The sequence below is a fragment of the Camelina sativa genome, chromosome 9 (genome assembly GCF_030686135.1).
Source record: "Camelina sativa cultivar CO46 ecotype springtype chromosome 9, ASM3068613v1".
In the NCBI taxonomy this organism is placed as follows: Eukaryota; Viridiplantae; Streptophyta; class Magnoliopsida; order Brassicales; family Brassicaceae; genus Camelina; species Camelina sativa.
In genome coordinates, this window is record NC_141888.1 from 5,678,647 (window position 1) to 5,739,328 (window position 60,682).

Genomic DNA, 60,682 nt, shown 5'->3' on the forward strand with positions numbered 1-60,682 from the left:
GCTAGACTCTTCTTTTCTTTCTTTATTTTCTTTAGCTAGAACCATCTCTTATCAAATTTAAACTTCCCCATTCTTTCACTAGAGCTAAAATTCTCTTATACACATTCCCCTCCTAAAGACTCTAACATTTTCTTATTCTTTTCCTTCTTTTATTTTCTTTTTCAAACAAACCAAGTCCCAAACCCAGAAATTAAACCACCTAGTCCTATCTATCTTGAAAATTGAAAACTAGAACTACACAAGGCTTTATTCCTGTCAGCTCAAACCTAACACTTTCTACCAAGCTCAATCCCAAAAAGGCCTTACACACACAAGAATAAACATGGCCTTAAAGAAAGGTTGGTTATGGGTAGGGGAAACTGATCTTAATGATGAAATCAGCTACTTGGATCAACAAGAGTGGTAAAAAGGGGAAAGATGATCCAATATGTATATGGTATCTGATAAGCGGATTTTCACCCAGGGTATCAATTCCCTATGCAGTTGTAGTACAAAGGGTTATCAATCCAAATGGTTGTTATGATAGCAGATAAGATATGTTCAGAACAATGCAAGTCAAGCCAGGCAAGAAATGGTTTTGATCTAACAATCCTAAAAGAAATAAAAGAAAGCAAATAAACAAGAACCACACGACCTAAACACTCGATGCAAGCATTCGAGTACAGGATCGGGTAAGCAAGATGAGTATGAACAGCTCGAGGGGTTACACGAAGCTGGTGATCGAGTACCAGTTCGGGTAAGGGATCGAGTGATGAATAAAAATGTAAAAAATTAAAATATGAAAGCTCCTAAGGATGGGGGTAATCGACTCCTAAGTGTTCCTGACCAGTACATATGTCCTACATGCCTCAAGCAAATATTCCTTAGACAATGAATCTCTAAAATCTTGTTAAAACACTCTCGTGATAGAAACAATCAACCGTAATCACTTCCCTACCCAACTCTCGTTGGGGAAACATGACCAAGCAGGCAATAAAAACTGATTCATTATTGTCAATAAACTCCTTACACATCTAATTTCTTAGGCTAAGTGAGTAAAATCTCTAGCATTGATTGATTCAAGCATTTCATCTACACCTCTCCGTGGTAAAACACCCAAGATCTAATCTCACCCTCTCGGTTTGTTGATAGCATTAAGAACACCAACCTAGAAAGGAATTTATAAAACATAAACAAACAAGCTAAGACATCCTAATCGATCAAGAACACAAAATCGTCTATCCCATCCCTAGAAACTTTGTTCCACTACTCAGATTTCATTGCAGAAAACATAAAAGCATAGATAAACGAAAATTGCATTGTATTAAAATATAAAGTAGAAGAGAAGAGTACAAATTAGAAATCTAAAAGGATAGCAAAAAGAAGTAAAATAAATCCTAACAAAGATAGAAAAGTGTTTGAGTCGCTCAAGATCTCTCTCAGATGCTCTCGCTCTCTGGTTTGAGGGTTTGCGGCGTGCTAGGGCAAGAGGAAGAAGAGGGGGGTTTATATATGGAAACCCATTTAACCTAGCTTCCTAGTCCTGCCTGAGGGTCTGCTCGATGGGGTGCACGAGGATGAGCTCGTGTTACTCCTCGGGTAGGTCTTCGGGTTGTTCTTCCTTCTCTTGGATCCTCTTCGATCAGGTTGGGGTTCAAATTGTTCTTCCTGCTTAATAGCTCCTTCGGGTACATGCTCGGATTTAACCTTGTTTCTCCCCATTTTAGGCTCTAAAGTACCTGTTTTCGTCCAAAACATGCAAATGCAAGAATGCAACACCCTAAATGTGAATTCCTACAGTTAGTGATCTAAAAATGCTAAGATAAAGGTATAAACAATGCAAAATATGGACAAAAAAGGATGCTTAAAACATGTAAATTAGAGCTTGCAGAGCGTATGGCCAAACGTAAAGCTCCACCTCCTAAGCTTTTACCACCACACGAACTTCAATAGGAATCTGCCAAGGAGGCAGCTCGGCTGGAGAGTGAGGTTAAGGAAGCTGTCAAGGAGATTGGGTTTGAGATTCTCAGGAGTGGAGTGTGCTTAGATCCTGAGCTGCGAATCGAGGAAAAATTGGAAGATCCTGGCTCTTTTACTTTGCCATGCTCGATAGGACTTCAGATTTTCAAGAATTGCTTGTGCGACCTTGGAGCTTCAGTCAGCATCATGCCACTGCCAGTTGCCAACAAGTTGGGTTTTAGCAATTTTAAACCAAGTAGTCTGTATTTGGTTCTAGCTGATTGAACAATCAGACATCCGATTGGGATCTTGGAAAATTTGCCTCTCAGGATTGGAAGGGTGGAAATCCCTACTGATTTCATGATCCTTGGTATGGATAAGGAGCTAGACGATCCACTGATCCTAGGGAGACCGTTCTTGGCAATAGTAGGTGCTGTGGTTGAGGTGAAGCAAGGCAAGATTAGAATAGAGCATGGTGAGCACTTCAAGATGGAGTTTGATGTCAAGAAGGGAATTAAGAAGCCAACCATTGATGGTCAAGTTTTTTCCACTAAAACAAAGCAGAGGAAAGTCAAACATCTTTGTCTTAACCTACATGAATATATAAAAGAGGAACCATGCAAAAAAGAATGTTTAACACTTTCATACCTTTGTCTTAACAGACTTTTCCCGCAGTTGCCTATTAATGGATTTCACAATCTTTGAGACTTCTTGCTTTAGTAGCCAATTTGGACTGCATCAACAAAAGGTACATATTTAGTTAGCAGGGTTTCGGTAGTGACAGAACGTCCATAATGTTCGAGTGAAAGGATTTCAGAACATTTGCCTTGATTCATTGGTGTCAGTTTGACCTTTCGTAACATTTCCTGTCTGCCGTAACAGATCATTGAATGTGTTGAATACATCCATCTGTAACAATAGTACCTCAGGATATCAGATCAGCGACCATGTAGCAATGCAAAAGAAAGTATTATTTATTTTACATACCTTCACATTTTCCTCCCTTTCCTTAAATCTATCAATTAGTTCCAGGCAGGCCTACACAAGAAGAGACTAATTACTGAACTCCTGAACAATAAAGACTACTGTAGATTCTTGTTTCTTGTTTAATCAAAAAGTAAAAAGAAAGAAAATCTCTTCAAGAAAGTGATTCTTGTACAGTCCTATCATCAAAAGATAAAATCGTCTCAATCATTACAGAAAAAAAGATATACCTCTTGATATACTTTAGAGAGCATCTCAGAATGAGACATGATTAATCCAGCTAAGCATTTCGCCGCAGCTCTACTAACTTTCCACTCTGCCCCTGTAACAGTCCAGATGCACCCTATGACAATGCAACCAATCCATACCCAGAATCACATCATACAGCTCCACCAGACTGATAATCAAATCTGTCGGCCTTGACTCCCCTGCAATCTGAATATCCACATCTCTCACTTGACCAAAGACTCTCAGGAACTTCCATGCTACAACCCTGACAACGCCCATTCTCTCACCGGGATCCCCTCTGATGCTAGCGCTCTCGGCGCACTTCGGGGTAATGAAGCAATGGGTTGCTCCAGAGTCAAATAGAAAGTGGGACATAAACCCGCCCACCTACAAGGTCCCTACAAAAATCTCATGTGTTGAGAACCTAACATTCAATCACAAGCAAAACAAACATAAATCTGAACTATTGAATTGGCCAAGTCTGAGTCTCCGAAATTATACCTTTGATCGCTCCTGCACTGGTGCCACCGGTATCCACAGTCGAGTACACCTGCGATGTCGGCTCGATCCATCCCGCCGGATGCACACCCAGCTGCACTCCTGGCTGCCCACCAGCCTGCACCGATACTACTGCCATCTGCTGCAACTTGGGACAACGAGGCTTGATATGTCCCGTCTCCCTGCAGTGGTAACACACTCGGGTATCTGCCCGCTTCTCTGTCACTGCCCGCTGCTCACCCCTCTGCGTATAGTTGGCCAACTTGTGGTCCATGCTACCACACCCAAAGCATCTCGCACTACCAGACCCCGATCTCTACGTAGCATCATACTTCCGCTTCTGCCCATGTGCAGGCTTTCCATCCTTCCTAGGAAGAGAATGCAGCTGACACCGCTTCGACTGCACCGAAGGACTGACCACCACCACTGTAGTGACCCTCACCACTGGGTAAAATTCAAAATATAAACTCATGACCAAAGGACCTGGAAAGGTCTTGGAAAGAAGGAAAGGAAGGAAGGGAGAAAAATTGCCAAAGAGATGTCCGAGAGAATGTGGATGGTTCGAGAGATGGCCGAGAGATGGCTGATGGTACTGTACCGCATACCGTGGACAGTACCGCGTACCGCAGAGTTGAGACGTACCGCAGAACCGTTCGTGCTGTACCGCAGAACTGTTCGTGTCTTACTGCAGAGACATCTGAGACTTACCACAAGAGAAGTCCGAGACGTACCGAAGAATCAATCCGAGACGTGCCGCAGATCGCTCGAGACCGTGCCGCACCACAAACCGTCGACTGCACCGTAGTTTCACTGGCCGAGCCGACAAGAATCGGGAAATTAAGGAGCTTTTGTCTTCCTTAATTGACCAATCAGATTTCATGCAAAAAATGAGAAATATAATCATTATGTTTTCTCAAAAATTGGCCAATCAAATTGCATGCAAATAAAGGTGGGAGACAAAGGAGAAATAAGGTGTTTCTTTAGCCAAGTAATGCATGTCTCCACCAAATATTTTTGTGGCAAGAAGAGGACATTCTTTAGCCAAGTAATGCATGTCTCCACATAATATTTTTGTGGCAAGAAGAGGACATTCTTTAGCCAAGTTGATATATCCTGGTTTTTAGGTGTTTTTAGCCATGATATAAGTCTTATTTATAGAGTATTTTTGGTATTTTTTTGAGTCTTTATAGGATTTAACATGGATGAGAGCATAATGGAGCTAAATAGGAAGATTTGAAGCTTAATCAAGCATTGAGCCTGAGCTACGAAGTTGAGAGACGAATTCAGAAGTAAGCATCGATCGACACAACATCAGCATCGGTCGATGCAGAGCCAAAGAAGAAATTGGAAGTTTTCTCAACAAGTTTTACAGATTTACAAAGCTGCCCCAAAGTTTTTCATATTTGCATCATTAGTACCTGGACCTGTTTTAGGAATATAAATAGGTTTTCTAGGTCATTGTTTAGACGTAAGCTTTATTTTTCCTGCAACTTTTAGAGAGAAAACCCTGAGAGATATTGGGGCTGTTCGTTTGGTTACCGCACGTACATGCGTCTGCGGTAGACACAAGTATTGTTGTTCCTTATGTAGCCGCAAGTACCTGCGTCAAAACGCAGCGACAAACACAGCGTCTTCCGACAAAAATATTTAGACGTTGGTTTAATTTAGCGTCTGCGACTAAAACACAGCGTTATATATGGTATATGACAATTATAACCTTATTATTTTTGAGAAATCACACATATACCTAACCCTAAAGCTTCATCTTCTTCGCGACAAAGCTCTTTGTTCTTTTCAGTCTCCCTTCACGGTGAAGCTCCTTCTCTGTCTCTCTTCACGGCGAAGCTCAGCCAAGCTCCGCCTTAGCTTCTTCTTTTACGACAAAGCTCCGATCTGCTCTATCTCTCTCCAGTATCCATATCTCTCTCCCAGTCTGTGAGTTTCTTCGTCTCTCTCTAATTCCTTCTCTATATCCATGTATATTGGTTTTTTGCTTCACTACATGACTTAATTTGGGATTTGAATTGTTGGGTTAGCATGATAAGGGTTAAGATTCATTGGGTTAGCATGATTTAGTTCACTCTCACTGAAATCAATCGATACCCAGTAGGTTAAGATTCAATGGGTTAGCAATATAAGGGTTTCTTCTTTCTCTCTCTTTGACTTTACTTGGGTTTATCTTGTTTCTTACATCGATTTGTTAGAGTGAAGCTGTAATGTGTTTAATTTTTACTTATATTGGTCAATTTGCTAGAGGAGGACCACCTGCTAGCAAACGAACTGTCTAGTGTTAAATGTTGTAGCTTAACTTAAGTCCCTTGTTAATGTTATTGGCAATGGCTGATGTGTGTGTATTGGTCTGATATGAATCCATTCCTTTGCTGCTACTACTCGTTCATTGCAATGGTAACTACGGTTCGTTTTTTTGTTTGTTGCTACTACTCGTTTTTTTGTTGCTACTACTCGTTTATTGCAATGGTAACTACGGTTCGTTTTTTGTATGTTGTATGTTGTGAATTGTATGTTGTAGTTGTATGTTGTGAATTGTGAATCATAAGTAGTTGTATGTTGTTGTTTTTTTGGTTAGATTTAAAGCCCTGTGATGATACTTTTGTTAGTAAGTGGTGCCGCTTGGTTGTTTCTAGTTGAGACTCATCATCTCCATTGTTGTACTCTGCTTCTCGCATTCTCTCTCTCTCTCATTCTCTCTCTCTCTCTCTCTCTCTCTCATTCTCTCTCTCTCTCTCTCTCTCTCTCTGTCTTTTCTAAAAGACTCTTTTTTTTGCTGCTCTTTTTGTTATTCTTATGATGCAGTGTGATTGTTGAGGCTCTGAAACTAGACAGTTTGCAGAAGCTTCATGGTCGTGCTCACAAACGGTTGCAACACAACATAAGAAGCCTCGTGGTCGTGCTCACAAACGGTTGCAACACAACATAAGGTATTAGATCGATTGATCCGTCTCTGTGATTTGATAATTCTGCAAATATCTTAAAAGGACCGGTGATCATAAAAGGATCTTAGATTCAAGTTATGCTATTGTGATACAAGTCTTACGTGTTACCAAGTCTTGTTCAAGCCAAGTTTTCTTAGAAATGCTTTAATCCGGTCTTTAGATTAGATTGTTTCTGATGATGAACTCGCTTGTGATCATCTCTTGATTCTGTAGCTAATCATGTATATGTTTGCTTCTTTTAGTTGTTGGGTTAGCATGGTTTTACTCTTTCAGATTTCGTGGGATGTTTTTTTTTATTGTGTTTCTCAAGAGAGATCTGATCAAAGATGCAACTACTTATGTTTAACACTTGTTTGTTTGGCTTTTGATGATTTCTCAGGTTAAAAAAGTGTTTTGAGAAAGAAGATGTCTAAAGATGTAAGTGTTTTGGCTTTTATCTTAGTGTTTGGTTTTGATCTTAGTGGTTGTGGTTTCATATTTTCTTATGCATCGTTTTAGAGTTGGACGGATGATGAAACTCGATTATTCTTTCAACTTTATGCAGATGAGAGAAAAAAAGGAAATAGAACAAGTGTAGGAATGAATCAAACTGGGAAAGATACCATCATGAAGAAGTTTGAAGAGAAATTTAAGAGGGGATTTAACAAATGGATCCCTCATTTTAAGAATAAGTATGATTCGTGTAAGAAAAAGTATGCCACCTTTAGAACGTTAACTCATAAGAGGCCTGAGGCTCGGTATGATGATATGAGAAGGTTGGAGATGTCAGATGATTGGTGGAAGCAACAGATAGAGGTACTTGTTTATGCTATATATGCTTGTTCTTTTGATCACAGTCTCTTCGCAGTTTAGTAGTATCTAACACTCCTTTGTTTTTGCTTTATAGGAATGGCCTGCAGCAAGAAAATTTAGAAGCAAAATGATTGCTAATATGGATGTGTTTGAAGAAGAATTCCGTTTGGTAGTAGTTACTGGAGCTGAAGGATGGAGCGCTCAAACTGGAGAAGCTAGTTTAAATTCTACAGTGGATGGAGATGATGATGATGAAGTTGATTCTGTTGACAAAGATATGCCAGCACCAGTAGAGAAACACAAACCCAAGTTGGAAGTTCAAGAGCAAAAAAAAGGCGTAGGGAGAAAGATATGGCTGTTGAAGCTGTTATAAAACGGACCGAAGCTCTTGAGAAGAAGAATAAAATAGCGGAACAGATGTATTACTTTTCGTCCAATGTTTTGGGTTATTATTTTTGTTTTAATTTAGCTCATGGTTTATCACAAAAATATGTTGTTATAACTATATATCTAACTGAAAATTATTACCAGCTAAAATTAAAAATATTTTCTGGTTGTAAAAGACTTAAATTACAATTTTTTGATTTAAAATATAATGATACAAATTTACAAATATAAGATAAGAATTGAGTGTAAAATTGCCGCAGCGTCAGCAAAACGAACAAAAAACCAGCGGTTGCGGCAGCGGCAATATTAATAAAACGAACAACATACTTGCGGCTGCGGCGGCGTCAGCCGCAGAGATAGCGGCGAAGAAACGAACAACAACCTGCGGTAACGTTTGACGCTGTCGCTGCCACTGCCGCTGCCGCCTGCGATGACGAAACGAACAGGGCCTTAAAGAGTTTTTGGAGAGAAGAATCAAGACTCCTTCCATAGAAGATTCAGAACTCCTTTTCTACTTCTTTTAATCTCTTAATGAAATTTATTCAGAATATGATTTGTGTTTCATTGATTATGTCTGAGTAGATCTGCTTGTTAGGTTTAGGGTTTCTCATTAAGGATTTCATGGATTGTTAGATTGATGAATTGTTTGGATTTATTATCTTTCTTGTTCTTCACCATAGGTTGTTCTTAATGCTAGATCTTTGATTAGTCATCTGGATTTAGATCTTAGAATTATTGATTGATATGAGAATATAATTGATTTTCTTGACAAAAACCTTTGGTTAGCAAAATTACTTCTTGCAAAGAGATTTGATTTAGTAATTTTGTGAACTTATCTAAACTTTATTTTATTGCTGATTTTTAACTTGAATTTCGCAAAGAGATTTGGATTTTCGGGTTTTAAATTTTGATAATATTTGCATTGAGAACTGATTTATTTTACAATTGTGTTTAGAGTTTAAGAACGGTGCTTAATTGTTGAATCCTGCTTGTTTAATTAATTGATTTGATTTTTCATGATTTCCTGAGAATTTCCCAAGACCTAGCGTTTTTAATTCCTGAATTTACAACACCTTTTAATTATGTTTCTGCATTGTTTTTAAATTAATATTTTGATTTAGCATAATTAAAAGATTATTAAATCTATTGTGTGAATCTTGAGTTCTTGTGGATTTGATCCCTAAGTACTACAATTGATCTCTTAATTTGAGAGAGTAGCTCAGGGTTAAATTTGAGCATATCACAAGTCTTGTGTGTTTCCACCAAGAAATTTCGTGGACCAAAGGAAAAGATTTGCTCGCCATGCATTGGCCGGTAGAATCGCCCAAACTCACACTTTCCACTATAAATAGAGAGCCTTAGGAGCCATTTCGTTCATTCCACCCTTAGAGAAAATAAGCGAAAGTTAGAGAGAGTTAGAGAGTGTTAGGAAGAAGTTAGAGGGTTAGATAGAGAGTTCTTTCTTTATGAGTTTTTCTCTTCCGCGAGTAGTTAGCCGCGTCTGCTTAGGCCGTTCAGCATAGCTAACTAGGACTAGAAGTCTGTTAGAGTCGATTCTTTCAGCCAAGTCTAGGTGAGTCTCGAAGCATGTATTATGGTACATGATAGGTGGGGTTTTAGTTGATTTTTGCTTAGGATTTTTTTTGTGAAATCTAGGCATTTTGGGGTAGATTCGTTTCTTTTCTTCTAGTCCAAGTTCTAGGTAGTTAAGCCTCGTTTCTTGTTTCCTTGCATGTTAGTGTGTGGTTGTGTCTAGCTCTTAGTCTCTAGATTTCATTCTAGTTTCTTAGTTGCTTGTTTGTTGTTGCATGTTTGTTTGAGTGCATTGCAAGTTAGTATTTAGCGCTTAGTCTCTAGATTACCTCTAGTTTCTTAAGTTGCATGTTAATACTAGTGGTTCGCATGCTTAGTGCTTAGTCTCTAGATATTCCTCTAGTTTCTTAGGTTTGCATGTTTGTGTTAGGGTTGTTTGTATGCTTAGTGCTTAGTCTCTAGGTATTCCTCTAGTTTCTTAGGATTGCATGTTAGTATTGTTGTGTGCATAGCTTAGCCTCTAGACATTTTTCTAGATTCGTAGGTTTGCATGTTGCATGACTGATGTGTGCTTTGCATGTTAGAGTTGTTTGTATGCTTAGCGCTTAGTCTCTAGATATTCCTCTAGTTTCTTAGGCTTGCATGTTTGTGTTAGTTGGTTGCATGTTTAGCGCTTAGTCTCTAGATATTTCCTCTAGTTACTTAGGCTTGCATGTAGCGTTAGCGTAGTTGCATTTTACTTGATTTTCTTGCTTGAATTTCTTGTTCAGTTACACTTGCTAAGAGGTTAGTCTCGGTACTAGACCGTGCGTGAGGTGAAATGCCCGTACACAGGTTCTAGTGCCGGAGAGCTTAAAAATTGGTAACGATACTTGTAAACTTATGAGCTTAAAAACCATAAAAACTCAAGGTATCAATTGTTATAGGTCTTAATGCGTAGTCGCGAGAAATTCCGGCTAGCATAGTAAGACTTGGTATGGCTATCCTCATGATTTCCGTACAGCATACAGCCGCGTCCATGTAATCCATGGCGTAAGTTGTAGGGTCTGGGGACGAAGAGCTCAGAGGTTACTGGGCTCGCTACCCTGGCCGCAGCTGTCTACACGACGGTGTAGCTTGAGTGAAGTTCCGGTTGCGTGCCTTTGTGGCTGCAGCGCGGGTGTTCACGGAGTTGTTAAGGAGAGGAAGCATACCGGACCCATAACTAAAACTTGTTTAAAAGACTAATTTAATATAAATTTTCTTTTATTCAAGTTTATTGTAGTTGTTGTTATTGCTTGCTTGCTTGCTTGTTTAATTGCTTTATTGCTTTTATTGCTTGCTTGCTTAATTGTTTGATTGCTTGCTAGATTAGTTTGCTTAGCTCACTATCTTCCGCATTGCTATCTCTGATTAGGTGTTGCATTGTTTGCTTAGGCTTGCATGTTGATAGCTTCGTCTTGCATGTTGATAGCTTTGTATTGCATGTAGTTAGCTTAGTCTTGCATGTTGTTAGCTTAGGCTTTCATGTAATTCTTTAGCTTGCTTGTTGTGTGTTGCTTGCTGGGGTTGGGGTTGGGTTTTGGTTCTTGTTAGGTTCCCGAACTCACTGAGTGATTAGCACTCAAGACTCCATAATTTGTTTTGCAGGTAACCTTAGTGGGGAAAAGCCTTAGGGGGAGCTCAGGACGTTAGGCCAGCCGGTGTAGTGTTGTATTGCCTTTGCAAGCTGTTTTTGTAATAATTTAAGGTAATCGTATTTTGGCCTTAGGCCTGGCGCCATTTTCGTATGAATGTTTTCTGAACTCATTTATGAATTAATAAAGTATGAAAGTTATTTTCTTTAAGTTGTGTGGTTTTCAAATGGTACTAGCCTTGTCCGGGCCAACACAACGCACCAGGTCGCGAGGGTTGCAAAGCCTAAGTAGTCTCGGTCGCGGGCGGAATTGTGCTAGGGAGGCCCGGTCGGGAAGTCTGCAGCTTTCGTCCCTAGGCTGGACCACCTTGGCGCAGTTCCCATCGTAGCGTTCTGTGGCTGTCCGTTGGCCTTCGTGGCCATAGGACGGTTTGGGGGCGTTACAACGGTGGTATCAGAGCATGGTTATGATGCTCATGGAACACACATTTTCAAATGTTTTATCGATTAATTGAGTCGCAAAGGCAATTTTAGGAAACCGGTATGTCCTGTGCACTTTAGGTAGATGGGATTAGGACTTATCCTTGGATGCTGGTGCAGATGTCAGATCAGGGAAGTGAAGAGGGATGGTCGTGGGGTGATTCAAGAGCTGATGGAGAAGAGTGGCGGGATCCATTGGAGGGTGAACAATTTGAGGACGAAGGAGAAAGGCCAGAACCATTAGAAGGTGATCAATATGATGCCGAGGAGGAAAGGCAAGAACCATTGGATAATAATCCGTGTGATGATGGAGAACACTGGCAAAAATCGTTGGAAGGTGATCCACATGATGTCGAGAGAAAGAGAAAATCAAGGAAGACTGATGATCAAACGACGAGAGGTCGAGTTCCAAAAGAAGTGAGTCGCAAGAATCCTCATACCAATCAAGTCCTGGAGCAAGAGCAAGATACATGAGAGGAAGAATATTTGGTGTTTTCGATGAAGGAGATAGGTCTTATCCACTATATGATAATTCCATTCGACAGCCGTCAAGTTCCCGGCAAACACCATTGGGAGCGCAATCCGCTGACCATGAACCATTCGAGCAAAGGAGTATGTCGTCATGACGAATGAGAGTACGCGAAGAGACAAGACGTCCAGAGAGTGAAGCCAGAGAACCTGTAATGGCCGTATTCCAGGAGATACTAGCACTTATCCGGCAACAACAAATGTCATGCCCAAGTGCATCAAAGCCCCCAAGCTTCCTAGAGATCGTGGCAATCATGAAAATTTTGGGAACCAAGTCCTTTAGAGAAGGATCAAGCACGATCAAAGCAGAACAATGGCTGAAAAACCTGGAGAATAATTTCGATGCAACCCGATGCCCAGAAGACTACAAGAAAGATGCTGTTGAGCACTACTTGAAGAACAATGCAAGAGATTGGTGGAACAGCGTGAAGAGACACTATGGTCATAGGTGTCCGATATGGACAGATTTTCGAAGGGAGTTCGAAGCGAAATATTTCCCACCGGAGGCTAGAGAAAGATGGGAGACCGAGCTCATAAACTTAGAACAAGGCGGGAAGAGCGTTCGAGAATTGGAGTCAATTTTTACTTGACTCCGAAGGTATGTGTACCAAGGACGAGAAGATGAAGCAGTTACTACCCCGGTCCCCAGCTGCACAACTGCATGCACACCAACTACAGGTTGCACCGCTGGAACCTGTCCACTAACCACTGGCGGCACCACTAGAAACTTCCCACCAATCCCTGGCAGCACTGCTGGAACCTGCCCACCAACCTCTGGCGGCACTGCTGGAACCTGCCCACCAACCTTTGGCGGCACTGCTGGTGGAAGCCGTGCCAAAATCTGAGCTAGCAAACCCATCAGAACATCCTCCCTACCTGGAACACCCTCCGCTGGAACCCTAACTCCCGGGGCAACACGGTGACCGACACTGGGCCCATCCGCCCTGCGGACACCAAAACCAGCCTGGTCTCCAGACACTCTAGGATGAACCTGTGACTATGCCACCTCCAGACTCGCCATGCTCTGGGTCACACTCTCACTATCCTCGGGAACCTGTCCCCATCCACAACAACGTCCACGACCACGACTACGTCCACGCCCGCGACCAACAACATCCTCATCTCTAACCATCTGTATCACCAAGAACAGCAATCTAAGCAAAGAAACAGTTATGACAATACAAGAATAAAACTCACCGTGTAATCACAACGCAGGCTCGAAGAGGATGTTCTAGGATCTCATGCCACACACAATTGACTAACTCACATAATCAACTCTAGCATGAAATCCTAAATACCTACAGCAAAAGCAACAGTGAATCCCAAACCTAGAACTGTAAGGGCTCTGATACCAAAATGAAACAACCCTTCCCGTTTTTTTAATAATAATAATGATAATCTAGTGGTCCCATACCCACTAACAACCTAGCAACAATCAACAACAGCGGATAACCAAATAACTCCAATAAACCAATAAAGATTCCAACAATAATAATAAAATGACCAAACAAGCAAAATAAAAAATTCCAACATCCTACAATGTTCTATCAACTCAATTCTAGCAAACTAACCAGAGCTAGACCACAATCAATCAAGCCTCTAGAACATTCTTCTCCTCATCGCCTTGATTCCACAATCACACTTTGCCTTTACCTGCACATCACAAACAACAATTGAGATGCGTAAGTATTATCATAAATACTTAGTGAGACAATCCTCTCATCTACTGGGCTACACACACAAGCATTTGAGAATTCCAAGTCAAATAAACATCAAACAAATACAATCAAACCAGGAAGCAAGCAATCATCAACCAACGAAGGTTTGTGTCGACCGATACCATACGAGTGTCGATCGACACTGAAAACCTGGTGTCGACCGCCACCTCCTTGGTGTCGACCGACACCCACTCGACGTCTCCCAAAAACCCTAGTTGTGTCGACCGACACCTTCACATGGTGTCAATCGACACTCCACAGATTCCCGAGCCCTCCTCGCACTAGTGGTATCGATCGACACTAACGTCGAGCATCGTCTTCCTTGACGCTCCATTGCAGATCTCCACCTCCAAACGATTCCCAAGCGTCCCAAACTCTTCCACACGCCACATAAGGCCATGAAAACCCTAAATCGACCACAAGGAAGCAAGGAATCAATCAAACAACTCAAGAAACACAAAAAACATAGAATTCTCAAGCTTAGATAAGCCATGGTCATGCACTCACGTCTTTTACAGGAGATTCTGACTCAAAACTGATGCCCACACACTCCTAACAAGCTCCTTATGCACCCTTAGCTTCAGATCTATCAAGAACAGCTAGCAATCTTCCTAAAAAACTCAAGAAAACTTCTACAAAAGCTTTCTCTCCTTTTCTCTCTTCGCAAACGGCGACCAAAACCTCTAAACACGATTAGATCGACCTTTTTCCCTTAAATACTCGGTTTGGGAAAATCCAATTAAGTCAACCAAACCAAAATCGACAAATTAATTCAATCTGGTCGAACCAGAAAAGCTCCCCAAATCACACTATTTGGTTCGCGGATGTTACAGTCACAATCTGATCAGCTCGAAGATTTACTTAGGAAACCCTCTCATCTCTCCTGTGTATCTTCTATTTGTTTAGAGTTCTAGTGGTACTTACATTACGTAATGAGGGTTAATGACCGAAACGGTAATGGTTCGCTGTCCAAGATTCATCGGTTGGCTGTGTACTTGACGAAGAACCAGTCTCAGTACTTGACGAAGAACCAGTCTCAAGTGATATTTTCCCAACTGTAACGCCCCCACCGCCACCACTCAGTGGGCCCCAAGTCTAATTCCAAACCATGGGTCCACTTTCCGTAATGGGGCTCACGTCCTCTCACTAGGCCCGTGAGCCCACCCATATCCGACGGTCGGTTTGCTACGTCCGAGAGGCTTTAATGACTTATTACCGTCCCTACAAATCACCACATGATCTTTTCCTGTGCTTTGTCCTCACTCGCACAGTTCCGACAACCACTTCCCGGAAGGTCATCCATACTGGGATTACTCCAGCATAAGCACGCTTAACTGTGGAGTTCTTTCAGGACCTCTAAAGTTATCCAAGTGATACACCAGATTTTCAGATGGGAGACCATGAAATTGATTCTGCTTCACACGAGTCAACAGTCCCGTTTTGATCTCAAAATCTTGTATGGGTATTGGAGGATGTTGGATGCCTCCCTAGAATGTCTTTGCATTGGGAGCATCATGGTCTCTAAGAGTGCGACGAAGAGGTGCTGCTCTTTGGTTTAATGCAGCTATGCGGACAGCTTCTCGGCGCGCAGCTGCTCGAGCAACCTCTCCATCAGCAGGAGGTATAATGTTTCCAGCAGGAGGAGCATCCTCAAACTCTCCATGATGTTCATCTTGATGATGTTCGCCACCAACATTACCAGCATTTCGACAAGCTAAACCATCAGCCATTTCAGCATGTATTTTTTTCTCCTATTCTCTTTCTCAAACTTTCCCAAGTTCTCGTGATATTCTTCTAGGTGTGAAGAGCCAGCACTGCGGGTCATACACCTGAAAACACCAAAAAGAGAGAAAAAGCTTTAGTTAACAACTGTAAATAAAAATGCTATAGACTATAAACTAATCCTAAATATCTAGGTAACACAATTGGTCCCCGGCAACGCTGCCAACTTGATTGCTCGAGTAATTACCCGATACACTTAACCGCAAGGCAGTATATACGGGATCGAATCCACAAAGACCAATGGTACACTAAATATTTGCGAGAGTCATAAATAGCTAAAGCGAACGAAAGATAGTTTGTTTGGTTTTCAAGTTCTTAAATAAAAATGCAAAGAAATAAAATCGATTAGCTTATAAAATTAAAACATTGGACCATAGGGTATTTCAGAGATCAATGACTAATGAGAAAAATGAAATATGTAATTCGATAATTAAGCACCGTTCTAGAACATGAACACTATAATAGACTAACCCTCTTTCAAGGCATGAGAAACTAAATTTGACTATTAGTTTGCTAAAATTTCATTTGCAACCTCCTAGCCAAATTTGCATTACAATCGAGTTTATTCAGTTCACAATGCGTTCTAACATCAACTTTTTCAGGCTAGAAACTCACACTCATTCATGCATTCTACCGAACACTTTTGATGCATAGAAAAACCTAGAGTCTAAAACAAGGTGATCAGTCCTATTTTAGCATTAAGATCATGTGAATCAAAGAACCTAAGAATTAAGAACTCCAATAAATAATTAAAACATCAATTCATTGAATATCCTAATTGGAACCCTAAAACCCAATTGGAGATCTACTCACACATAGCAAAAGAGAAAACAAAAATCATAGATGAAAAAAACATGATTAAATTGCAGAAATAATAAGCAAGTGTTTAGAAATCTTCTCCAAATTGTCAATGCGGATGAATCTCTAGAATCCCAAAAGAGTGGCTTACAAAAAGTCTCAGGTTGAAGAAAGAAAGCGTAGAATAAAATTTGCGGTTTTTCTCACAGCAAATAAAAGGTATTTATATAGTTGTCCAAATAAGGTAAAAAAGGTAACGGCCTAGTCAAGACATTTCTCAGCCAAACAAGTTTTTCAGGTAGGCGGGTTTTGACGTGAAACTTGCCGGTTCAGACTATGTTTCTTAGCCAGACGGGTTTCTCAGATAGGCGGGGTTTAACGCAAAACTTGTCGGTTTAGACTTCACTTCTCAGCCAGGTGGGTTCCTCAGATAGGCGGATTTTAACGTGAAAGTTGTCGGGTTAGACTTCGTTGCTTAGCCAGGCGGGTTCCTCTGGTAGGCAGGTTTTCACGTGAACCAACATCCATCTCATATGCTTGATTGCATCCAGAATTGCTCAGTTTTCTTCCATTTTCCTCCAAAGTGTTCTAAAACCTATAAAGACTCGACAAAGACTAAAAGACTCCAAAAACACACTTTGACTCAATAAAAAGTATAAAATAAGAGAGAAAACAAAGACTCAAAACCGATAAAAACACCATATATCATTATGGCAGATTTGTTTACGTTATGACAGTTCATTTGTTTCGTTCCAAAAATCTGGTGTTTGATAACAAATTTAGTAGATGTAAAATGTAAATATAGTGACAACAGATTTGTTTTAAGTTATATTTTTTTAGTCATATTTTTATTAATTATATTTTTTATAAATCATATTATGAATCATATTTTTAAATTTATATATTTAAAGAATATTTTATACATTTTAATTTTCCTAAATCATATTAAAAAGTTTAGTGATATGCTCAAATTAACCCCAGAGCTACTCTCTCAAATTAAGAGATCAATGCAGTACTTAGGGGTCGAATTCCACAAGGACTCAAGACTACACAATAAATTATAGAGTTTTATAATTATGCTAAACAAATTGATTTAAATAAAAAAAAGCAATGCAAAATATTAAATAAAAACTGTTGTAAATTCAATGGATCAAAAAGCTAGGTCCAGGGAATTTCTCAGGAAATTATGAAATATTAAATAAATCAATAAATTAGGATTCAAGCAATTAAAAACAGATCTAGAACTCTAAACACTTTTGTAAATTAAATCAGTTCTCACTGCAAATAATATCTAAATTTAAAACCAGAAAATCCAAATCTCTTTGTAAAATTCTAGGTTAAAAATCAGCAATAAAATCAGGTTTAGATTGTTCACAAAATTATTAAATCAAATCTCTTTGCAAGAAATAATTTTGCTTATCAAAAGGTTTTATCAGGAAAATCAATTATATTCTCATATCAATTTATTTTCCTAAAGTATTAATTCTAGATGGCCAATCAAGGATTAATATGAAGAACAACCTAAGATGAAGATCTAGATAGATAATGAATCCTAAATAATCAGATCTAATAATTCATAAAATCCTTGTGAAAAACCCTGAACCTAACAAGCAAACTACTCAGACATGATCATTGAAGAACAAGACATGATTCTGAATAATAAGCAATTGAAATTAAAAAGAGTAAGAAGGAGTTCAAGAAATTCTTCTCTCAAAGCAGATCTCTCTCTCTCCAATAGCTCTCAAAAATCTCTCAGGGTTGCAGGAAAAATAAAACTTTGCTAGAATACAACTTCCGGGTTTTGAAAACCTAAAAATTATATATATATGTCCTAAAACACGTCAGAGACTCATGTTGCAATTTTGGAAGACTTTGGGGCAGAATTGTAAAACTTCCAATTTTGTGATTCTCTCGTCGGGTAGACAGGAGTGTCGATCGATGCTCCCTTGTGGTGTCGATCGATGCTCCTCATAGGATCAGACTCCAAATTGATTTCCTTCGGTTAAATGCTCCATAATCATCCAAATTGCTCCACTTTGCTCCTTTCATGCTAAAAACCTGTAAAGACTCAAAAACAATCTAGAAACAAATAAAAAGACACTAAAAGACTCTTTATATCATGGTTAAAAACCACAAAAACCATGATATATCATTTAGCATCATATTTTTATATATTATATTATATTTTCATAAATCTTATTTTAATATTTTTTATATACATTATTTTTTAGTTATAATTTCATACATTATATTTTTTAAACTTATTTAAACTATATATTCTTAAACTTCATATTTTTAAATCATATCTTTATACATAATATTTTCATAAATAATTTTTTGAATATTATTATAATACATTATATTTTAAATCATATTTTATTTTAATAAATTTTCTTTTCTAATAATTTTATATTTTTTTATTAATCATATTTTAAAATAAAAATATTAAATACTATAATCTTTTGGATTCGTTTTTACAAAAAAAAAAATTAAAAACTTTTTCTGTATTTTTAGTCTTTTTATGTAAAAATTGTGTCATTCTAGTTATTGGATAGGATGAAGTGTTAATCTAGCAATTAATTGTCAAATTTGTGTCAAAATGGTATATTTACACATAAAACAATCGTGAAAATTTCAGAATTATAATATTCATCAAATTTATATGTTTCTCTTCATTTAACTGTTTAATAGGCACTTTTTACGAATTACCTCTTTTTCTTCTCCTTTTTTTAGAAATAATAATTCTATATATATTGAAGTGTGAACATTATGTCCATATGCATTCATTTAGTAAAATATAAGAAGACTTAAAAGGGCAAAAAAACAAAAAACAAATGGTGAAGTGTTTAATTGTAGTTCGTTTATGGGTTTTTTTTTATGATATTGTTGTTGATTTCTAAAGGTAATATATACCATAATTTAAAATTCTGACAAAATGTTGATTGTTTGCTTTTATGTTTATTATAGATCTAACGGTTTTGTATTATTCAAACTTACAACCTTTAATTTTATAAGAAATATTTCATTTTAAAATGGTAAAATGGTTGTTACAAGCAAAATAAAAATTCTTATTTTCTGTTGGTATCTGACTATCTGGTGTACAGTTACAATATTTTCAAATCTATCTTCAGTTGTGAAATAAAATTATGAAATGAAAATAAAATCCTAAATAACTAGGTAGTAACCCATGCCGTAGTATGGGCAAAATATTTTCATATAATTGTATAATTTTAAATATATAATGTAAGTGTTTGTATACTATTGGTATGAAATCTAAATATCGGATTTCAGTTTGGTTTTAACTTGGATTATTACGCGTATGTAACATAAACGTATCTACTTTGGAATGGGTAACACGTCCCTTCTCATCCTGTTTTATCATGTCCCGCCCCATCCCTTTCGTCATATATCCATCAGAATTTTTCTATCTTATTGTAACGTTTCGAATTCACCATGCTTAGTGGGCCCATGTCCACTCCCCGCCCATAAACTCACCTTGCTTAGTGGGCCCATGTCCATGTCCATCTTTTCTATCTTTTGATGTGATATTCAAAATATTTCTTATAACTTTCTTACATGTATTAAATCCAAATCCAAATATCAAAATTTTAGTTTGTTTTTAGTTTGGATTATTACACATATACTCCCTCTATCCCACAAAAATTGATGTTTTGGGATATTACACATTTTAAGAAAACAATGATTACTGAGTTTAAATATATTTTTATCTTTAACTAAAAAGATATTATTTAGTTTTAAACCAATAACAATTCAAAATTTTAAATATTTTCAATGATTACTTCTTGAAGTTTACAAGACATCAATCTTTGTGAGACAAAAAAATATCCCAAAACATCAATCTTTATGGAACAGAGGGAGTATAACTTAGACATAACTATTTTGGAACGGAAAACATATGTCCTGTCTGTCCCCTTTCATCCCGTGTTTGTGCGTTCCCTTCTATCCCGTGTTATCTCGTCTCGTCCTGTCCTGTCTCATCCTATCTCGTTCCGTCCCGTCAAAACTTTTGTGGTATATAAATGTTTTCTTTTAAATAATTACATAGAAGACAACATAAATTGTAAGATTTATTGTTTTTTACAAACAATGGTTGAACAATATAATTTTAATCTTAATAAAAATTATTTACTATTTTTTTTTTACATTTTTTTTACATGTTTTTTACATTTTTGACATTGATATATATAAATTATTTGTTTAAATAATTTAAGTTCAATTTTAACTTATAAAAGTAAAAAATAATTAACCCGTTCTACAATTTTTATATATTAATTTTTAAAAAATAAGAATAATATAGAGATGTTTTTTTTTTGTAGAAGAAATTAGTATGAGTTTTGTACATTATAAAACTTATTGTTGTCGTATTTACAACAGCATTTTTTATTATTTAGTTTATATAATTACTCGCAATTACACATGATTTCAAATATAAGTATGTAACATCAGTAATTTGACAAATAACATTATAATCTTACCATAATTCTAAAGACTAAAAAACAGAAAATATAATTGTAAAAATGAATCACATTAATAGAATGAAAACTTGTTGCAGATTGTCAATTCCTTTTTCTTGGTTTGAAATCAAACAATTTAGTTTATCCAAATATGTGCAGGGTCGATTTGTTCAACAGAGAAAATTACAATATACCCAACAAATACAGGTCACACAAAGTGATTTGGTACACAAAATTAAAAACAAAGAATACAAAATTAAAAACAAAGAACGTAAAGGAGAAACAAAATGGATGTCATCGACCACATGACTATTCTATAAGATTCCACCTGGTTGCTAAAACTAAACAAACCTCAACTTAGCAGCCATCTTCACGTACCAACCGAATGGATTCTGGTGATACCGTACCGTGAGGAAGAATCAATGTAGTAGAAATTGGCCTTCCCAATTACCGAAAAAAAAAACATGTTTCACTAAATCTCAGCAGATTGGCTTACCTCACCCATTCCTCTAATCCCCAACCGGCATCCCAAGGCAGGGAAGAAATCTGAACCAAGGAAGGATTCTGCTGGAGCTGCAGTCTCGGAGTTTCAAACTGACCTTTAGGCACTGACGCGACTCTTCCACTTGTTGATGAGGAGAGGGGTAGAAGAAGCTGGTACGGAAAACCTTCTGTATAAAGTTCGAAATGGTGAATTGAGGTAGAGTAGACCGATTATCCTGTAGTCATTTGGCCGGCTATTGAAAGAAAAAAGCAAATTATTAAATCACATAAACTAAACTCTTTGCTTTGAAAAAAGTCAGAAGATGAGATTTTTTTACCCATAGCCCAGTTCTCAGGCTTCTGCAGGTGTTCAACCTTGAAGCAGATTGCAGCTGAAAGATTTGGAATGAGCAACCTGCAAAAGAGGGAGAGACGCCTCAATACAACTCAACAAAAGGACATCTTATTAAGAGAATAATCAAAAGCAGATATAAAGATTGATTGTAAACTGACCTTTCTCCACCAAAAACATAGACACCACAAGTTCCGGTAGGTGTTGACTCATCTTCATAATACTGGACCTGGATAGGTAATAAACTGTCTATTTTCCCGTTGTTATGGACTTAAAGCAGAACCAAACACCAATACCTAATAAACCTAAAGAAGACTCACATTGACACCAGCTACTGTATCATCCTTCATTCCCTCTCTGTATTTGTCCTCTCCAATGGATTCATGTAACTGGTTGCCCCAGAAGTTTGAAGCATCCACTGCAGTAATCAAATAAATTGTAAGGTTAAGCAAAAAGGGACTAACATTTAAAAATAAGTATGAGGATAAGGTTTAACAATCGTTTACCTGGGCCACTTTGATGGAGTAATGGGTAGCACCTGAAAAAACAAACCAAATCAAGAAGATATCACAAATTCTTCTAATAATTCACATAAACACTTTTAATTTCTCACAAAAATAGGGCTTGAGCACCATACCCAACATCTCAGTCATATTTGTTCTTTTTTTCTTTGGTGTCTCAGCCAAACACTTCATAGAGGAAGAATCACCCAGTGTCTCACATAAGGAGACCACCAAATCAGCGACCTGAAAATTTAAGAAAGCTAAAGGATCTTAAAGATCAATATAAACAATTTGATTCTGTAAAAAATCAATGATTATATTAGATCGAATGGGAAGGGTCATAGAAATTTGCAGAATTGGAGAACTAAAAAGCTGAAAAACTCACAGTTGCTAGTATCTATGTCAATCTCATCATGAGTCCTCCGTGAAAACAAAATAACAATGATTAAAATTTAGTTAAAGATTTGTCCATCAGCGACAAAGATAATGGTCATTCCTGCAACAAAGTGAAAAAAAAATCAAATGATCATCAAACAAAACAAAAATTGAACGAAGTCATAGAGAGTAAAATTCACAATTGAACATAATTACGTCCCAGATCCTTGATTCCCTCAAGTGGTAAGTTTACTATTTACCACAGGACAGGAATTGTTCTCTGATTGCCACAACAAAAATTAGTCAAATAAGATTTATCACTTATGAATCCATTAATCTTATGAATATCACATCAGGCAAGAAGAATTTAAGAAACCCATTGCATACGAAAACATTCCAACGTGTGATTAAGAAAATTGTTGGCCGTGAAAAATACAAAAAAAACTGAAACAAACATATCAAATTAAGTGAGATAGAATAAGGAGAGATTTACAGAAGCGTATTTAGGCTAAAGGCTGGACTCATGTTCGGAGTCGATCTCTTCTTCTTCCTCAAATTGATCACAAAATCATCTCAGATCTCTTTACTACTATCTCCGCCTCTCTTTCTCACAGTCACTGCCTCTTTACTGGGACATCAAAGCATATGATCTGCGATATCGATATTGAGAAAACCATATATATGATAGGAAAATAACAGATATGAAATGTTGTTTAGATTACCCGGTATGTTTTTTTATTGTACTTGGAATCATTCCTACGCCAACTGCTTCAAATCTGTTCTTTAGATTTCTTCATCAGGATAAATTAAGCCTTCCAAATCGAAATTTTGGTTTAGGCTTCTACTTGCGAAATTTCGTGCCCAGATCTCCCGAGATTCCTCAAATCAAGAAACCAGCCGCTTATTGCATCGGGAGTTTTTAAAATTTTGGTTATAAGAGATGAAAAAGTAAAAGAGGTTTGAGAGAAGAGCGTAAACACGAAGAACGATATAAGATTCAACATAGGATTTTTTTGGAGGAAATCAAAAAAAAAAAAAAACCTGAAGGGTTGAGATGTCGCTGTGGGAATTTGATGCGAGGGATCCTCTTCAAACCTTGAACTACGTTCATCTTCTTTTCCTCTCGATCTTTCGCTTTCGTCCGGAGTTAGTAGTACCCAAAGGAGAATGTTTTAGACGGCGACAGAGAGCATAGAGAGAGAAAAACTTTTTTAGGTTTTTAAATTAACGGTTATGATCAAAGTCAATCAACGGTGAAGATCAAATAATAAGATCCGAAAACAATATTACCGGGTCATTTTAGATCCACGTCTTTATCCGTTTACATGGGCTTGGAAATTTCCTTTTTACCCTTTTTAAAAATCGAAAATTTAGTCATAATTGCAATGACATTGTATTGTAAATTCTTACAAAACTAAGGTTTTTTTCAGGCAACGTTTTTCTTTTAATAGTAGAGATATTAAATCTTCTAAAAAATAAAGTTTCTTTGAAGGAAAAATTACAATATGCATATAAATCAATATGTTTTGAATACATCTTATTGATTGATCGATGCTTGATTCCATTAGGAAGTTCGGAAGAGAAACACAATGGGTGGGATTGGTGTCTTGGAAAGCCAAGCAAAGCATTGCCAGGGACTTGTACTAAGAAAAACGGTCTTCATTTGTGCAAAGTGGCTTGTGCAAAAGATAAATATATCGGGGGACGTTGTGTTGTGAAAGGAAAAAGACATATTTGCGAATGCACTCGCGTTATAGCTGAGACTTGCAAACCCGGCAGAGACTACCCACACCCATAAAAGCATTATTCATTTATTTACCTTTGTTTAAATAATACAAGTATAACAACAATATATGTTGTAAACTTTACATACTATATTTAGTCACAATCCCTATATTAGTAAGAGAGAAGTACAACTTTGATATAGTCCGAAAATGTCCCTCTCGTAATTTGAATGAGGACAATTCATTAAGGTTAAAGAAGACTTTTAAACATGATGGGTCGGGTTTTAAATTAGAAATTACCCAAAAATTATGAATCGGATATCGTAATGGAATTATAAACAGACATACTAACGCCGTCCGTCATGGAATAATGGGCTTTGGTGGGCTGCAGAAAAAGGGCTGCAAAGTAATGAAACTACATCAGATTAGCTATATTTTTTATCAAGTCAAACAATTAAAGACATTGATTACGGTATTGAATTGATTGATTGCTTAAATTACTTAATTATTTAATTTGACAGTTATCAATCTTTTAAAACTATTCCAAAATATGTACTACTCCACATTTTGAGTAATACTAGGATTTCACCCGCGGTACACTGCGGGACTAAGTTTAAATTTATTGTATTTTAAATAATAATTTTTAGTTAATTTAGTTTTCAAATTTTTAATTAATTAACTTTCTGTCTAATTAATTTAGAAATTTTTTTCTTCCCACGTTTTATAAAGTTTATAACCTAATTATATTAAATTTGTTATTAAATAGAATAGAAAATTCTAGATTTTTTTTGTTCTCTAGAATTAAACAGAGGTATATACCTATATAGCATGTTAGTGTATATTTTTATGTGTATTTTTTTTGGAATATTAAGAATGTGTTATAGTATGTGTAATATTTTGTAATTCATATACTAAATAATTTATGAGTTAATTTTCAAAACTATGATTAAATCTATAGTATATATGAGATAAACTAATAGTTTTAGTGTTGGTTCTATATTCCAAACCCGCCATGCTAGGCGGGTCAGACAACATATTCAAAGATTTTTAATCCGCAAAAACTCATCATATGAAACCTGTGAAAGTAAACATTATTTTTTAAATATATTATTATTATTCTTTGAATAAGATATCAAATTGAATGGTAAATATATTTGTTACCTTTTAAAATCATACCGTTAGTTTTTCTGAATGATATATGTTATAATTGATTTTTAACATTTATTTTAGGGGGAAATCAATGCGTTGAGATCAAAAATCTCGGCCACGGATCCTCCTCCAAAATCGAAAATCAATTCGTTTCTTGGTTAGACCAATTGTTTAGGAAATTTGTGTATGGAGAAAATATTGTTTTGTAAAATTGAAAACTTAATATTAATTAAATCAATTATAAACTTAATATTTAATGTTAAAGAGAGTGGTTCCAATTGTTTTGGAAATTGATTTAGGATGAAAAAACTTGTTTTCAAAAATAGAAACTTAATACTAATTAATTAAATGATAAACAAATTAATAATTAATGCTAATGGCAGTCTTGTAAATAGGTGGTAACTTCAGGATTTATTTGCTAAATGTACTTGATAAATGTATATATAGAGTTATTGGATAGGATGAAGTGTTAATCTAGCAATTAATTGTCAAATTTGTGTCAAAATGGTATATTTACACATAAAACAATCGTGAAAATTTCAGAATTATGATATTCATCAAATTTATATGTTTCTCTTCATTTAACTGTTTAATAGGCACTTTTTACGAATTACCTCTTTTTCTTCTCCTTTTTTTAGAAATAATAATTCTATATATATTGAAGTGTGAACATTATGTCCATATGCATTCATTTAGTAAAATCTAAGAAGACTTAAAAGGGCAAAAAAACAAAAAACAAATGGTGAAGTGTTTAATTGTAGTTCGTTTATGGGTTTTTTTTATGATATTCTTGTTGATTTCTAAAGGTAATATATATCATAATTTATAATTCTGACAAAATGTTGATTGTTTGCTTTTATGTTTATTATAGATCTAACGGTTTTGTATTATTCAAACTTACAACCTTTAATTTTATAAGAAATATTTCATTTTAAAATGGTAAAATGGTTGTTACAAGCAAAATAAAAATTCTTATTTTCTGTTGGTATCTGACTATCTGATGTACAGTTACAATATTTTCAAATCTATCTTCAGTTGTGAAATAAAATTATGACATGAAAATAAAATCCTAAATAATATTGAATCTTCTAAAAAATAAAGTTTCTTTGAAGGAAAAATTATAATATGCATATAAATCAGTATGTTTTGAATACATCTTATTGATTGATCGATGCTTGATTCCATTAGGAAGTTCGGAAGAGAAACACAATGGGTGGGATTGGTGTCTTGGAAAGCCAAGCAAAGCACCGCCAGGGACTTGTACTAAGAAAAACGGTCTTCATTTGTGCAAAGTGGCTTGTGCAAAAGATAAATATAATGGGGGACGTTGTGTTGTGAAAGGAAAAAGACATATTTGCGAATGCACTCGCGTTATAGCTGAGACTTGCATACCCGGCAGAGACTACCCACACCCGTAAAAGCATTATTCATTTATTTACCTTTGTTTAAATAATACAAGTATAACAACAATATATGTTGTAAACTTTACATACTATATTTAGTCACAATCCCTATATTAGTAAGAGAGAAGTACAACTTTGATATAGTCCGAAAATGTCTCTCTCGAAATTTGAATGAGGACAATTCATTAAGGTTAAAGAAGACTTTTAAACATGATGGGTCGGGTTTTAAATTAGAAATTACCCAAAAATTATGAATCGGATATCGTAATGGAATTATAAACGGACATACTAACACCGTCCGTCATGGAATAATGGGCTTTGGTGGGCTGCAGAAAAAAGGCTGCAAAGTAATGAAACTACATCAGATTAGTCTATATTTTTTATCAAGTCAAACAATTAAAGACATTGATTACTGTATTCAATTGATTGATTGCTTAAATTACTTAATTATTTAAATTATTTAATTTGACAGTTATCAATCTTTTAAAACTATTCCAAAATCTGTACTACTCCACATTTTGAGTAATACTAGGATTTCACCCGCGGTACACTGCGGGACTAATTTTAAATTTATTGTATTTTAAATAATAATTTTTAGTTTATTTAGTTTTCAAATTTTTAATTAATTAACTTTCTGTCTAATTAATTTAGAAATTTCTTTCTTCCCACGTTTTATAAAGTTTATAACCTAATTATATTAAATTTGTTATTAAATAGAATAGAAAATTCTAGATTTTTTTTGTTCTCTAGAATTAAACAGAGGTATATACCTATATAGCATGTTAGTGTATATTTATATGTGTATTTTTTTTTGGAATATTAAGAATGTGTTATAGTATGTGTAATATTTTGTAGTTCATATACTAAATAATTTATGAGTTAATTTTCAAAACTATGATTAAATCTATAGTATATATGAGATAAACTAATAGTTTTAGTGTTGGTTCTATATTCCAAACCCGCCATGCTAGGCGGGTCAGACAACATATTCAAAGATTTTTAATCCGCAAAAACTCATCATATGAAACCTGTGAAAGTAAACATTATTTTTAAATATATTATTATTATTCTTTGAATAAGATATCAAATTGAATGGTAAATATATTTGTTACCTTTTAAAATCATACCGTTAGTTTTTCTGAATGATATATGTTATATTTGATTTTGAACATTTATTTTATGGGGAAATCAATGCGTTGAGATCAAAAAACTCGGCCACGGATCTTCCTCCAAAATCGAAAATCAATTTGTTTCTTGGTTAGACCAATTGTTTAGGAAATTTGTGTATGGATTGTTTTGTAAAATTGAAAACTTAATATTAATTAAATCAATTATAAACTTAATATTTAATGTTAAAGAGAGTGGTTCCAATTGTTTTGGAAATTGATTTAGGATGAAAAAACTTGTTTTCAAAAATAGAAACTTAATACTAATTAATTAAATGATAAACAAATTAATAATTAATGCTAATGGCAGTCTTGTAAATAGGTGGTAACTTCAGGATTTATTTGCTAAATGTACTTGAAAAATGTATATATAGAGTTATTGGATAGGATGAAGTGTTAATCTAGCAATTAATTGTCAAATTTGTGTCAAAATGGTATACTTACATATAAAACAATTGTGAAAATTTCAGAATTATGATATTCATCAAATTTATATGTTTCTCTTCATTTAACTGTTTAATAGGCACTTTTTACGAATTACCTCTTTTGCTTCTCCTTTTTTTAGAAATAATAATTCTATATATATTGAAGTGTGAACATTATGTCCATATGCATTCATTTAGTAAAATCTAAGAAGACTTAAAAGGGCAAAAAAACAAAAAACAAATGGTGAAGTGTTTAATTGTAGTTCGTTTATGGGTTTTTTTTATGATATTCTTGTTGATTTCTAAAGGTAATATATATCATAATTTATAATTCTGACAAAATGTTGATTGTTTGCTTTTATGTTTATTATAGATCTAACAGTTTTGTATTATTCAAACTTACAACCTTTAATTTTATAAAAAAATATTTCATTTTAAAATGGTAAAATGGTTGTTACAAGCAAAATAAAAATTCTTATTTTCTGTTGGTATCTAAATATCTGGTGTACAGTTACAATATTTTCAAATCTATCTTCAGTTGTGAAATAACATTATGACATGAAAAGAAAATCCTAAATAATATTGAATCTTCTAAAAAATAAAGTTTCTTTGAAGGAAAAATTATAATATGCATATAAATCAGTATGTTTTGAATACATCTTATTGATTGATCGATGCTTGATTCCATTAGGAAGTTCGGAAGAGAAACACAATGGGTGGGATTGGTGTCTTGGAAAGCCAAGCAAAGCACCGCCAGGGACTTGTACTAAGAAAAACGGTCTTCATTTGTGCAAAGTGGCTTGTGCAAAAGATAAATATAACGGGGGACGTTGTGTTGTGAAAGGAAAAAGACATATTTGCGAATGCACTCGCGTTATAGCTGAGACTTGCATACCCGGCAGAGACTACCCACACCCGTAAAAGCATTATTCATTTATTTACCTTTGTTTAAATAATACAAGTATAACAACAATATATGTTGTAAACTTTACATACTATATTTAGTCACAATCCCTATATTAGTAAGAGAGAAGTACAACTTTGATATAGTCCGAAAATGTCTCTCTCGAAATTTGAATGAGGACAATTCATTAAGGTTAAAGAAGACTTTTAAACATGATGGGTCGGGTTTTAAATTAGAAATTACCCAAAAATTATGAATCGGATATCGTAATGGAATTATAAACAGACATACTAACGCCGTCCGTCATGGAATAATGGGCTTTGGTGGGCTGCAGAAAAAGGGCTGCAAAGTAATGAAACTACATCAGATTAGTCTATATTTTTTATCAAGTCAAACAATTAAAGACATTGATTACGGTATTCAATTGATTGATTGCTTAAATTACTTAATTATTTAAATTATTTAATTTGACAGTTATCAATCTTTTAAAACTATTCCAAAATCTATACTACTCCACATTTTGAGTAATACTAGGATTTCACACCGCGGGACTAAGTTTAAATTTATTGTATTTTAAATAATAATTTTTAGTTTATTTAGTTTTCAAATTTTTAATTAATTAACTTTCTGTCTAATTAGTTTAGAACTTTTTTTCTTCCCACGTTTTATAAAGTTTATAACCTAATTACATTAAACTTATTATTAAATAGAATATAAAATTCTAGATTTTTTTTGTTCTCTAGAATTAACCAGAGGTATATACCTATATAGCATGTTAGTGTATATTTATATGTGTATTTTTTTTGGAATATTAAGAATGTGTTATAGTATGTGTAATATTTTGTAGTTCATATACTAAATAATTTATGAGTTAATTTTCAAAACTATGATTAAATCTATAGTATATATGAGATAAACTAATAGTTTTAGTGTTGGTTCTATATTCCAAACCCGCCATGCTAGGCGGGTCAGACAACATATTCAAAGATTTTTAATCCGCAAAAACTCATCATATGAAACCTGTGAAAGTAAACATTATTTTTAAATATATTATTATTATTCTTTGAATAAGATATCAAATTGAATGGTAAATATATTTGTTACCTTTTAAAATCATACCATTAGTTTTTCTGAATGATATATGTTATATTTGATTTTGAACATTTATTTTAGGGGGAAATCAATGCGTTGAGATCAAAAATCTCGGCCACGGATCCTCCTCCAAAATCGAAAATCAATTCGTTTCTTGGTTAGACCCATTGTTTAGGAAATTTGTGTATGGATTGTTTTGTAAAATTGAAAACTTAATATTAATTAAATCAATTATAAACTTAATATTTAATGTTAAAGAGAGTGGTTCCAATTGTTTTGGAAATTGATTTAGGATGAAAAAACTTGTTTTCAAAAATAGAAACTTAATACTAATTAATTAAATGATAAACAAATTAATAATTAATGCTAATGGCAGTCTTGTAAATAGGTGGTAACTTCAGGATTTATTTGCTAAATGTACTTGAAAAATGTATATATAGAGTTATTGGATAGGATGAAGTGTTAATCTAGCAATTAATTGTCAAATTTGTGTCAAAATGGTATATTTACACATAAAACAATCGTGAAAATTTCAGAATTATGATATTCATCAAATTTATATGTTTCTCTTCATTTAACTGTTTAATAGGCACTTTTTACGAATTACCTCTTTTGCTTCTCCTTTTTTTAGAAATAATAATTCTATATATATTGAAGTGTGAACATTATGTCCATATGCATTCATTTAGTAAAATCTAAGAAGACTTAAAAGGGCAAAAAAACAAAAAACAAATGGTGAAGTGTTTAATTGTAGTTCGTTTATGGGTTTTTTTTATGATATTCTTGTTGATTTCTAAAGGTAATATATATCATAATTTATAATTCTGACAAAATGTTGATTGTTTGCTTTTATGTTTATTATAGATCTAACTGTTTTGTATTATTCAAACTTACAACCTTTAATTTTATAAGAAATATTTTATTTTAAAATGGTAAAATGGTTGTTACAAGCAAAATAAAAATTCTTATTTTCTGTTGGTATCTGACTATCTGGTGTACAGTTACAATATTTTCAAATCTATCTTCAGTTGTGAAATAAAATTATGACATGAAAATAAAATCCTAAATAATATTGAATCTTCTAAAAAATAAAGTTTCTTTGAAGGAAAAATTATAATATGCATATAAATCAGTATGTTTTGAATACATCTTATTGATTGATCGATGCTTGATTCCATTAGGAAGTTCGGAAGAGAAACACAATGGGTGGGATTGGTGTCTTGGAAAGCCAAGCAAAGCACCGCCAGGGACTTGTACTAAGAAAAACGGTCTTCATTTGTGCAAAGTGGCTTGTGCAAAAGATAAATATAATGGGGGACGTTGTGTTGTGAAAGGAAAAAGACATATTTGCGAATGCACTCGCGTTATAGCTGAGACTTGCATACCCGGCAGAGACTACCCACACCCGTAAAAGCATTATTCATTTATTTACCTTTGTTTAAATAATACAAGTATAACAACAATATATGTTGTAAACTTTACATACTATATTTAGTCACAATCCCTATATTAGTAAGAGAGAAGTACAACTTTGATATAGTCCGAAAATGTCTCTCTCGAAATTTGAATGAGGACAATTCATTAAGGTTAAAGAAGACTTTTAAACATGATGGGTCGGGTTTTAAATTAGAAATTACCCAAAAATTATGAATCGGATATCGTAATGGAATTATAAACGGACATACTAACACCGTCCGTCATGGAATAATGGGCTTTGGTGGGCTGCAGAAAAAAGGCTGCAAAGTAATGAAACTACATCAGATTAGTCTATATTTTTTATCAAGTCAAACAATTAAAGACATTGATTACGGTATTCAATTGATTGATTGCTTAAATTACTTAATTATTTAAATTATTTAATTTGACAGTTATCAATCTTTTAAAACTATTCCAAAATCTGTACTACTCCACATTTTGAGTAATACTAGGATTTCACCCGCGGTACACTGCGGGACTAAGTTTAAATTTATTGTATTTTAAATAATAATTTTTAGTTTATTTAGTTTTCAAATTTTTAATTAATTAACTTTCTGTCTAATTAATTTAGAAATTTCTTTCTTCCCACGTTTTATAAAGTTTATAACCTAATTATATTAAATTTGTTATTAAATAGAATAGAAAATTCTAGATTTTTTTGTTCTCTAGAATTAAACAGAGGTATATACCTATATAGCATGTTAGTGTATATTTTTATGTGTATTTTTTTTGGAATATTAAGAATGTGTTATAGTATGTGTAATATTTTGTAATTAATATACTAAAGAATTTATGAGTTAATTTTCAAAACTATGATTAAATCTATAGTATATATGAGATAAACTAATAGTTTTAGTGTTGGTTCTATATTCCAAACCCGCCATGCTAGGCGGGTCAGACAACATATTCAAAGATTTTTAATTCGCAAAAACTCATCATATGAAACCTGTGAAAGTAAACATTATTTTTAAATATATTATTATTATTCTTTGAATAAGATATCAAATTGAATGGTAAATATATTTGTTACCTTTTAAAATCATACCATTAGTTTTTCTGAATGATATATGTTATATTTGATTTTTAACATTTATTTTAGGGGGAAATCAATGCGTTGAGATCAAAAATCTCGGCCACGGATCCTCCTCCAAAATCGAAAATCAATTCGTTTCTTGGTTAGACCAATTGTTTAGGAAATTTGTGTATGGAGAAAATATTGTTTTGTAAAATTGAAAACTTAATATTAATTAAATCAATTATAAACTTAATATTTAATGTTAAAGAGAGTGGTTCCAATTATTTTGGAAATTGATTTAGGATGAAAAAACTTGTTTTCAAAAATAGAAACTTAATACTAATTAATTAAATGATAAACAAATTAATAATTAATGCTAATGGCAGTCTTGTAAATAGGTGGTAACTTCAGGATTTATTTGCTAAATGTACTTGAAAAATGTATATATAGAGTTATTGGATAGGATGAAGTGTTAATCTAGCAATTAATTGTCAAATTTGTGTCAAAATGGTATATTTACATATAAAACAATCGTGAAAATTTCAGAATTATGATATTCATCAAATTTATATGTTTCTCTTCATTTAACTGTTTAATAGGCACTTTTTACGAATTACCTCTTTTTCTTCTCCTTTTTTTAGAAATAATAATTCTATATATATTGAAGTGTGAACATTATGTCCATATGCATTCATTTAGTAAAATCTAAGAAGACTTAAAAGGGCAAAAAAACAAAAAACAAATGGTGAAGTGTTTAATCGTAGTTCGTTTATGGGTTTTTTTTTATGATATTCTTGTTGATTTCTAAAGGTAATATATATCATAATTTATAATTCTGACAAAATGTTGACTGTTTGCTTTTATGTTTATTATAGATCTAACGGTTTTGTATTATTCAAACTTACAACCTTTAATTTTATAAGAAATATTTCATTTTAAAATGGTAAAATGGTTGTTACAAGCAAAATAAAAATTCTTATTTTATGTTGGTATTTGACTATCTGGTGTACAGTTACAATATTTTCAAATCTATCTTCAGTTGTGAAATAAAATTATGACATGAAAATAAAATCCTAAATAATATTGAATCTTCTAAAAAATAAAGTTTCTTTGAAGGAAAAATTATAATATGCATATAAATCAATATGTTTTGAATACATCTTATTGATTGATCGATGCTTGATTCCATTAGGAAGTTCGTAAGCGAAACACAATGGGTGGGATTGGTGTCTTGGAAAGCCAAGCAAAGCACCGCCAGGGACTTGTACTAAGAAAAACGGTCTTCATTTGTGCAAAGTGGCTTGTGCAAAAGATAAATATAACGGGGGACGTTGTGTTGTGAAAGGAAAAAGACATATTTGCGAATGCACTCGCGTTATAGCTGAGACTTGCATACCCGGCAGAGACTACCCACACCCGTAAAAGCATTATTCATTTATTTACCTTTGTTTAAATAATACAAGTATAACAACAATATATGTTGTAAACTTTACATACTATATTTAGTCACAATCCCTATATTAGTAAGAGAGAAGTACAACTTTGATATAGTCCGAAAATGTCTCTCTCGAAATTTGAATGAGGACAATTCATTAAGGTTAAAGAAGACTTTTAAACATGATGGGTCGGGTTTTAAATTAGAAATTACCCAAAAATTATGAATCGGATATCGTAATGGAATTATAAACGGACATACTAACGCCGTCCGTCATGGAATAATGGGCTTTGGTGGGCTGCAGAAAAAGGGCTGCAAAGTAATGAAACTACATTAGACTAGTCTATATTTTTTATCAAGTCAAACAATTAAAGACATTGATTACGGTATTCAATTGATTGATTGCTTAAATTACTTAATTATTTAAATTATTTAATTTGACAGTTATCAATCTTTTAAAACTATTCCAAAATCTGTACAACTCCACATTTTGAGTAATACTAGGATTTCACCCGCGGTACACCGCGGGACTAAGTTTAAATTTATTGTATTTTAAATAATAATTTTTAGTTTATTTAGTTTTCAAATTTTTAATTAATTAACTTTCTGTCTAATTAGTTTAGAACTTTTTTTCTTCCCACGTTTTATAAAGTTTATAACCTAATTACATTAGACCTATTATTAAATAGAATATAAAATTCTAGATTTTTTTTGTTTTCTAGAATTAAACAGAGGTATATACCTATATAGCATGTTAGTGTATATTTATATGTGTATTTTTTTTGGAATATTAAGAATGTGTTATAGTATGTGTAATATTTTGTAGTTCATATACTAAATAATTTATGAGTTAATTTTCAAAACTATGATTAAATCTATAGTATATATGAGATAAACTAATAGTTTTAGTGTTGGTTCTATATTCCAAACCCGCCATGCTAGGCGGGTCAGACAACATATTCAAAGATTTTTAATCCGCAAAAACTCATCATATGAAACCTGTGAAAGTAAACATTATTTTTAAATATATTATTTTTATTCTTTACATAAGATATCAAATTGAATGGTAAATATATTTGTTACCTTTTAAAATCATACCGTTAGTTTTTCTGAATGATATATGTTATATTTGATTTTGAACATTTATTTTAGGGGGAAATCAATGCGTTGAGATCAAAAATCTTGGCCACGGATCCTCCTCCAAAATCGAAAATCAATTCGTTTCTTGGTTAGACCAATTGTTTAGGAAATTTGTGTATGGAGAAAATATTGTTTTGTAAAATTGAAAACTTAATATTAATTAAATCAATTATAAACTTAATATTTAATGTTAAAGAGAGTGGTTCCAATTATTTTGGAAATTGATTTAGGATGAAAAAACTTGTTTTCAAAAATAGAAACTTAATACTAATTAATTAAATGATAAACAAATTAATAATTAATGCTAATGGCAGTCTTGTAAATAGGTGGTAACTTCAGGATTTATTTGCTAAATGTACTTGAAAAATGTATATATAGAGTTATTGGATAGGATGAAGTGTTAATCTAGCAATTAATTGTCAAATTTGTGTCAAAATGGTATATTTACATATAAAACAATCGTGAAAATTTCAGAATTATGATATTCATCAAATTTATATGTTTCTCTTCATTTAACTGTTTAATAGGCACTTTTTACGAATTACCTCTTTTTCTTCTCCTTTTTTTAGAAATAATAATTCTATATATATTGAAGTGTGAACATTATGTCCATATGCATTCATTTAGTAAAATCTAAGAAGACTTAAAAGGGCAAAAAAACAAAAAACAAATGGTGAAGTGTTTAATCGTAGTTCGTTTATGGGTTTTTTTTTATGATATTCTTGTTGATTTCTAAAGGTAATATATATCATAATTTATAATTCTGACAAAATGTTGACTGTTTGCTTTTATGTTTATTATAGATCTAACGGTTTTGTATTATTCAAACTTACAACCTTTAATTTTATAAGAAATATTTCATTTTAAAATGGTAAAATGGTTGTTACAAGCAAAATAAAAATTCTTATTTTATGTTGGTATCTGACTATCTGGTGTACAGTTACAATATTTTCAAATCTATCTTCAGTTGTGAAATAAAATTATGACATGAAAATAAAATCCTAAATAATATTGAATCTTCTAAAAAATAAAGTTTCTTTGAAGGAAAAATTATAATATGCATATAAATCAATATGTTTTGAATACATCTTATTGATTGATCGATGCTTGATTCCATTAGGAAGTTCGTAAGCGAAACACAATGGGTGGGATTGGTGTCTTGGAAAGCCAAGCAAAGCACCGCCAGGGACTTGTACTAAGAAAAACGGTCTTCATTTGTGCAAAGTGGCTTGTGCAAAAGATAAATATAACGGGGGACGTTGTGTTGTGAAAGGAAAAAGACATATTTGCGAATGCACTCGCGTTATAGCTGAGACTTGCATACCCGGCAGAGACTACCCACACCCGTAAAAGCATTATTCATTTATTTACCTTTGTTTAAATAATACAAGTATAACAACAATATATGTTGTAAACTTTACATACTATATTTAGTCACAATCCCTATATTAGTAAGAGAGAAGTACAACTTTGATATAGTCCGAAAATGTCTCTCTCGAAATTTGAATGAGGACAATTCATTAAGGTTAAAGAAGACTTTTAAACATGATGGGTCGGGTTTTAAATTAGAAATTACCCAAAAATTATGAATCGGATATCGTAATGGAATTATAAACGGACATACTAACGCCGTCCGTCATGGAATAATGGGCTTTGGTGGGCTGCAGAAAAAGGGCTGCAAAGTAATGAAACTACATTAGACTAGTCTATATTTTTTATCAAGTCAAACAATTAAAGACATTGATTACGGTATTCAATTGATTGATTGCTTAAATTACTTAATTATTTAAATTATTTAATTTGACAGTTATCAATCTTTTAAAACTATTCCAAAATCTGTACAACTCCACATTTTGAGTAATACTAGGATTTCACCCGCGGTACACCGCGGGACTAAGTTTAAATTTATTGTATTTTAAATAATAATTTTTAGTTTATTTAGTTTTCAAATTTTTAATTAATTAACTTTCTGTCTAATTAGTTTAGAACTTTTTTTCTTCCCACGTTTTATAAAGTTTATAACCTAATTACATTAGACCTATTATTAAATAGAATATAAAATTCTAGATTTTTTTTGTTTTCTAGAATTAAACAGAGGTATATACCTATATAGCATGTTAGTGTATATTTATATGTGTATTTTTTTTGGAATATTAAGAATGTGTTATAGTATGTGTAATATTTTGTAGTTCATATACTAAATAATTTATGAGTTAATTTTCAAAACTATGATTAAATCTATAGTATATATGAGATAAACTAATAGTTTTAGTGTTGGTTCTATATTCCAAACCCGCCATGCTAGGCGGGTCAGACAACATATTCAAAGATTTTTAATCCGCAAAAACTCATCATATGAAACCTGTGAAAGTAAACATTATTTTTAAATATATTATTTTTATTCTTTACATAAGATATCAAATTGAATGGTAAATATATTTGTTACCTTTTAAAATCATACCGTTAGTTTTTCTGAATGATATATGTTATATTTGATTTTGAACATTTATTTTAGGGGGAAATCAATGCGTTGAGATCAAAAATCTTGGCCACGGATCCTCCTCCAAAATCGAAAATCAATTCGTTTCTTGGTTAGACCCATTGTTTAGGAAATTTGTGTATGGATTGTTTTGTAAAATTGAAAACTTAATATTAATTAAATCAATTATAAACTTAATATTTAATGTTAAAGAGAGTGGTTCCAATTGTTTTGGAAATTGATTTAGGATGAAAAAACTTGTTTTCAAAAATAGAAACTTAATACTAATTAAATAAATGATAAACAAATTAATAATTAATGCTAATGGCAGTCTTGTAAATAGGTGGTAACTTCAGGATTTATTTGCTAAATGTACTTGAAAAATGTATATATAGAGTTATTGGATAGGATGAAGTGTTAATCTAGCAATTAATTGTCAAATTTGTGTCAAAATGGTATATTTACACATAAAACAATCGTGAAAATTTCAGAATTATGATATTCATCAAATTTATATGTTTCTCTTCATTTAACTGTTTAATAGGCACTTTTTACGAATTACCTCTTTTTCTTCTCCTTTTTTTAGAAATAATAATTCTATATATATTGAAGTGTGAACATTATGTCCATATGCATTCATTTAGTAAAATCTAAGAAGACTTAAAAGGGCAAAAAAACAAAAAACAAATGGTGAAGTGTTTAATTGTAGTTCGTTTATGGGTTTTTTTATGATATTCTTGTTGATTTCTAAAGGTAATATATATCATAATTTATAATTCTGACAAAATGTTGATTGTTTGCTTTTATGTTTATTATAGATCTAACGGTTTTGTATTATTCAAACTTACAACCTTTAATTTTATAAGAAATATTTCATTTTAAAATGGTAAAATGGTTGTTACAAGCAAAATAAAAATTCTTATTTTCTGTTGGTATCTGACTATCTGGTGTACAGTTACAATATTTTCAAATCTATCTTCAGTTGTGAAATAAAATTATGACATGAAAATAAAATCCTAAATAATATTGAATCTTCTAAAAAATAAAGTTTCTTTGAAGGAAAAATTATAATATGCATATAAATCAATATGTTTTGAATACATCTTATTGATTGATCGATGCTTGATTCCATTAGGAAGTTCGGAAGAGAAACACAATGGGTGGGATTGGTGTCTTGGAAAGCCAAGCAAAGCACCGCCAGGGACTTGTACTAAGAAAAACGGTCTTCATTTGTGCAAAGTGGCTTGTGCAAAAGATAAATATAACAGGGGACGTTGTGTTGTGAAAGGAAAAAGACATATTTGCGAATGCACTCGCGTTATAGCTGAGACTTGCATACCCGGCAGAGACTACCCACACCCGTAAAAGCATTATTCATTTATTTACCTTTGTTTAAATAATACAAGTATAACAACAATATATGTTGTAAACTTTACATACTATATTTAGTCACAATCCCTATATTAGTAAGAGAGAAGTACAACTTTGATATAGTCCGAAAATGTCTCTCTCGAAATTTGAATGAGGACAATTCATTAAGGTTAAAGAAGACTTTTAAACATGATGGGTCGGGTTTTAAATTAGAAATTACCCAAAAATTATGAATCGGATATCGTAATGGAATTATTAACGGACATACTAACGCCGTCTGTCATGGAATAATTGGCTTTGGTGGGCTGCAGAAAAAGGGCTGCAAAGTAATGAAACTACATCAGATTAGTCTATATTTTTTATCAAGTCAAACAATTAAAGACATTGATTACGGTATTCAATTGATTGATTGCTTAAATTACTTAATTATTTAAATTATTTAATTTGACAGTTATCAATCTTTTAAAACTATTCCAAAATCTGTACTACTCCACATTTTGAGTAATACTAGGATTTCACCCGCGGTACACCGCGGGACTAAGTTTAAATCTATTGTATTTTAAATAATAATTTTTAGTTTATTTAGTTTTCAAATTTTTAATTAATTAACTTTTTGTCTAATTAGTTTAGAACTTTTTTTCTTCCCACGTTTTATAAAGTTTATAACCTAATTACATTAGACTTGTTATTAAATAGAATATAAAATTCTAGATTTTTTTTGTTCTCTAGAATTAAACAGAGGTATATACCTATATAGCATGTTAGTGTATATTTATATGTGTATTTTTTTTGGAATATTAAGAATGTGTTATAGTATGTGTAATATTTTGTAGTTCATATACTAAATAATTTATGAGTTAATTTTCAAAACTATGATTAAATCTATAGTATATATGAGATAAACTAATAGTTTTAGTATTGGTTCTATATTCCAAACCCGCCATGCTAGGCGGGTCAGACAACATATTCAAAGATTTTTAATCCGCAAAAACTCATCATATGAAACCTGTGAAAGTAAACATTATTTTTATATATATTATTATTATTCTTTGAATAAGATATCAAATTGAATGGTAAATATATTTGTTACCTTTTAAAATCATACCGTTAGTTTTTCTGAATGATATATGTTATATTTGATTTTGAACATTTATTATAGGGGAAATTAATGCGTTGAGATCAAAAATCTCGGCCACGGATCCTCCTCCAAAATCGAAAATCAATTCGTTTCTTGGTTAGACCAATTGTTTAGGAAATTTGTGTATGGAGAAAATATTGTTTTGTAAAATTGAAAACTTGATATTAATTAAATCAATTATAAACTTAATATTTAATGTTAAAGAGAGTGGTTCCAATTGTTTTGGAAATTGATTTAGGATGAAAAATCTTGTTTTCAAAAATAGAAACTTAATACTAATTAATTAAATGATAAACAAATTAATAATTAATGCTAATGGCAGTCTTGTAAATAGGTGGTAACTTCAGGATTTATTTGCTAAATGTACTTGAAAAATGTATATATAGATATTATATTCCTAATTCAAAATTTGATTCAACTTCTATTCAAACAATGAGACCGAGTACGAAGCTGTTATGGCTGGACTACGGTTAGCGCAAGGTCTGGAGGTGACCATCATCCAAGTTTTTTGCGACTCTCAGTTAGTGGTTAGCCAGTTTAGTGGGGAGTACGGCGCTAAGAATGGGCACATGGAGGTGTATCGCCAATTACTCCGAACTCTCTCTGCACAGTTCACCTCGTTCGAACTAATCAAAGTTCCGAGGAGCGAAAACGTATCAGCAGATGCTCTCGCCGCCCTAGCAAATTGTTCCGACCTGGGTTTGCAGCGAATGATCCCAATCGAGTGTGTCGAAACTCCTAGCATCGATCATACCGATTTGACGTACGCCATCAGCGACACCGCAGAACCAATGGATATCGACCCATCCGTCCAGGAGTCCGTGGAGATAGCACAACCCCCAGACGATTGGCAGCTCGAAATAAAGATGTACATCAAAAACGGCAAGGTCCCGGAGGATCGTTGGCAAGCTCGCCGATTGAAAGCTCGATGCGCGCACTACGCCATGATGAGGGGCAGCCTTTTCCGACGTAGTTCGTCCGGAGTCCTTCTCACATGTGTCAATCGAGAGGAAGCAGAACAAATAATGATGGAGGTCCACGAAGGTGACGGCGGCAACCACTCCGGAGGGCGTGCACTCGCCTTGAAGATAAAGAAAGACGGTCATTACTGGCCGACCATGGTCGCCGACTGTGAGGCATTTTCGGCGAAGTGCGAAGCATGCCAACGCCACAGACAGATGAAACAAGTATCTCCCAAGCTGCTAAATATCATCACCCCGCCGTACCCCTTCATGCGTTGGGCGATGGATCTCGTTGGCCCACTACCCCCGTCGAGGTCAAAGAAGTTCCTTTTGGTCCTGACTGATTACTTTACCAAGTGGGTAGAGGCCGAATCGTTTAACAAGATACAGTCGCTGGACGTCACCAACTTCATCTGGAAGAACATCATCTTCCGCCATGGGCTCCCTTATGAGATCGTCACTGACAACGGAACGCAGTTCACTTCCAGGGAAACGGTCAAGCCGAGGCAACCAACAAGACCATAATAGATGGATTGAACAAATGTCTTGGGCTCAAAAAAGGAGCGTGGGCAGATCAACTTGACGGCGTGCTTTGGTCCTATCGAACCACCCCACGGTGAGCTACTGGGCAATCTCCGTTCTTGTTAGCATATGGCATCGAGGCATTGGCTCCAACCGAAGCTGGAGTACCAACACTGCACCGCGCTATGCTGGTCAACGATTCCGAGCTCAACGACAGCATGATGCTCGACAACATCGACTTCGCCGAGGAACTGCACGACCAAGCTCTCATCCGAATTCAGAATTACCAAAGTGTCGCGTCCAAATACTACAACAAAGCTGTCCGCCAACGCAGATTCAACGAGGGCAACTTAGTATTGCGCGAGGTGTACGAGAATACAAAGTAGATCAACGCTGGAAAGCTTGGCGCTCGTTGGGAAGGTCCATATCTCATCTCCAAAGTAATTTGCCCTGGAGAGTACGAGCTTTTGACCATGGAAGGCAAGCAGATCAAAAACTCATGGAACGCGGCTCATCTTAAACGGTACTACTACTAGGTCATTCAATTGATTTCAGATGCGCTAAAAAAAAATTAAAAAAAAAATGAGTGTACTATGAACTACGACTGGCTTGTTCCCAACTTTGGGTACGTAGGCAGCCTTTGATCTCTTTCATTAGATTTTAGGGGCACAGCTGGAAAAATAATAAGATGTTCTTTTATTCCAAGAGAAGTTTTCATTTAACAAGTTCGCATATCGCCGCATACAAGAGGATTCCTACTTCGGCATATTGCCCACATAAAGATACATGACGACACATAAAAAAGAAAAAAAAAAACACTTCGGAGGGGTGCAGTACGCCGGTCCCGTTAAACGCAAGCCTTCTGATATCAGGGATCCGGTGCGTAGTACGACCTCCCTTCCGTGATCTCAACCTCCTCGGCGACTCACAGGCGCAGAGCTTGAGAGGTCAGACTCCAATGACTCCTCAACAGCTATGCTTTCGAGGTAGGCCCTCCAGCCTTGACGTTCCTGCCTTAGTTCTTTTAGTCGACCCGCTGGAAATTCGGCACCCCTAGCTACCATCTCTTTAAGGAACGCATATGGACCTTCCACGGTATGGCTATCACAGAAATGGTGATCTGTGGCCTCCAGATGAAGGATGTACCGTTGCAGCCTTTCTATGCGATTCCTATAGATTGGGACTTCCGCAATGTGCAAATTTGCCGACTCGCCTAAGGGTTCGTAATCGCTCTTTGGCAGGTCGGATAGCAAAGTCCAAGCGACCTCCCCCTCACATCGGTTACGGTCAGCAAGCAGTCGGGTCATACGCCAGTTTGCCAGATAAAAGCCATTGGCGATGAGTTCATCAAGGACTGAGATGGTTCCTTCCAGGCGGAAGAGCTGTAAGATGAGATCGTATTTCAGGCGAGGTCACGAGATGAAGACAGAATCGTCTCCTCTATGGGAAGGGTTATATTCGACGCTTCTGGGTCGAATCCGCTGACACCGGCGATAGTCAGCTCTCGAGCTCGCCTCAACCACGCCGACCGAGTTGTGATAGGCATGATTTGCAATTAATTCTTCTGAAGTTTGGATGAGAGATGCTCGACAAACCTCCTTTTCGTTTATGATAGGGGAAAAGGGGGGGATAAATGCTGCGCCCCGCAAATCTCGCACCAATCAGATTGCAGGAAGATACGCGCTGCGTCCCAAGACTCTTCCGCCAATTAAATTGCATCGAAAAACCGCGTCCAAATTTAATGACGCGGTACGCCTCGGGAATGAGCAAAAAAAAAAAAAAAGGGACCACTACGTTCTCCTAGTTCGAAACCGAACTGGTCGACATCTTGGCCAGATGATCGACTTACTCTCCATCGCGAGATAAATCGAACCCAGAGAATTCTTGCTGAATTGTTTCGATAATAAGTCTCCAGTGCGAGACACATCGAGCCCAGAATTGTCTGGATAACTCCTTGACGAGAGATAAGCCGAATCCAGAGAATTCTTTTGAGTTCTTTCGCAAGTCCTAGTCCGGACGGATGTAAGCCGAACCCAGAGTTTTAAATTTCGCATTTCGGCTTCCGAGCTGGGGCAAAGAAGGTAAGACGAAGCCCCGCACTTCGCCGCATGGCTCAGATCGCCAGCATGTCAATCCTCCAGAACGAGACCTGCCGTGATCTTCCGGGTGTCCATCTTAAGGCGTTTTGGCATGGGCCACAAGAGTTGAAGTCCTGTTCTTTCCCAATCGTCTGGGCGTGACTCTAGCGCCCTGATCTTCTGTTCGGCCTCATCTAGACGGCTGACGTCTCTCTTCCTCTTCGCTTTCAAGACGGCGACCTCAGCTTCCAACACCATCAAGCGATCATCGATCTCGTTTTTCTTCATACGATGATAGTAGAGCTTCTGGCATTGCTCCCGGTGTTCGGACTCAACCTGCAAACGGGACTACCAATTAGAACTGAAACCTAGAAAGGACAGACGCAGGTGAAGTTAAAAAGGATTACATGTCGAACAAAGGCATGAGCTGCAGCAGCCTCGATATTGTTTGCACGTTTGTTCATATAGAATGGTTTTATCTCGGAAGGCATGAACTCGCTGCTTAAAGAGAAGCTTGGTTCGCTTGGAATCGAGTTCGCTGAGTAATAGCATTCCTTGCAGTATTCGGTCAAACACTCCGACATGTCCCCAACTCTGTCTAGGCCGTTCACAATCCAAAACCTCGGATGGGATTCAAGTAGTTTAAGCTTGAACAATAATTCGTCTCGCGACTGTTCTGTTGCAGCTAACCGATTACGGTATTCCGAATGACGTTCTTCGATGCGCGAAAAGAAAGTCTCTAGCTCCGATCTTGCTTCTGGCTCAACACGAAACATCAACATCCATGGAACTCGGATGTTCGGATAATAAGACAACCCCCTTTTGATGGCTTCCGAGTTCGAGAACGTTGGAACATCATTCCCGACTCCGACAATGGGATCAATGCTGCCCACGGAACTTGGCATGTTAAGATTATCTCTTTCGTTGAGATTGATCGAGGAGTAGGACCAGCATACTTACTGATTCCAGAAGAATGTTTTCCTTTTACGTTATTTGGGAAATTACCATTTCTCATCTAATAGAAGGAAAATTGGAAATTCTGCGCAAAAGTAAATAGGAAATTTCCAAAAAGGATTAAAGAGTGCATGAAGGCCGGCCACAAAACGGGCAATGTCATCACAAAGTTTAAATAAAGAAAAGAAAAAGCAATTAAGGAGGGCGATGATCAGAGTTCCGGAGGGTCTGGAGCTGTGGTCCCGGGGTGAAGAAGTCCAAAGCCAAGCTGATATGGGGACATGTTGAGATCATCTTCTCCTAGTGCCAGCAAATCAAGTGCGTCCACTTCACCCCATGCTGCCTTCCGCCTCTCCTTGACCTCAACAACCAAGTTGTCAGGGATAGACGCTCCATTCTTCAGGAGGTATTTCATAACCTGTTCAACCCCATCCGACTGATTGAGGACGTCCTCTTTCGGACGAGCCAGTGTTTCCTACTCAAGCAGATAAGCCTTCACCTTGTCAAGTCGGCGCTGCGCTTTCTTCGTGGTGCCCTCAACCTTGGTCTGGCGATCTAGGCGTAATCGTTTCATTTCTGATTCGAACCTTACCCCCAGCTGATCGTATTCTTCTCTCAGTTCGGCCTTCTCTCCCTCCAGGGTTTTTTCCCGCGATTCCAGCTCGGCAACTATCGTCTCCAGGCGCTTGCAGTTATCTTCCTTATTCGTAAGGAGGCTCTTTAACTCCTTGATTCTCTCATCTTTCGACTTGTCCGCTTCCCGGAGATTGTCTAGGCATTCTTTCATTTTCTCGAACTCTGCTTCCGACGACTCCATCGATTTAACTCGCCTCTCGTACATAAGAGTGAGCGCACTGGCATCGGTGGCGGTCTGCGGAGCAAAACGGAGTAAGAAGAAGAGAAGTTCAATATAATGATGTGGAGTTGCAATCTAGCTAAAAGGGCGATCTGAGTTTCACCTGCAGGGCGGACTGTGCAACCTTGAGATATTGGTCCCTAAACTCCAACTTGTCCAGTGGCAGTAGTAGAACCGAAGATACATTCAGTTGCCTGCACAGCTCCCCGGCAGCTTCCTTGTTACGTACAAGAGGAGTTTCCCCGAAATAATCAAAGCAAAATTGATCAGACCGTTCATTTTCTCGCTCAACTCGGAAGCGATCACAGGATTCGTGTCCGGCTTCTTCCACGGAGCGCTTCCGACCTGTTACCTGGTCGGAGTTTTTCCCTTTTCCCTTGTCTTTTTTGGTCTTCTTCTTCTTAGAACCACTACTCGGTTCAGGGGTGAGCTGCACTGGGATGATAGGTTCAATCGGTGGAGGAGGAAATGAGTCATTGGGAGCTACGTTTTCGTTCTCAAGATCAGGAGCAGGCAAGCCGTCATCAACGTCTTCAATGTCGACGTTGATGAATTCGTTCCCTGTTTGGTCCGATTCGAGATCGACGATATGTTCGTCGATTAAAGAAGGGATCGGAATCTCCCTGGATCTGAGTCTTGAGGAACATTCGACTTCTTCTGGCCTATTGCGCATCTCGCCTTGGTCCGATTTGATGGTCTTCAGAGGTTTTTTGTTGGAATTTTTGCGGATCAATGGTTCGCTTGTGGTAGCAGACGAGGAAACCATGGCCGAGATGAAGAACAGTGCAGATCGCTGAAGAGTGTAGAAAAGTTTATAAACAACAAAGTAATTAAATACGAGGAGAGAGAGCAAAGTAAATACCTTTGACGATACGGCAAAAAGTGAAAAAAATCGGTGGATATCGAGTATTTATAGAGGGAGTGGGCGGCAACCCTACGCGGAGTCATAATTGCCTACTTAACCTATCGACGCTTCGACTTCCGAACTGGCAGATGCGACGCATTGGAGACGTGTCATTCGACTAGTGGATGGCAGAGCGGCGCGACGATCCAGGTATTTAGATTCAGATTTCTTTACGGATTAAATCGGATATTCTCTCTTAAAGTCCGGTCATTCGAATTAACTTCTGAATGTACTGAACTGAGGGGGGACTAATTGTTGGTACGGGAATTAGCACCCCAACATACCGATCTAAACCCGCTTAAAGGAACCGGTTATCTAAACCGGGAGCTCGACCATAATTTGGACTTTATCTCTGAAGGCCCAACACTACCGAGAAGCCCAGTGCCGAGGTGACAAGCCGACATCTCAACTCGCTCTGCGGCTGACCCAGCAAGAAAGGAAGGACTTTCCTAATCAGTTCCCCGCAATTAGGAAAGTGAATATATTCAGCAAATCTTCGAAAACCTATACATAGAGGGCAATCCTCTCATTGTAAATCATCCAGCAATTAATACAAAACTCTAATTCCTCTTTGTTCTTGAGCAAAACCTAACTTGTTTCTCAAGAGATTTCATTTCTTCTTTGCTTGCTTACTTTGATCCGAGTTCTTAAAGAGAAAGTGTTATTGAATTTGTTTCCCTTCTAAACAAATTCTTTGTGTGAAACACCAGTTTCTACATATGATCAAATGCTTTCGAAAATTGATTTGGATACATAGAACAGTACAGAAAGAGTATAGATAAGTAGAATCGGAAAAATATAAACAAAATAAAATTTGTAATCATAGCAACTTACCAACCCAATTGAATTGATAAATCTGTTCGCTAAACTCAAGGCTCAAAACTCAATCATCCGATTGATATCACCATCAACCCCATAGACACACTGAACTGATTCAACTAATCGCAGCTTCTCTCCTTCTTGGATTTAAAAGTTTTCTCTACAAGATTTGGTGGATTGAAGAAGTAATGAATTTAATTATACCCTGTTTACTCTAAAACTGATCGAGTCGACGATGGAGATGAAAAAGATCGAATCGAATCCAAGATGGAGATAAAACAGAGAAATTTGTTTTCTTGGGTAGAATAAATGTTTTTAAAAAAACTTTCATTATTCAGATATCAGGACAGAGGTAAAAAAAAGACTTACCAAAGAGGCCACCGAAGCTCAAATCTGAAATCTTCGAAAAGTAATAACAAACCCAATGTTTAGGTGTATCAATTTTAAATACAGCCCAATTATTACTCACAAATTTGAATACATTTTTTCAGAGCCACATTGAAAAGTCATAAAAATTAACTATATAAACTATGGTCAGCATAATAGGGAATACATTTCCCCTGTATACGATGCGTAAAAAAATAATTACATATTATTATTATGTACAAATTAGTATTACTAAACACAATCATGGGAAATAATAAGCAAGTACTCGTGTTTCGACAACCACGTTTTAAGTAAAATATTCTCTCATTCTATTTATATTCTATCTCATTATATGTTTTACTCACCTTTAATCCTTTTAATTGTATACAATATTTTTTTTAAAATAGTGTACAAAATCTAAAATACTCACTTCGAAAGTTTTGTTTATTTTATTATTTTTTAAACAGTAGTACCAAATACGACAAACATAGACAGTATAATAAACAGATACTATAACAATTTATATATTGTTATACGCTTTAACAACACTAATTCATTCCTAGAATGAGAATTTTTAAGGAAGCTATGCAACATGAGCATTGGCGTTTATCTTCCAAGGATGAGATTACTGCTTTGGAATTACTTCGAACGTGGGATGTCGTTGAGTTGCCTCCAGGTAAAAAAGCTATTTATTGCAAATGGGTTTTCAAAGTTAAACTGAAATCCGATGGTGCCATCGAACATCACAAATCACGTTTGGTTATCTGTGGCAATCAACAAAAAGAAGACTCAGACTATGGCGAAACCTTTGCTCCGGTTGTCAAGATAACTACTATGCGTGTCTTTCTCAAATGTGCTGCTGCTAAAAACTGGGAATTATACCAAATGAATGTTCATAATGCCTTTCTTCGTGGCGATCTCAAGGAAGAAGTTTACATGAAGCTTCCTCCCGGGTATACTTCCAGTGATACGAACAAAATTTATCGTCTGCGTAAATCTCTTTATGGTCTCAAGCAGACTCCGAGATGTTGGTTTGCCAAACTCTCTGATTCTTTGCTCAAGTTTGGTTTTGTCCAAAACAAGAAGGACTACTCTTTGTTCTCTTATCATCGTGTTTCGTCATGTATTTAAGTACTCGTCAATGTCGAAGATTTGATTATTGGTGGCAATGATTCAGATCTTATCTCGAAGTTTAAGGCATATCTTAGTGAGTGATTCCTTATGAAGGATCTTGGCGTACTCAGGTATTTTCTTGGCTTGGAAATCTCTCGCAAAAACGATGGAATTTATGTTTGTCAAAGGAAATATGCTTTGGATATTGTCACTGAGTGTGGACTGACTGGTTGTTGTCCTTATGATACTCCGTTGGAACAGAATCATAATCTTGCTCGCGACAGTGGTCCGTTATTTGATAATCCTTCTCGTTACTCGTCCAGACTTGAGTTACATTGTTCATCTCCTTGCTCGTGAACACCATTGGATATATGTGGTTCGTGTTGTCAAATACCTTAAGGGTACTCTTGGTCAGGGTATTTTTCTCAGTTCTGATACGGATCTTCATGTCAATGCTTATTGTGACACAGCTTACTCGGCCTGTCCACTCACTAGGCGCTCTATCATTGGCTATGTTGTTCTTTTGGGAGATTCTCCGGTGTCCTGGAAAACTAAGAAACAGAATACTGTCTCACGATCCTCTGCTAAAGCTGAATACAGAGCAATGTCTTTCACCTACTTGGAGATTCAGTGGCTCATGGAATTGCTTCCTGTCTTTGACATTGTTCATAAGGAACTTGTTTCTTTTTACTGTGTCAATTAATCAGCCATCAAGATTTTGAAGAATCCGGTGTTTCATGAACGCACAAAGCACATAGAGAATGACTGCCATATTATATGTGATGCATTTCCGTCTGGTGAGCTTACTCCAGTGTCTGTCTCCACTAAAGAACAGGTGGCCGACTTCTTGACGAAAGCATTAGGAAGGGATCAATTCATTATCTACTTGGCAAGATGGGAGTTCGGGATATCTACTCGCCATCTTGAGGGGGAATAATAGGAGACGATATACACAAATATTAGGAGGATTAGGATTACTAATATTTGTTAGATTTGATTTTATCTCTTTCCTTACGGCTCAAGCAATTGCTCGCCTATATATTGTACTCTTTACAATTGATATGAAATAAGAAAACATTCAGAGCAATTCTCTAGTTTGACAGTTGAACGCTAAGAGTAAATATGGTTTGGTAAATTGTATTTATAACTGTTATTCTAGGATTCGTCCGGTTTACTTGTTTGGCCTCGTTGTATTGACAGGTTGGGAAGGGGAGCCTAAGTGATAAAAACGATGAACCGGAGTTGTGTGAAGTTTATTAACGTTGTTGCTCTTTTGTTTTTAATGAATAATATGACTTTATATCTGTTAGATTTTTATATCTGTTATGACTCTTTGAGGAAAAGTTTATTATAAAACATTTATCGCTTCTCCCATTTCTACGGTAATAATCTCAATATGAGTAGATCGCTGAGCTTAATTGGAAACATGAGTAAAAAATTTAACTTCAACCATTTTTCTGTTATTAAAATAAATTATTTATATCAGTCATGCATGATAATGATCAAAACAAACCGATTAATGCTAAATGTAAATAATGATTATTTAATGATATAAAACCAACTTTAACGATAAAAAATTTCAACTTGCCTAATTTTTAAAGAGACGTCCGTATGTATGATGATTGTAATTTTACTATATTAATTGAGAAGTACAAATATAAACCTAATTTTAAAATGTGTAAAAAATTACATTCAATTGCCATTTGAAAAATTTAATTAAGATTAATTAATTAATTAAATAAATATAATTAATTAAAAATGAAAATTGGGGACACATAAAATAACATAGATTGTAGAAAAAGTAAAAAAAAAAAAAAAAAAAAAAAAAAATCTATTAGTATCAAAACTAAGTCATGCTTAAAAAAATTAACAACTAAGATTTTAAAAATCTAATCAAATAAATTATATATAACTACAAATTTTATCAAAAAACCTTTTTCAGCACAGGTTAATTTTTTTTTTATCAAAAAGTCTAATAAAATAAAATATATAACAGTTTTCTTAGATTTTAAAAATTATTAAACAAAAAAAAAGATATAGATATAGTATTATCTATTTAAAAAGTTTTATTTTTCTTTTAGCCACTGTTCTTTAGGAAAACAAAACAAAATTGAGATTTAAATATATTCAATGCTTGAAGGTGCTTATTACAGACAAAAAAGGAAGCCACAGAAAGAAAAACAATGAATGTTGTTTTCAAAGAGGTTTTTCAGAACCTTTACTAGCTACTAGATTAGGACCCGCTCGATGTGCGGGTTTAGAGTTTTCTAAATAAAATTAAATTTAACAAAGAATATAAAATAAATATTTTTCATAAGTAAAAACTATCTATAAAAATAAATTGATATACGGAATTTTCCAATGTGATATTTGATGTAAATGGTGCGACTATGCGGCTGAGACTATTATTCATGGTTTCTTTGAATGCCCTCGCTCTTGTGAAGTTTGGGATTTATCTCTGACTCTAGTCCCGTCAGAGGGTTTTTCATATGAGTCGGTGTACTCGAATTTGGATTTTGTTTTCTGGAGGGGTGCGTCTCAACAGGATGATCATGATCAGCTTCTACAATTACCATAGATTTTATGGGCAATGGAAGACCAAAAATAAAAAAGTTTTTCAAGGTTTAGAAATCAAGATGAATGATATAATTGCTCAGGCTTTGGGCGATAAGTTAGCCTGGGAAGAGGCGCTCTCTTTTACGGCAGTCATATCAGCTCCATCTCCATCTTCGAATGTCCAGATTTCTTCACCTGGTTGTCAGGTTGATGGTTCTCAGGATTGGGTTGGTGGTGTTGTGTTGGGGAGGAGTGAACCTTGTTGTTGGAGGCCAAGTGGGTGGGCATTTTAACTGAACCGATCCGAACCGAACCAACCCAACCAAACCGACCCAACCAAACTCAAACCGACCCAAACCAAACCCAATCCTACTCTCAAACCATTTGGTTAAGTTTTTTCTCAACCCAAATGGTTGGGTTTGGTTTGGTTCAAACTCAAACCGAATCGATAACCCAATGTGCTTTTTATTAAATAATTAAATTAATAATCACTACAAGAAAACAGGACATTTACGACTACGATTGGCGACTAATCACGTAGTCGCCAATTTTAGTGACTTTATAACGGCTGCTTAACCACTAATATACAACTGCTTATAATTAGTCGTAATTTAGTCGTTTTTTACCGACTGAATTGTTTAGTTGAGTTTTGTAGTCGTCAATTAGCGACGACTTTACGACTGAAAGACGGGAAAGTAATATCGTCACCTAAGAGAAGCTAATTTGGCGACTACATGAGGACTACTGCGGCGAGTCGTGAATTTTGCTACTAACTTACGACTATATATGTTAGTCGGCAATTTGGCGACTACTAACCGACTAATGAGGCGAGTCGTAAACATGTTGGCCAAAAAGAAACACGTTTTATTCGTTTGTGGGGTTGGTAACCTTTGTTTTTTTGCGACTGTTAGTTCGAGTCACATCACAGTCGCCAGGTAGTCAGTAATTATTCGCAAAAAAACTCTATATATACCACACCTTCGTTTCTTATTTCATTCACACCACAAGCAAGAGCATTAATCATAAGAAAATCGAGAGTGAGAAAAAAAATCTTGAGTGAGAAAAAAAAATCGTGAGAGAAACAAATAAACGAGAGTGAGAGATCTTTAATAATGGCGGGAAGTTCTAATTATAGTCATTTTTGGGAGTGGATGTATAAAAGGCTTGATGAAGTGACGGGAAATTTCACGGAAGAGTTCAGCACTGGGGTAGAGGAGTTCATGGCTTTTGCAAATAGTCAGCGTTTAGCACAAAATAATGGTGGTAAGTTTCACTGCCCTTGTGATCAGTGCAAAAAATGGTAGGCGTCTTCCGGGGGGTACAATTTGGAATCATCTTTCTTGCTATGGGTTTATGCCAGATTATTATGTTTGGTATAAACATGGAGAAGAAATTAATATGGGCATAGGAACGAGTTATATAGATCCGACGTTTATAAGTGGAAATGAAGAAGTGGGTAATGTGGTAGGAGATAGTTATGTGGACATGGTGAATGATGCATTTCGTTATAACATAAGTTTAGATTATAATTATCATTAAGATGGTAGTTATCAGAATGTAGAGGAATCGGTACTTAACCATTCCAAGAAATTCTACGACTTGTTAGAAGGTGTAAAAAATCCATTATATGATGGTTTTCATGAAGGTCACTCACAATTATCCCTAGCTGCTAGAGTCATGCAAAATAAGGCAGATTATAATATGAGTGAAAAGTTAGTAGATTCGGTTTGTGAAATGTTGACTGGTTATTTACCAGAAGGAAACCAAGCTACTGGTTCACATTATGCGACATAAAAATTGATGCGCAATTTAGGCCTCCCATATCATACAATTGATGTTTGTATTAACAATTGTATTATATATTGGAAAGATGACGAAAAGGAAGATAAATGTCTGTTTTGTGGTGCACAAAGATGGAAGCCTCGAGAGGGCCGACGTAGATCCAAAGTACCATATAGTCATATGTGGTATCTGCCTATTGCTGATAGATTGAAGAGAATGTATCAAAGCCACAAGACTGCAGCAGCAATGAGATGGCATGCTGAGCACCAAACAAAGGAGGGAGAAATGATCATCCTTCTGATGCAGCGGAGTGGAGGTATTTTCAAGAACAAAATCCTCGTTTTGCCGAAGAACCCCGCAACGTGTATCTTGGATTATGTACCGATGGGTTCAATCCATTTGGGATGTCTCGAAATCATTCTTTATGGCATGTGATCTTGACGCCATATAATCTACCCCCTGGTATGTGCATGAATACCGAGTATTTGTTTCTTACAATTCTGAATTTTAGGCCAAATCATCCGCGAGCTAATCTCGATATATTTCTCCAACCTCTTATTGAGGAGTTAAAAGATTTGTGGTCTACTGGAGTTGATGCGTATTATGTGTCCTTGAGTCAAAATTTTAATCTAAAAGCAGCGCTGATGTGGACGATCAGCGATTTCCTGGCGTATGGCATGTTATCTGGATGGACAATACATGGTAAATTGTCTTGTCCAGTTTGCATGGACGATACAAAGTCTTTTTATCTACCTAATGGAAGGAAGACATGTTGGTTTGATTGTCACCGGAGATTTCTTCCTCATGGTCATCCTCTTAGGCGGAATAAAAAAGACTTCTTAAAAGGTAAAGACACTATGAGAGAGTATCCACCTGAGTATTTGACCGGTGAGCAAATTTACTCTGAGCGATTGAATGGTGTGAATCCACCAAAAACAAGGACGTCGGTGGAAATGGTCATGAAAAGAAGATGTCGGGATATGGGAAGCAACACAACTGACACAAAGAAAGCATATTGTGGCAGCTGCCATACTGGAGGGACCTCAATCTACGACATAATATTGATGTGATGCATACAGAGAAGAATTTTTTGGACAACATCATGTACACCCTTATGCGTGTGAAGGGTAAATCAAAAGATACCATCATGTCAAGATTGGATTTAGTAAATTTATGTTCTCGGCCACACTTACATCTTGATAGTAGGGGTAAAGCATCTTTCCCGGCATATACATTGACAGACAAAGCCAGAACAAGCTTACTGGAATGTGTGAAACACTCAGTTAAATTCCCAGATGGTTATTCGTCAGACTTAGCTAGTTGTGTTGATATGGAGAATGGAAAGTTTTCAGGCATGAAGAGCCATGATTGCCATGTTTTTATGGAGCGGTTACTTCCATTTATCTTTGCAGAACTGCTACACAGGAATGTCCACCTATAGTTCTAATCCTATGCAACTTGGAAAAGATCTTTCCACCATCCTTTTTTGATGTGATGGAGCACCTGCCTATACATCTCCCTTACGAAGCTGAATTAGGAGGTCCTGTCCAATATAGGTGGATGTATCCTTTCGAAAGATTTTTAAAAAAAATGAAAGGTGAATCAAAGAACAAAAAATATGCAGCAGGATCAATTGTTGAATCATATATCAATGACGAGGTTGCATACTTCTCAGAGCACTACTTTGCCGCGAACATACAAACAAAATCAAGGTAAATGCTATCAAGATTTGAATATATTGTGTGAAAATCCTGTCCAATATTTAATTTTCAATCATTTGGTCAGGTTAACAAGATTTGATGAAGGTGAAAACCCTGTATATCATGTGCCTGTAGTGCCTTCTATATTCACTCACGTTGGCCGTTCAAGTGGGGAAATGCATGAAACATGGCTCTCAGGCCGAGACTATCAATGCGCACACGCATATGTTTTAAGAAATTGTGACTATTTTAAGCCAATTGAGAGGTATATAATTAAGTAGGGATCGCTCAAATTACTTACGCTTTAGTATATATATATAATCTGCTATGATTTCTCATATATTTGTGTTTGTCTTGTATATATATAGTATGTTCGACGATTTTCTTTCAGCAAAATATCCAGGATTTCCCGAGAAAGAACTCTCCGCCAAAAGAGCAGACGAATATCATTTATGGGTTAAAGAATATGTGTGTGACAATAATACTCATGTTATATATAAATACTTATTAAAATTATTGAAAATAACTTTATACATATATGCAGGTTACTTACTGGAAAGCCACAAATCCATTTCCTACTTGGGTTCAAGAGATAGTGCATGGACCTTTCAACAAGGTTAAAACATGGCCAATGTATTTTACAAGCGCCTATTTGTTTCATACAGAGAATCACGGAGCTGGACGAAAAACATGTAACTATGGGGTATGTGCCAAGGGTGAAAATTACATGGATGAATCTGATGCAGCAGATTTCTACGGAAACATGACTAATATCATAGAGCTTCAGTATGAGGGAATGGTTAATTTGAGAATCACATTTTTTAAGTGCAAATGGTATGACTCTGTTATCGGCAGAGGCACTCGGATCAGCAATGGTTGTGTCGTAGACATACTTTCAACAAGAAAGTACAATAAATACAAACCGTTTATTCTAGGTAAGTATACATATATGTATTTATATATATTTCTATAAATAAAACATTATTGTTGATATGTAAATGTAACTTTCATAATGCAAATGCAGCCTCTCAAGCAGAACAAGTGTGTTATATTCCATATCCATACATAAAAAACCGAAGCAAATATGGCTCAATGTTCTAAAGGTGAATCCGAGGGGAAACATTTCTAGAGAATATGTCAACAGTTCAGAGACGACTCTTTTGCAAACCAAAAATGATGATGATGTATTGATGACTACAATTGAAGATATTGTACTTGACAATTTGGAAGAGGGAGTAAACCCAACAAATCTCGATTACGGCGTTGAAGATGTGGAACCTGAAGATGAATTCTTGTGTAATTTATCATCTTCGGATGATGAAGAACCAGATGACGAAGAATCCTCCTAATTATGTTTATATATGTCTAATTTGTGCAATAAAATTTTGTAAACTGAATTATGCTCTAAATAAACTAAACTATTTAGTTTTATATTTAATATATATTATATTTTATGTTTAAAAATATATATACTAAATTATATGATTTTATATTTAATAAGTAAATTATATGGATTAAAAAGGATTATATTAAGCCACTAATTAGCGACAAATAAGTGACTAAATTCAAAATATTTGGGTTTATAATCCACAACTACGCGGTGTACCAGATTATGGACTCCATAAACAAGTCCAGCCTTTTTCAATAAAATTTTCTTTATATATACCAACTACTTAGGGACTGATACGACTATATTTGGGTTAATTAAACACGGAATCCATTAACGGCCCATCACACTCGACCTAACCCTTATCTTTAATCATTCTAACCTATCTTGTTCTTCTTCTTCTTCGCCGATTGCTCTCTAAACACGAAACCCTAATCTCCGATATCTCTCACGATGCCTCTTGCCAAGAAGCCTGGACGCAAGAGAAATATTGCCCCCAACGCTACCCGGTGGTTCTAATCCACCATCTAAGGTGAGAAGAATCAACCCTCTACCGCCTCAATACAACTTCACGCCGGCGGCGGAAAATCCTACGCCTCAGACGCCTCAAGAACAATTCCCCGTTTCTCCCCATCTATCGACATCTGCGGCACCGCAGGTCAGAAACTATCCACCACCGCAGGTCCTATTTCAGAACTCCATGAATCGAGTAGGTGTAGACCATCCATCTCGGTCATCAACCGAAGTTATGAACAATCCACTGGTTCAATCGAATCCATTTGAAGATTCTGTGAGATCTCCAAATGCAGCCTCTCACGCTCAAAGTCATCCTTCTTCTCAAGGTAACAACTTCGCAGAGTCAGATCTAGTGTTGCCGGAACTCCAGGAGGACACGTTGAGGGCTCTAAACTCGATATTTATGGTGCCGGACCATCATAAGTTCACCACCGTCCTCTTTCCGGAACCGAAGCCTGATACGACTTGGTATGTAAGCTTTTTTACCTTCGTTTACAACCGTGACCTAAGCGATGGTTAATTTTGTCTGTTCTAGTTAGTTGGTTGATTTTTGTAGTTTGATTGTAGTAAACACTCTTAGGGTTTCATGTCTGTTATTGGTTTGCATCTGATTGTAGTAACACTCTTAGTGTTTCATGTCTGTTATTGGTCGAAAGACATGTCTATTATTGGTTTGAATCTTGTTTGATATGAAACCTGAAACTACCATCTGATTGTAGTAACACTCTTAGTGTTTGAATCTTGTTTGATATGAAACCTGAAATCTTGTTTGGTATGTCTATTTTTTTCATAATTTTACAACCGTGTTCTAGTTACTTGTTTAATGTTTGCTTCTCGCTTGATTCTTATGTTATGAGGTTTACTTGTGATGTCAAACTGACTTGATTCTTATGTTATTTGAGGCTTACTCGTGATGCTAAATCAGCACTGGTTCGGAAGATTACTAAAGTTTTTACAAATAAATTTGATGCTCCATACTACAATTGGTCATGTGTGCCTCCGGAGAGACGAGAAAGATACTTCATTGAGTTTGCTGTATATTTTTATGTTCTTTGTTTCCTTCGTAGATAGGTTTTAATTTTTGTTTTTCACTAACTTAATTCTATTTTCCTTTTTTTCTTAGAAAACATACACTTGGGATCATTTGATAACAGGGACAGTGCAAGAGTATTTCTATGAGATATGCCAACGACAGATGAAAAACATGGTTAGCGACGCTAGGACTAGTCGAGTGCGACCTAAATGGATCGAGGGTGATTTGTGGAAAGTAATGGTTGCTCAGTGGGATACTGAAGAAGCACAGGAAAGGAGTCGAATCTATTCCAATGCTCGTATGTCAGACCGTAATGGTCTCGGTCCTCACATGCACTTATCTGGGCCAACATCGTATCAACAAGTCAAACAAGTATTGGTGAGTAACTTATGTTTTTTTCTTACACCTTTGCAACTTAAACTTCTGTCTTAACCCTTTTCTTTGTTTTTCTAACATTCCAGGAAGAAAAACTTGGGAGACCAGTGAGTCTTGGTGAGGTTTTCAAAGAGACTCATACAAAGCCAGATGGTATGTATGTCGATCGCAAGGTCGAGAAGATCTTTACAACTTATGAGAAAAACTTACAAGTTAAGCTATCTGAGATCGAGTCAGATCCTTCACGAGTTCAGGAGCTCACATCAGAAGATTATACGGCAATCTTTCTTCAGGTAAAGTTACATTTCTCACAATCTATATTTAAAGTGTCTTTTACTTTCATATTCTCTCTATTTACAGTTTCACCTTTTCTTTTCTCAGTCCACTGAGAAGGATTCACGAGGTAATATTTTTGGGCTCGGAATCCTCAAGGATCATCTTCAGGATCTTCTCAATGGCAAAAGCTATCAAAAAGGACCGTCTTCATCGTTTGTAGCATTGCAAGTGAAAATGAATGAAGCTCAACATATCATTCAAGAACAAGTTGCCTATGCAACAAAACGTGATGCTGAGATTGCTGCTCGTGAAGCAGAACATTCCAGAGTTGTGTCTGAGCAACAGAAGAAGATAGAGCGCTTGGAAAAGTTCATGAGCAAACTTGATCCGGCCTTTGTCGAATTCCATGAGTCTGAATCAAGTGATGCATCCATCAACCCTCCAACATAAAGAGCATCTCCTCCTTTGGTTACTTCTTAGGCTACTTATCTCTATTTCTTACTCTAATGAACTTGACAATTTGGGATGATGTGTTGTTCCTTGTCACTTAAGAGAATCATAGTTTTAGGATTGATCATTTTGGTTCTCTTTTTGGTTGTTTCAAATATGGTTCTCTCTTTTTGTTATTGCTAATGTGGTGTACTAAATACAATTATGGTTACCTTTTGGTTATTAAAAATGCAAATTTTAGAGCTTTCATTGATTATAAATTCGAATTATAAACAAAACAAAAAAGAAAAGATTCTGGTTTTTGATCTCTGTAGTCTTCAGATTGTCATTAAAAAGGGTTTTACATAGTCGCAACTTAGTCGTCAAATAGTCACAAAACAGTCGTCACGTAGTGGCCACATAGTCGCTACATTTAACGACTAAATCACAACTATTCTCAAACAAATCTCCTTCACATCAAATTAATCGTTAAACTGTCAGCATATAGTCGTAAATGATTACCGACTATTTTACGACTACACGTACACTACTACTGCTCACTTTTTAATTAATCGTAACATCGTCACCAAACAGTCGTAAATAGTTACGATGATGTTACGACTACGGTTACGACTACGTGTATTAGTCGTAAATTGGTCGCTATTTACCGACTAAGTTACGACTGAATTTCTTACCGACTAACGTTTTACGACAACAGTGATTAGTCGTAACGTAGTCATAATATTAGATTTAGCGACTACTAAGCGACTATAAGTGCAGTCGTAAAATACCTATTTTCTTGTAGTGAATATTCATAATTTTTGTATTATATGTAATCATAATCTAATATTCTTTATGAATTTATTTATATTAAATTAGATTTAATTATTTCTAAAACTTTAACCCTAGGGTTTAAAGAGTAAAATTGTAAATAACTCCAAAGTTCTTATAAGAAATTAGACTTTTCTATCTTCTTATTTGGTTTGTTTCATTTTTATTTTATTCTAATTACTAAACATTTAATAATAATATTGTTATTATTTTTAGGTAAAATTTTATGGGTTCTTTGAATTATTCAACTTACAACTTCTTGTTTACTTTATATATATTATTATCAAAGGACAATGAATTTTGTTTTGTTACATTAATTGATTTGTAAACCGAATAAAATCGAACCAAATTAGAGCCAAACCGAACATAAACCAACCTAAACACGATCCAAACCGAACTAACTTTGGTTGAGTATGGTTAGAGTTTTATGAAAACCAAATTAATCAAACTAAACCAAACCCAAACTGAACCCGAACTTAAACCGAAATGCCCACCCCTACCCCTCCTCCTACATTCGGAGTTAGAAGCGTTGTTGTGGGTCATGGAGCGGATACATGCTGCAGGGATTGTTTGTCAACATTTCAAGACAGATTGTGCTGATTTACTCACTATTGTGCAGTCCCTGAAGATTGGCCATCCTTCTCCAACCTGATCGATGAGTTTAACTCGATGGAGTCCTTCCCACTATTATCTATCTCTTGGATCCCGCGTGATTCATATACGAAGGCAGATTGTCTTCTTCGTGCTTCGCGTTCTCTTATCTCTGAAGTTTCTTTTGTAAACCTCTTTCCTTGAGCTTGGACAACTAACCGATGAATATCTTTTTAATTTATTGTTTCGTTAGATGAGTTCAAAATTATTAAAATTAAATTAAATTTAACAA

The 60,682-nt window shown here is 35.3% G+C and overlaps 8 long non-coding RNA genes and 1 pseudogene across 13 annotated transcripts; 7 read left to right on the forward strand and 2 right to left on the reverse strand.

Moving 5' to 3' along the window:
- Nucleotides 1-2,800: 2,800 nt before the first annotated feature.
- LOC147937765 (uncharacterized) lies at nucleotides 2,801-2,964 on the reverse strand. Its single transcript, XR_015565998.1, has 2 exons — nucleotides 2,926-2,964; nucleotides 2,801-2,847 (listed from the first exon to the last, which is right to left on the reverse strand). It is a non-coding gene; the product is annotated as an uncharacterized LOC147937765 (long non-coding RNA).
- A 4,043-nt stretch (nucleotides 2,965-7,007) lies between these two features.
- On the forward strand, nucleotides 7,008-11,883 carry LOC147937766 (uncharacterized; annotated as a pseudogene).
- Nucleotides 11,884-20,875: 8,992 nt separating this feature from the next.
- LOC104723565 (uncharacterized) lies at nucleotides 20,876-23,616 on the reverse strand. 6 transcript variants are annotated; one of them, XR_015567426.1, is made up of 11 exons: nucleotides 23,465-23,616; nucleotides 23,146-23,323; nucleotides 22,917-23,051; nucleotides 22,434-22,544; nucleotides 22,183-22,291; nucleotides 22,052-22,083; nucleotides 21,866-21,963; nucleotides 21,707-21,774; nucleotides 21,532-21,608; nucleotides 21,207-21,447; nucleotides 20,876-21,102 (listed from the first exon to the last, which is right to left on the reverse strand). It is a non-coding gene; the product is annotated as an uncharacterized LOC104723565 (long non-coding RNA). The 6 variants fall into 6 exon arrangements; XR_015567427.1 differs by having other exon boundaries at nucleotides 22,183-22,308; XR_015567423.1 differs by having other exon boundaries at nucleotides 22,917-23,073.
- Nucleotides 23,617-25,978: 2,362 nt separating this feature from the next.
- LOC147937767 (uncharacterized) lies at nucleotides 25,979-26,842 on the forward strand. The gene is made up of 2 exons (XR_015565336.1): nucleotides 25,979-26,102; nucleotides 26,485-26,842. It is a non-coding gene; the product is annotated as an uncharacterized LOC147937767 (long non-coding RNA).
- A 1,632-nt stretch (nucleotides 26,843-28,474) lies between these two features.
- Nucleotides 28,475-29,407, forward strand: LOC147937768 (uncharacterized). The gene is made up of 2 exons (XR_015567242.1): nucleotides 28,475-28,598; nucleotides 28,982-29,407. It is a non-coding gene; the product is annotated as an uncharacterized LOC147937768 (long non-coding RNA).
- Nucleotides 29,408-30,961: 1,554 nt separating this feature from the next.
- Nucleotides 30,962-31,825, forward strand: LOC147937769 (uncharacterized). Its single transcript, XR_015567243.1, has 2 exons — nucleotides 30,962-31,085; nucleotides 31,468-31,825. It is a non-coding gene; the product is annotated as an uncharacterized LOC147937769 (long non-coding RNA).
- A 1,637-nt stretch (nucleotides 31,826-33,462) lies between these two features.
- LOC147937770 (uncharacterized) lies at nucleotides 33,463-34,380 on the forward strand. Its single transcript, XR_015565261.1, has 2 exons — nucleotides 33,463-33,587; nucleotides 33,970-34,380. It is a non-coding gene; the product is annotated as an uncharacterized LOC147937770 (long non-coding RNA).
- A 1,585-nt stretch (nucleotides 34,381-35,965) lies between these two features.
- Nucleotides 35,966-36,883, forward strand: LOC147937771 (uncharacterized). The gene is made up of 2 exons (XR_015565223.1): nucleotides 35,966-36,090; nucleotides 36,473-36,883. It is a non-coding gene; the product is annotated as an uncharacterized LOC147937771 (long non-coding RNA).
- Nucleotides 36,884-38,461: 1,578 nt separating this feature from the next.
- Nucleotides 38,462-39,377, forward strand: LOC147937772 (uncharacterized). Its single transcript, XR_015565363.1, has 2 exons — nucleotides 38,462-38,584; nucleotides 38,967-39,377. It is a non-coding gene; the product is annotated as an uncharacterized LOC147937772 (long non-coding RNA).
- Nucleotides 39,378-60,682: the final 21,305 nt, after the last annotated feature.